The 72089-nt window shown below is 47.8% G+C and overlaps 1 protein-coding gene and 2 pseudogenes across 1 annotated transcript; 2 read left to right on the plus strand and 1 right to left on the minus strand.

The window, feature by feature from the left end:
• Window positions 1–22202: 22202 nt before the first annotated feature.
• LOC115327975 lies at window positions 22203–22975 on the plus strand (annotated as a pseudogene).
• Window positions 22976–24287: 1312 nt separating this feature from the next.
• Window positions 24288–47261, plus strand: LOC120845765 (G2/mitotic-specific cyclin-A-like). Its single transcript, XM_040217301.2, has 8 exons — window positions 24288–24546; window positions 29168–29414; window positions 31217–31341; window positions 33638–33861; window positions 36650–36854; window positions 39292–39405; window positions 43614–43747; window positions 46979–47261. Exons 1-8 carry the CDS (start codon window positions 24328–24330, stop codon window positions 47025–47027), a joined length of 1317 nt encoding a protein of 438 aa, XP_040073235.1. The 5' UTR covers window positions 24288–24327; the 3' UTR covers window positions 47028–47261.
• Window positions 47262–69267: 22006 nt separating this feature from the next.
• On the minus strand, window positions 69268–71394 carry LOC120845760 (annotated as a pseudogene).
• Between the last annotated feature and the right edge of the window lie 695 nt (window positions 71395–72089).

A 72089-nucleotide genomic window follows, 5' to 3' on the forward strand; every position in this document is an offset into this window, starting at 1 on the left:
GACAACGAAGCCGTGCACGTGCTGGCGAGCGAGAAGGAGGACAACCGCTCCGTCCCGGCGCTCCATGCCCTTCCCGCCCGCACCCGACGACCTCGATCCGACCGTCCGCATTAATGCAGCGAAGCAAGAACGTAGACGTACCCGAGCAAGTTCCGGCGAACGATCACCCACTGCCGCCAAGCTTGCCACGTGGAGTTCAGGTTATAATCCACAAGGCCCGGGCAGGGGCCGCGCTAACCGAGGACAGCCAAATGGCGGACTCACCGCAAAGACTGACATCTAACCGGTCTTGGGTAAGTTACTTTTAAAAAGTAACTCGTTACAGTTACAGCTACTTTCAAGAAAATGTAGCGAAGTTACCGTTACCGTAACCGCATCATAAGAGTAACTTGTTACAGTTACAGTTACTTTTAAAAAGTAACGACGTTACTTTACAGTTGCTTTTCTATAACACGAAAAATTGAGGAAATACTCGAAAACGCCCCTCACCAAGTGTTTTTTAATAAAAGTAAAAAAGTACGCTTTTTACTTCAGATTGTATCAAAGCAGCAGTTGCTTCTCGAAATTAGTATCTGAAAGTTTCCTTCGTTTGATGGTGAACAGGTCATTGCCCGTTTCACAATACGTGGAGTGTTCTTGCTGTTATTCAATCACTTTTAATGAGCGCGGGAGATATTGAAGCCAATCCCGGCCCCGACGGGGTTGAAACGTCATCTGTTGCTACCTCGAGTAGGGTACCGGGAGCAGACAGTGAAGTCATTGCTTTTTTGACTAGACTAGAAGCCGGGCAGAAGAAGCTTCTGCAGGTCACTCACGACATTCAGTTAAAACAAAAGAAAGCTGATGACGCGCTCGCCGCGATTGACACAAGGATGGCTAAAATAGAACAGGAACTTGTGATGGTGCATGAGCTAAAAACTGACGTGGAACAACTTAAAGTTGCTGCGAGTGAAAATTCGGCACTTACGACACAAATTTCCAGATCTCAAGATGACCTTGAGAATAGACTACGAAGAAATAATTTGCTCTTTTTTGGCTTGGCCGATAAGCCAACAGAAACATGGCATGAGTCTGAACTTGCGGTACTGAAGCTCGTTTCTGAGTCACTGCAAGTACCTTTAGAGCCGAGTTTGATCGACAGGGCGCACCGTTTAGGTAAATTCCAAAACGGGAAGCAAAGGCCGATTATAGTATGCTTCAACCAGTTCAAAGTTAAAGAGGCGATTCTTTTAAGTGCTCCTAAACTAAAAGGCCAATCAGTTTCTATTAGTGAGGACTACTCCCAAAAAGTAGTCTACGCTCGAAAGCGCCTGATTGAGTATGCAAAAAATACGAATGCCACGTTCAGGCTGCGCTTCGATAAGATGTTTGTTGGGAACAAGTGCTTTATTTATGATGATGTCAGCAACAGTGTAATAGAGTGTACGCGATGACAGACTAAACCTGCATCTCATCCACCTCGGCCTTCTGACTGTCATCGAAATAAAACGATATCTCTTAACTCTACCTCTAACTTTTCGTTTTTGCTGTGTAATTTTCGTAGTATCTTGTCTAAACAAGATGACGTTTGTTCAGTCATTGACACGTGTAGTCCGCATATAATCCTCGGAACCGAAACTTGGTTATCAGAGGACATAGATAATGAGGAGCTTGCTTTTTCTGGCGAATACAATGTCTTCCGTAAAGACAGAATTCATTCGAGAGGCGGCGGGGTCATGATCGCAGTAAAAAACGTCCTCTCATCCGACGTCCTTAAAATCGCATCTGAACTTGAGATAATTTGGGTTCGTGTGAAATTAGTATGCTCCTACATTATCATTGGAGTGTGTTATCGACCACCATCATTCTCTGGGCAGTTCTGTGATAAACTTAACGAGTGCATAAACTGTGTAGTCAGTAGTTATCCCAGATGCCCAGTAGTGTTGGCCGGAGACTTTAACTATCCAGGGATCAACTGGAGTGACTGTTCGCTTCGAGCAGGCTGCCGTGATTCATCTGAGTGCCGAGATTTTTTGGCAGTCACTCAGTCGTACAACCTTACTCAAATTGTTTTAGATCCTACACGAGGTGATTCTGTTCTTGATTTGCTCTTTTCATCACACCCTGAATGTATGTCTGCTTGTCATATATTAGAAACCATTAGCGACCATAACGCTGTTCTTATCAACTCTACATTCTCGCCGGCTAAGCGGAATATCATTAGAAAAACATTCCCAAACTTTTCCAAGGTGGACGCCAATAAACTGCAACTCTCTTTTGACTCATTCTCAAGCGAGTACCTGCAATTCTTCGACACTCGCTCTGTATCTGAGAACTGGGCGCTACTGAAGGATAAAATAACCGAAATTGTTAAGGAGTGTGTTCCGGTAGTTTTCACTAATAAGAACTTAAAGAGTCCTTGGTTTAATAACTATCATAAAAAACTTTTAAACAGGAAGAAACGGTTATTTTCTTTAGCCAAGTCAAGAGACACTCCTGACTTGTGGTCTAAATATAACGAAAGTGCAAAAACTTACAGCTTAGAGATAAAGAAGAGTAGATTCAAATTTTTGAATCGCGACCTGGCTAACATGTTACTTACTAATGCAAGGAAGTTCTGGCAAGCGGTCTCGCCTAGCAAGCATAACCCCTCACCCATTCTCCACGATAGTAGTGGAACCATTTTGTCACCTCATGACTCATCAACCATATTTAACTCGTTCTTTAGTTCCGTGTTCACGGATGAGTCATTGCCATTACCGCAGACGTTGTGCCGTGCCAGCACGAGCATGGATGACATAACATTTACACCAAACGGAGTAGCAAACGTCATCGAACGTTTGCGTGCAAATTCGGCTTGCGGGGACGATAACATCACCTCTAACTTTCTCAAAATAACGAAAGACAAAATATCAATTATCTTGTGCCGCCTTTTTCAAGCTTCACTTGATTTGTCTGAATTACCGCTCGATTGGAAAGTTGCAAAAGTCATCCCTGTACATAAGCATGGAAACCGCAATGACCCTTCAAATTACAGACCCATCTCTCTGACAAGCATACCATGTAAAATATTCGAACATGTCATCTACTCTCAAGTCATGGACTATCTTAACAACTTTAGCTATCTTCACCCTCAACAACACGGCTTTCGCAAACATCTTTCCTGTGATACTCAGTTATTTGAATTCGTAACAGATCTCCACGATAACTTTAACGACTCTTATACTACTGACGCAATTTTCATTGATTTCGCTAAAGCCTTTGATACTGTCCCTCATCAACGCTTACTTCTAAAACTTTCTCAATTAAACATAAATGACAAAATCGTCAGTTGGATCTCATCATTTCTCACCAATCGTAAGCAGTATGTATGTATAGATGACACGTCCTCGCCCGCCATTACAGTTAAATCCGGAGTTCCACAGGGCAGCGTCTTAGGTCCACTTTTGTTTCTCATCTACATAAACGACTTACCTTCACTAATCTCGTCATCAGTAAGGCTTTTTGCTGATGACTGTGTACTGTACCGCCGAATTTCTCATCCTAGCGATTCGGAACTCCTTCAACGCGACATCGACATCTTGGGTGAATGGTGCTTAACATGGCAAATGAACATAAATGTTACTAAAACCAAGCTCGTTTCTTTTAATTCCTCAAAACACCACAATCCCTCGTACTCAATTTTTTGCGATCCTATTTTATCTACTCATTCATACAAGTACTTAGGTATCACTTTTACCGATGATCTAACCTGGAATGCCCATATCGAAAACATCGTTAATACATCATTAAGAACTCTGGGATTTCTGAGAAGGCATTTATACCTTGCTCAACAGGACGTGAAACTTACTGCATATAAAACCCTCGTTAGATCGAAACTTGAATTTGCTAGCACCATATGGGCTCCTCATCAACTTTACCTCATTAATAGACTAGAATCAGTCCAGAATAAGGCCGTCCGCTTCATTCATCGAAACTACAGTACGAAAATCAGTGTCTCCCAACTAAAGGTTCTTTCTAATTTAACTTCTCTTGAATCACGTCGGACAGTCGCTCGCCTTACTCTTTTTCATAAGTTTTATTACAACATGCCATCATTCATGCTCACTCACTGTAAGCCTGCCTCATACATTTCTTTGCGTCATGATCATTCCTTAAAAATTGCACCTATGTTCGGTCGCACTAATAGATACAAATACTCTCCTCTTGCTCTGTCCATTAAAAATTGGAATTCTCTCCCTAACGACATAGTCACTGAAAAGAACGAAATAATATTCCGCGAAAAAACTTCGGCTTGGGTTCCATGATATGTTTTCCGCGCCATGTCTGCTTGTGTTTACTATAAATTGCACACTGTGTTCCCAGTTCTGCTGTGCCCGGTTTGTGTAAACTTTGTTCCGAATCCTGTATAGTTCGTTCTTTGTTTTTGCTTGTTGTTAATTTTTCACCTCAGTTAGTTCTTTGATTGCCATTCCATCTTGCATTTGATTGTATTTTTCTACCCCCCCCCCCCCCTCATGTAATACGTTCGAACGAACGTCTTTGAGGCGAATAAAACTTGAAAACTTGAACTTGAACTTGCTGAACAGACCCCGCGCAACCAGAGCAACGAGCAAACCCCGCGCAAACAGCAGTAAATTTCGCCTCGACTGTTGACACCATGTCGGAGTAGTGGCGCGAATCAAAATACGAAACATGCGCAGTGCCCTTCATGCGTATTGTTGTTTCACGGTTGATTCACCCGATTAAAAAGCGTTTGCGGAGAAAAACGAAGAACCGCGCATAGATAGTGCTTCAAGATACTAAGATGTAAGTGTACAGTCATAAAGTACACGCGCGTGCGTAAAGATAACTAGATTTTTTTATCACGTCAACACGTGGCTATTTTCGGGTCGTGACTCACGAGAAAGAACGTATTCCCAAGTTCGTGCATGGCCAACTTGACACTTGAAATGTCGGAACAGGCAATTTTCAAAGTGCAAGAATAGCTAGATTCTACTCGTTCAATCATATGTTATTAATAACAAAACTGGAAAGTAACGACCAAAGTAACGTCGTTACTATCATCGTTACCTCAGAAAAAAGTAATAGAACTACAGTGACAAGTTTCATTTTAAAAAAGTGACTCGTTACAGTTACAAGTTACCAAAAAGGTAGCGAAGTTACAGTAACGCGTTACTACCTAAGACTGCATCTAACCGTCGCTACCTGTGCAGACTCAGACTCGGACGAAGAGGTTGCGCCCGCTGTATCGTGTTCGACGTGTACAACGGGGGCCAGCCAGACCGTCAAGCACATGCTGCGGGACTGTCCTGGCTACCAGAACCTCCGGCAGCAGCACCTCCCGCGAAACGTTCGGACTTCCCCCAGTGGACCATTCCAGGCAACGATGGCCAGATCCGCGACACACTGCTCTCAGAGTAGCGATGTGGGCGAGTTGGTTCATGCTTAGAAATAATGGAAACAGCGCGCAAACGACAAGGACGGGAGGAAAAGGAGTACACAGGACGAGCGCTGAACTGACAACTGAATATTTATTGAAAAGGACCCAACGAAGAAAACACCCACAAAAAACACACTCGCATCAACACGTGTCCATGAAAGTAATCTCCTTCTTATGTAAATACACAGAAGTTTGACTCACGCAGTTCTGTTCCCCCTCCTTCTTTATTCCATACGCTTCTAAAATTTCCCTGGCTGTTTTATCTGCTCCCCTCCCCATGATTGTGATCTTATTGAAATCAGGATGACATTTGCATGTTCCGCAGTGCAGGGGCAAATGCCCTCCTGCTGTTGAATGAAGCGACCAGTCATGTTCGCGTGCCCTTTCATTTATGCAACGGCCCGTCTGTCCGATGTAAACTCTTCCACAGCTTAACGGGATCCTGTACACCACTCCGATCGCACAATCCACGTACTTCTTTCTGTGGTTTACAGTGCATTGGTTCCCACCCCCCCCCCCCCCCCCCCTCCTCTCGGCTACTTTAGAACAAAGGTGTGCCAGCTTACGAGGCGCCGAAAACACGACAGGGACATCAAACCTCCCCGCCACCTTTTTCAGGTTGTGGGAAATTCTGTGCTGATACGGGATAACCTGAGGTCACTTGCTAGGTCTATCCAGCCGCTGATGAGGTCCCCCCTTAATCTTTCTTAACAGCGTTTCCGCTACCGCCAGCAAAACAGAAGAAGGGTATCCCCCTGCTGTAAGCCGCACTGTCTGCTGTTCAAAGCTCTCTGCCATAGAATGGGGACAGGACTTATCAAGGGCAGCCTGCATACACGAAGACGCTATGCTTCGTTTGACGAGCTTTGAGCGGGCGGAGTCGAAGGTGCAGAAGTCCCTTTTTCGTACGAGGATGGTAGGCCCAACATACGTGACTTCCTGTGAACTGTAGTTTTAAATCTAAATACTGGAGGCAGAACCCATCTTGGAGTTCATGAGTAAACCTCAGTCCCCCAGAGTTTTTCGCAAAAACTTCCATCACCTTTTTGACAACCTGATCCTCGAGGACCCCCCCAGACGATTTAGTGAGCACGAGGTAATCGTCCACATATCTGAACACTTTCCTAACGCTGTTTCCGTCCAAATTTTCTACAATAGCTCGATCGCACATGGCCAAATAAATGTCGCAGAGAATGGGCGCTACACTTGAGCCTATACATATTCCTTCGTTCTGCAAATAGTAACCACCGTCAAACAGGACAAACGTCGATTGTAAATAAAACTCCAACAGTTCCAGAAAGCCATTAACCCCCACCCCACTTGCGTTATGAAATGGAATCACCCCGTTTCTATCGATACACTCACGCACCGAAGCAAAGAGGCGCTCATGGGGTACGGAATAAAACAAATCCTCGACATCAATGGAAAACGCTGCTGCATCTGCGCGTACGCCATTGCTAAGATACTCCACAACCGCCTGTGAATTGCGCACTAAAAAGGGTTAATATGTCCACGTTTAAACCCATATTAAATGGATACTTGGATACTAGAAGTGGATTGCACTGTACTACACAGATTCTCCTACCAATTGCCTTTGTTTGCTGAACAGGAATTCAATGTTCGTTTAATTACAGAACGCATTTTTACAGCCGAACTCTTAGGAGAAAACCGTCAAAAGAGCAGTCATGAAGAACTGTCACAAAGGACTGTGACGTCACCTGACGCCATGACATGGTAATATCATGACGGCGTCGTTTTGTCATAGCTCGTAGCATTTTGTGCCCCCCCCCCCCCCAGTCCTTGTTGGCATGATCAAGCTATTCATTGTTTCGCCTCAAGTGCAGACACATCCGACACTTTGGGCTGATGAGATCTATCAGGCAGTGTCAGACGCGCACCATCATGGTGCTTATATTGTTTATGTATGCGTTCTATCATCGCTGAACAAATCGCAAACAGACTGGTTCATCTTGTGGTTTTGAAGCTGCTTGATTGGTCCCAACTACCTTGTAGCAGCTTTCAAGTATCCTCATGGATGCTGCCAGAAAGTTTCACTCCCGCAACTGAAGTATTTTTTCTGCAATAAATTACTTCCGACATGCAGGTGCCACCTGAAGTGTGGATTTCTGAACTTTCAAACACATTTATGTCAATTTCACTTTTCAGCATCAAATCTTGTTTCAGGAAAGCTACCACTTGATAATGAAATGATGTGTGGATCCAATTTTTGAAGTTTCTGTACTGACACTTTTGTAAGGAACGTACTTGGCTATGAGCTTACTTTCTGCATTTTTATGGTCCTTTGTTATAAAAAAAGCTGTAGTAACTTATACCTAATGCTGGCAAACAATTTTTTAATTTTCATATTTCTATTTTTTAATAGAAATGGTGTGCTGTCATTTCTTTACATAGCCGTGGGACAGAGATTTTATACTGCATGCTTGCTCAAAAGAACTGGTCATTATCATTACCTCTTCTAAACGAGTATTTCTGGGGGGGGGGGGGGGGGGGTGCATGTTCATTTGATGTACATTTATGCAACTTTTTAAAGGAGATATTTATAGTTTTAAAATTTTTCATGTCATCCTCTTTACCAACTATCAATATGCCCTGCAAAGTTTATACGAAAAAGACTAACGGTGAAAAAGTTTGCTTTCCTGAGTAGTATCCTCTCTTAAAAAACACTAAACCTATGAAAAAAAACGTTTTTTTTTTTATTTTTCAAGGACAGGACGTCTCAAAATAAATACATGTCTTAAAATAAATGCATGTAAAAAAATGTTTTTTTTTTTCTTTTGTACAGGGTGATTTAAGGAGACGCCAGGCTCTTTAAATCAGCCACAAAATTCGGTTTCTTAACCTACCACGCTACGACTTTGTACAACGTTGCCCACAGATGGTGCATTTTTTTAGTAAATTTTGCAAAGAGCGAACTTACCTGAGGAAAAAGTAAGGAAAGAAAAAGGCTTAGTTCCTATGGAAATGCAGCGAAGCCACCGGTCTTCAAACAACACAGAGCCGTTTCGCACGGGAGACAGGAGATGGCGCAAGGGTCGAGCATACGGCGCCCAGAGCCGGCGTTTTTAGCAGACAATCTTTTCAACTCAAAAGCGGTGCGCGTTCCGCTGTCGGCGACAGTCGCAGAAACAAAAACAGGCGCGGTAACAACAAAGAACTGCAGTTTCTCGTCTGCTAAATAAGCCGGCTCTCAGCGTCGTATGCTCGTCTGTTGGCGGCAGTTGGCGTCGCGACCGCTTGCGCCATCTCTTGTCTCCCGTGCGAAACGGCGCCGTGTTGTTTGAAGACCGGTGGCTTCGCTGCATTTCCATAGAAGCTAAGCCTTTTTCTTTCTTTACTTTTTCCTCAGGTAAGTTCGCTCTTTGCAAATTTTACAAAAAAAAAAAAAGCACCATCTGTGGGAAACGCTGCACAAAGTCATAGCGTGATAGGCTAAGAAACCGAATTTTGTGGCTGATTTAAAGAGCCTGGCGTCTTCTTGAATCACCCTGTTGTATTGATGATGCAGTACAAATTTTTCGATTTGCGGGCAAAACCGAAACTGTACTCTAGGCCAGGTTAGTACCAAACTATTTATTGTCCATTCCGACTCAAGAAAGTTTTTGCTAATCTGGGAATAATGAAAATACATGTAAATTACAAATAGAGACTTGCCATGAAATATAAACAAGAATATACCAAGAGTAAGAGATTTTTATTTGACTTGGCTTCCCTCAGAAAAAAACCGCAAACGCATACCCTTTGTCACCCTGACCCCTGGATAATAGATAGAGATATCGCGTACTGACTACGGCCTTCAGACGATTAGAAGAGCCCTGCCTCCGTTGCTCAACACTTTCACGCATGTTGATATAGTATATTGTCACGGGTGGTGACCAAAAAAACAGGAAATAAACAGGAAGAAATAAACGTTTAATGTGGCGAACTTGTGCCAAAAATAAAAGAGAATAAAGATAATAATAGAGCGTCGCGGGCGTCGAAGTCGGCGTGGCAGCAGAGTCGAACGCTGGGGCGGGACTGACTCCGCTCGCCTTGCGGAATCCCTTATGTACCCTCGTGGGTTTCTGGATCGTTCGGCGTAGAAGGTTCGGCGCGTAGAACATGCTAACCTCGAACAAGCAACATGGTTGTTGTTGGCCGCGGAGGGACAAAAATGTCACACCTTTGTTCTAAAGGTGTGACATTTTTCAAGGCACACTTGAGGTGCCTTGAAATTTGTTTGAGTTGTATTTCACTCTATCTCCCGAGATTCGACATGGCGGGGATCGAAGCGCCATAGACCTTATTTTTCATGGTGAAGTCGTGCAGGACTTTGAGGGCTGTGTTGCGAAACTCAAAGATGGTGACACGTCTGTGCTGTGTTAGTGTTCCTACGTTGTGCCAAATTGACTGTACAAAGGAAAAGAGATGAAAAACAAAGAACTGAAGCTTGCACTAGATCCTTTTCTCTCAGACCTGTTGAGAACATTCGTTAGGAGAAGCGATAGAAGTAATGCTAACTTCAAGGACCATTGCTTCCCATTTTGGATAAGTGGCACCAAAAATAGAGAAATCTGCACTCTGTAGGTGGCACAACTTGTTGCCCAATGAAAAAGGTTAAGCCACATTTATCTACCTATTTTTTGGCTCCTGTGAAACTGCGCCGAACAAATCTTTCCAGTATGCCTCTGCTCCTACAGGGTGCAGCCATAAGAATCAACACATCGGCATGCGGGGATGGGCAAAATACATGCAAATAGGTATCTAAATACAAATACAAAATACTTCGTCAAAAATGTATTTAATTATTAATCTTATTACATTTCCAAAAAGTATTTAAATAAAAGATACAAATACAACCAAATGTATTTGGTCTCCTCCAAATACTTTTCCAAATACATTCCTCAAAAATTTGCGTCAGCGACTTCAGGGCACCTGAAACGGGTATCTGGGTATCTCATTTTAATTTTGCATTGCACACTCGGGAGTTAGTGTGCGAGGCTCTAGTTACGTAATAGAAATATAATCACAAAAAATAGTAATCAGCTTGGACGTAATAGGTGAGAAAAGTACATAGCTTCAAGCAGCTTTTTTCGTGGATTACATTTTGGTATAGAGCAACAAAGAACCGAGGCGACCAAGACGCGCAGCACTAGCTAGAGAAGTTTTTATTGTTGCAACTCGCACCAGTTACGAAAACCTGGACGACGCGCGCATTTAGAATGTTCCAGGCAGAAATATGGAGGGAAATCAAGCTGGAAAGCATCACAAGTTGTCACAGGCACTTATTTAGCCAGTCTTCCTGTGAACGTCGATTTCGTCACTATTCTTATCCTGGAGTAGCACCGTAATCACAAGTCACTAAACGCTTGTGCTTGATTGAGTGACACTGCATTTGCCGCAGAACGTAGTTTTCTTCCTGCTCTGGACAGTGACAATAAATTTGAGGAATGTATTTTCGCCCACAAAATTGTATTTAATTACAATTGTATTTGAAATACCCACGTTTTAGTATTTAAATACACACGCCAAATACATTACCCAATTTGTAATTAAATACAAATGCAAAATACACAAAGTGTTTGAAATACGTATTTCAAATACTTGTATTTGAAATACTGCCCATCCCTGCCAGACGCTAACAACCTGCTAGAAGTGTAGGCTTTTCTCGCAATGGAACACCTGTAGGGTTCTCGTCCGATTCCCCAGGCCCCTGTCTCTGGATGAACGTGACACAGCAAACGCATAGCTCTCGGCAGAAGGGGTTTATTCCACTCACATTCTGCTGGGGGTTTCGGGATCGGGAGAAGTGATCGAGGAGGCCTGGAGGGGGTGCGCTGCCACTGTATGCTGCATGCCGATCGTCCGTGCGGTGCTAGTCCACACCGCATCCTGTGGACGTCGCCGTTGACGGTCAAATCCGGTGTTTGAGTCCGGACCATGTCACCGGGCCGTAGCCCGAGCCGGTGGCGCGATCGCCACCAGCGCAAACGTCCGTCGTGGCCCGTTTCCCGCGCGAGAGTCCCCTTTGCCAATCTCCCGTCGTCCGTCGTCCCAGCTTCTCCCGTTCCTGCCGTCGCCGCGCACCAGACCGGCGGGGGCCTCTTGTCTCCCATCGTGGGCGGTCTCTCGCTGGAGCTCCCCGTCTGGCTCTGCCGCGGCACGTGCAGGGACTCGAGCGCCGACGCTGTCCGGGAGGAGGGGTCCTAAAGCGCGATCCAAACCAACGCTTCTTTTTGCGCCTGTAGGTCGTGCGGCTGCGGATGTGACGCATTTCGTGGCGTTTTTGCTGTTTCCGGGCGCGCTTTCTGAGTCAGAACCGTGCGCTTTGGTTTGGACGGGCAAAACTTTGGGCGAGCGCGCACAAGCAAACTGCAACTGCGACAGACTGGCCGGCCAGACGGCGAGAGAAAGAGAGAGAGAGAGATCGCGGTGTCATGTTGGAAGAGAATAAAAGGGGGGCAGGAGAGGGCAGCCAGGCGGCGAGAAACGCGGAGCCGGAACTAGCTTGCCCTCCACCGATTGGCCGGGACACAGGAGCGCCCTACTACGTCACCGCGCGTTTTTGTGCGCGTTGAGAAAGAAGTTGAAATCAACCAACTTTTTTATGCGCGCCCGGAAGGAGCGAAGAAGCGGCGCGACGTCACGAAAATACGTCACATCCGCAGCCGCACGACCTACAGGCGCAAAAAGAAGCGTTGGTTTGGATCGCGCTTAAGATGTCCACCGCCGACACCGCCAACGTCTTCAAGATGGGTCCCGAGGGAGGAGTCACTCGGAAACCAAGCTTCAAAGGCGCCGTCTTTGCCACGGAGGCGACCGAAAACGAGTCCCCAGGCGCCGGCGTCCGGTTGTCGACCAGAGGGGTACTGACAAGACCCCGCACCATCTCCCCCCCCCCCCCCCCCCTCAAACCAAGGCCCGGGGGTCATGAAGGTCAGAAGTGGAGGTGGCGCAGATGACCCGAATACCGCACGGGAGCTCAGCTGAGTGTCGCCGATAATGGCGATCACCCTTGATGATCGCGGCGAGGGTGCCAAACGAGGCAAGGCCGCGGGGACTGTTCATTCGCCGGGAAGCTCGACCAGGCAGCGTACAGTCCAGAAGCGGGCACAGAGCACCACCGCTCAGAGCACGCACCGGCACTAAGTCGCACACAATACACCAAAATTGAAAGTCCCTTCCACCCCAGTGTTCCAGACAGAAAAACAAACCTTAACAAATCGCGGCACTGAATATCGTACAACGTGACAAAACCAAATCTTCAGCTCAGTGTGCATGCCACAAGATACAAACGAAGCTCTTCGTTCTAAAACTGTTAAGCATACACTCATCAAGGTCGTCACGCTACATGTTCAAAAGACGTACCCAAAAATAAAACTAATAATCAAGTCAGGAAGCATGCAACAACACTAAGGAAATGTTGAGTCATTAGACAAGCATTGTTCTTAAACAAGACAACCCAATCTCTCTGCTAAAATGTTACATAATCTATGAGAGCGCTAGAGAATCGCTTCTCCGACAACAGAATTCGCTTTCCCCACAGCTAGATCCCTTGTGATGAAAACACAAAACATAAACACAAAATATTACCGTTGGCACGTCACAAGCAGCTACAAGTCCTACACCGCTTGCGAGGTGCGATACACAATAACCATACGAACAAAACATGCCGCTAACAATACCATTTAACATTATGGGCATTCACGTGGACATCGTTCGCGACTCTTAGGCCACAAGCAAGCCACGACTACGCTACGCAGCATGCCGTCGTCGGGTTGGATAACCACCACCCCGAGAGACCCGTGTCCCGCGGTACCGGCCATTGAGGCCAGCACAAGGGGACAACGTTTTGACATGCAGGATGATGCGCCCAGCAAGTCTGTTGGACGTCATTTTTTACAAGGCCCTGTTCGCTACGTCTGGCCGTGTACCAGAGGTTGCAGCGTCACTGTTCGGGGATAATCTCCAAACAAGAGCGACGAGCGTGCAACGGGGGTACACACCGAAGTGTAGTGGAGCAACCACTGTGAGTCCTGGCCCTGCACAAGCTCGGAAGTTGAGATCAACGCATTGATGCACATTCAAGTTCTTCCCCGGCCAAGCCACAACACCGCATGACTGAAAAGTCTTCTTGCGACTGTCAAGGTCGGCCAGGATCGAGCAATAAAGGTACCTCATCTACGCGTCTCGCAACTCTTCTAGTCTCAATCCTAGCAACGAGTCCTTGGATGAACGCAGCAGGGTAGGCACAAAGCCCGCCCCAGACCAAGTCAAAGCACCGCATAACCCAAAAGTCTTCTTGCGACTGGAAAGACTGGCCGGGTTTGAACAATGTAAGCACCCCGCACGCGCCTCTTCTCTTCCGCGCTACGAGCGCGACACCAAAGTGCCATATATTCTAACCGGCCGATCTTGGAAATGGACGAGCTATTAAACTATATTTGCCCTGCATTAACCGTTTCCGCAGCGTCGAAGTGTTTACCGCATTTACCGCTGGATTCGAACACCCGCTGGTCATTCATGCAAAAGCTGCAGTTTGTACAGCGACGAGCTGAGCTAACGCACAACAGTTATAAGCCGCCGACGGCCATGCCGCTGCCATAATTTCTAGGCTTCCCGGGCACCCACCGACGTGAACCGTACGTTTTTCCGGACCTCCCGCGCAGCTGTACAGAATAAAACTATCAACAACTCGTCTGATTATCGCAAGACCGCCACCTCCTCCGTGAGGCTCTTCACTACACCAGAACGGCTCCTTCCCCACCTGACCGCCTTTCCCTCTTTTACTCTAACCCGTTCCTCCGCACGCCCTTGCGTCCCAACGCGTACACAAGCGCAGCGGAGAACCGGTACCATGCCCAGCGGCAACGCAGGGCACGTACTTCCCCGCCACTTCTTCGGGCATTGGGACAACAACTCGAGAGTAATCTCCGCCCGAAGCGCAAACTCCGATATGGCGTTGTAAGGGTTCGGCAAAAACTGCACGCAATTAAGCGGGATCACCCCCACGACTCTACAGCCAGGGACGAACAGAACATGACAATAACGTCAACCTGGACCCCACGGAGCATTACACACAGCCACTGACAAGGTGGGCACGGAAACTCGGTGGCTCTCGGGATTCCGATGCATTCACACCAGGCATCGCGTGTCCGGCAACACTTGGGGGGATTAGTCCGAAGGTATCACCTCTGGCCGCAAGGTACTGCATCAGTGCGGTCGGAGCCACAAGAGCACATATTAGGGAGTTTTCGTAGACCGCGTTTCCCCCTCCGCTAAGCCCTCCGCAACGAAGAAGTTGCTACTGCGCCTGCGCGCCGATAGCCTTGACTGTAGAGTTCCGGGTAACGTAGCGGGTTGCGGAGGGCGTTGCGGGACGCCGAAAACGATCTGCGAAAACTCCCTATTGTACCCAAACGCTGTGGACGCACGGTACTCAAAACCGCGGCGACAGCTCAAAACAAGGCCAGCTGAGAGCGAGCGTGCAGCAAAACTCGAACGCTAGGCTCCCCTCGGACAAAATGCAGTTCGGGAATAATTTCTCGATGCAGTCCGTGCAACCGCCGTCCGCAATGCAAGTAGTATTGAGATACTCCCACAGCGAACCCTCTCTGACGTGAGCAGTCGAAAACAGTCAATCCAAGGCACTACAACGACACGCGAACAAAGGCGGCTGCGCGCGTCCCATCGCCTAATAAATGAGCTGACATCTCACCCATCGGACGTGGACGGCCGGAGGCGTAGTTGGGGCGACAGAACACCCGACACTGCAGGCCTCAAAGAAGGCGGGAATATCCACGCACAGTGAACACTTGCGCGGCATCAAGAAGCTGTAGGATAGACCTGCCAGCATCCGACGGCACAGCTGAACAGTAGATTAAGGCGCTCCTCGCCACAGGGGATAAACTCCTGGTTGCTTGGGACAAAGGATTGTCAGCAAAGACAAGCCTCCAGGATAGGATGACCACCCGTCCCGCGACTCGCGGGACTGTCCCGCATTGAGGGCTTGTGTCCCGCGTCCCGCAAGATAATCCAGAAATGTTCAAAATGTTCCGCATGTCGTAACATTCACAATTTATCTTATGGCGCTGCCGAACGAAGGGGCGCGGGGAAGCGTGGAGGCCTCTGGTAATAAGGAGTTGTAGTATATCGTTTTTCTCCTCCGCTATGGTATCCCCGATGAAAACGACGCAGCTGCGCATGCGCGCCGCTAGCCTTGTCTGCATAGTTCAAGGTCTTGTGGCGGATTTCGGAGCGTTATCCGGGTGCTTAGCGGGCTGCGGAAACCGGTCTACTATAATTCCCTAATCGTATAAATTACGAAGGTGCGCTATTTACTATCCTAGCATTGCGGGAAGCGACCGTCTTTCTTGCAGGAGGTCGACGCGCATCTGCTGTTGTGCCTCTCCCCCTGGGGAAAAAGCACTGAAAGGGAAAATTGCTAGCCAAAATATGAAATATAAATTATTGCAATTATTTTCAAAATTAAACTGTGTCAATGCGAAAGCGTTGACGTGAACTATTTTTTAGTGAAGAGGTAGCGCCTGTCCCTTCGTCTTCGTGTCTTCATTGTCCTCGTTTTACATGATGGGGATCGCGAAAACAGTTTAAAAAACACGGACTATACGAAGAGGAACAAACACGACCGGACATGTATAACGTCAACCAGCTGGCCCAGTTCTCCACCTTATTACTGTCCTCGTTTTGTTCGTGCTTTTGTCCTTTTATTTCAGTGTGGGCCCCAACTAGCCCAAACCCAAGTTTTAATAAAAACATAGGGTTCTAAATTTGAGTAAAAGTATGTCGGTAAAAGTATATCGACAGGAAACAATGAGCCGAAAAAAGGTTTACTGTTTGTTTTTTAATTTTGATGCATTGAGCTTTGTTGCAGTCAAGTTTGATGTTTTAAACTTAGACACATTTAATAGCTTACTTGTCATTAACATTAGTGTAAAAGTTATTTGAGCTTAATGGCAGCAATACAGTGCGCAGGTGTATAATATGCTTTCAGCCACATTTAGTGATGTGCGTGGTAATACATTTCCTCCAATGTATCTTTCTTAGATGCCGCAGCTGTAACCCCCCCCCCCCCCCCCCCCCCCGGTCAGCGTGTCCCGCATTTGGCTATCAGGAAGGTGGTCACGCTACTCCAGGAATGCAAAAACCCGTTTGCAGCTAGCTTCTGGCACAGCGATAACAACTGCAGGAGCCGTGAGGCTGCGGACTCTGTTTAATGGAAAGAAGCGGCGTCAGCGATTTCTTTATCAGCCAGGACTCGTGGCACCCGTGATCGTGGGCCGAGATTTCATTACAGGCGAAAGCATGACACTCGACTTTTCTGGTGGTGGATACCGGTCGGGACAGCAACCGGAACTGACTAAGTGTTATTCCTCCGGGTCGGGCATGCAGCAGGGCAAACCAAACACAACCTTTCCGAAAAAAAACGCTCCTAGGCCGCCACCATGCTGCTGATGATGAAAGCGTCTGGTGCGACTCTCGCATGCCCTAATAGTTTTTCTGCCACTCCCCTGGATTGTTCAAACCTGCTCAGTCCGATCCCCCACCTATATTTTGCGGTTTCGCAAAGAAAGATTTCCAGCCTCTCTTGGAAGTTTCGGCTTTATTTTCCTTGAGCATGCTGCATGCCCTTTCTCTGTTGTCTTCCCCCATGAGAAATGAGGCTGGTAAGTGCACACCATTTCAGCGGTTCTGCTCGACGTTCACAAGAAACAAAGCAAGGAAAGAACATCGAACTGCCCACGACACAATTCTGCAAACAAGGACAACTGTTATTTCATGTCCCAGAGATAATCTGCGTAGAGGTTTATCTTGGGGACTGGAGAGACCAGTTGTCTCTCTGCTTGGTGCTGGTACTGTGAAAAAAAAAAAATTAAGCTCTCCCCAAAACCAGGTCCTCTTGGATTACGGCCGATTATAGAGGCGCGACTGTCGTCGACACTGCTGTGGCGCGTTATTTGATATCTTTCTCAGATAAATACTTTTCTCATTTTGGTATACCGTGTGGTATGCGAAATATATTGTTTGAATGTTGACGCTTGCTAAGTTTTATGTCAGAGTCGTGCCGTGTAGATTGGTATCACATCATTTGTGCGCGTCAAATATGCGCGCTTTCGGCCACCTTCTGTTGTCAATGATTTTCAACAGCTTTGTCGACTGACACTGCCGAACAGGCGGCTCCAGCAAAACTCGTCGTAAAACAAAACAAACATACCAGCCACATTTGTTTGGTCGTGCAGATATCCAACAAAAAATAGTAACCAGTTTCCTTTTTGTTTTAAATGCAGCAGAATGCTTCTTCAATGTCTTTGGGAAAGTACATACAGAATTAAATGCAAAACAAAAACAGCGGGAAAAGGCGAGAGTTGAGCTGCCAGCTGTGTCTGAAGTGGCACATACGCAGCCTGCACCTATCGAGATCGACGGTCCACTTAGATAGGGTTAGCGGTGACGCCGGTAAAAGACTAGCGCTAAATGCACTGAACAGGGCACTGGGCTTGTTAAAGATTGTTTTCCTTCAGAGGAACAATTATCTCTGAGTGATAGTAGGCAGTTATTATTAATTAAAACTAAAGTTATGAAAAAACTGGTGCAAGCCTCTCTCAAGGTTGCATTCATAGACAATACAGAATGATTGTTTGCACAGAGGAGCTTCTGCAAGCCAGCAACATGTATCACAGCCTATAATCAAGTTGGTTTGGCCATAAATAGACCAAGTATGTTAGGGAGAAAAAGCGATTTTACGACAATTGAGTCAGCAAAATTTCGTGACCCCACATTGTGCGTCACCATATCACAGCCAGATTTGCGTTCAAATCTCAACCTTTGTTTCTTAAGACTAGCATATCTCTACAAGAGCGTCTCTCAAGATAACCACCGCGATTAAGGGTTGTCAGTGATTGGGTGCGGATTTCAAAGAGGGTATTTACCTTAGCAGATAGCATTGGCGGGAATTCCGTGTCGAATTTATTGCTCAGGCCAAACCTGTAAGCACAAGAAAGCCACATTTCTAAACAAACTGCCTCCTCTTCAAAGATGTCCACTGTGCAATGTGAACGGTCCCACGCGTGGACCGTATAACACGTTGAAGATAATGAATATGTGACTGTTGTAACATGAAAAAAGACCAGTCAAAAGACGTGTGTACACCCCTCCCCGCTTGGGTATACAAATATATTGTAAACCATATAAATAATTGAGCGAGGCACGGCTTCTCATTTAAAAGATACCGTGGTTCGCATCAAGGGTTTGAAAAGCACAGCGATACGGGGGAACGATCAACACTGGAAAACATACATAGGGACACTTGGAAGTTGTCAGTTCAATGGTGTCTTTTTGTTCACACAGAAGGTACAACTTTGAACCCAGAAATTGAGTTGGTGTAGTTCTGGTCACTGCTGGAGTGTGTTTTGCTTTGTCCCGTACCACTGCATCTTTTTACTCCGGGAGTAGAGTCAACGGAGACGCTTATTTTGTGGATCAGGGTGTCTAGCAAATTATTTTGAAATTCCCTGACAATTTCAGGTGAAATTTCCTAACCACTGTAGAGGTGGTTAAATATAAAAGACCCTTACAACACAAGGCATTGAGCACTGAGCACTGTGAGGATCATTTTGCACGGGCTTAATCCAACATGCATATTCCGAAATATTCGGGTTCGTCCAGTACGGATTAAATGAGCACTTTCTTGCTGCCAACATCGTCAGTGAAGAGGCCACTTTCGGAGACACGGTGAAAACACAACGCTCAACTACACACGTCAATAACCGAATGGCAGCATGACCACCAGATGCAAACTTTCGGATACTTTCGTTGTAAAGCTTGGGTTGGGGAGTGCGGCTTTCCCCATTTGTTTGTAACTCTAGTAGCCCTAGCTAGGTCTAGTCTAGTGTCACGCCCTCAATCTAATCCAATGCTTGGACTGGATTTGTCGGCTGTTCCCTTTGCATCGCATAGCACACTACATCGGGTGAGCTGTGCCTGCGCTCTGCTCTAAGCAGAATTTATTGCCCATTTTTATTCCACTAAGTCCGCAAGTCTTTGCTCAGGGCACTCGATGGCGTTTCCGGCTTATTTTCCCTGACTGGGCTCGTTTTTTGACAATGTCCCTGACAATTCCGGATTGTGCCTCCATGTCACACCACTCAAGAACAGGCGACAAAGGGAACTTAGTGGAAATGAACGAATGCATAGCATCTAAAAGAGAAGTAATAATAAATTCTTTATTGGCTCATAAGAGCCACGCAAAGGCAACAGTCCGAACTATGGGGACAAGAACGACAGGGCGTCTGTTTCAAATGCCCCTGCTCCAGCATGCACACTGCTGGGGCTGCGTATTGCAGGCTTACAAGACGCCGAAGCGGTATCAAAAGTAGGAAGCCATCATTCTCATCTTGTCAGACTGCAACAACTGTGTTTATATGTGGTGACACAATATGCTAGGTGAGGACAACACTGTCATACAAATACAAATCGCACACATACTCTCAGGCAGGAGATTTTTTGCCAGTATGGAGAAGTGAACGGTAAAGGGGGAAATCATGGTCGAATCGAGAATAGCAAAGACGGCATTTACAAATAAACTATGCATCGCAGAAAGCTGAAGCATAGTGAGAATCCGATGCTAGCGGTGGTGATAAAATGTGAAAGTGTGAGCGCACGAAGTTACCTGGATCAAAAGACACACACAAAAAAGACTTCTCAATGAGCCGACGTCTACTTGAGCCTAATATTCATCGAGGAGTAATTCGAGATTGTGGGTGCATGTAGCCTTTATTTCAGTGAAATAAACTGGGGGGCTATGTGCCACAAATATTTCATTTCTCCTAAAAAGAAACGGAAGTGAAGGACCTGACAACATGGCGTCTGATTGGTTAGATCCTCAAATGACTAAAGTTCCCTCTTTCGTCATTTGAGCCTCTAACCAATCAGACGCCATGATGCCAGTTCAGTCACTTCTGTTTCTTTTTAGCAGAAACGAAACATTTGTCGAACATAGCCCCCCTGGCCATTTAGAAAGACAGTACTGTCTTCTTTCATGCTGACAAGTTTCTTCACTGACATATTGCTGCAAGCACCGACAGTTTCAAATTTCAATTTGGTGAAAATTTGGCTCAGGTAAACGTCGACCCATAGAATTTTTTTTCTGTAGTATGGCAACATTATGCGCTCAAACTTTCGCCTTTTACCTTTACCGCAAGCGTCAAAATCTCACGGAATTTCAGCCTTCTGCGAAGCGTACTTTACTTATGAGAGCTAAAAAGCCGGGTTTACCTTTCAGGATCGGACTTCGTAGATCAGCCGATCGATAATGAAAACAAAATTCCGGATCGACGAGCTGTTTAATGGTCGTGACGTGTGCGAGACGTGAAGAGGGACGGCGCGACACCACAAGAAACACGTGGGTGAGGCTGAATCGATGCTGGAAAAAGACCTCCCCTCCATTTCCTCACACACGCAGCCGTTACCATCTGGAAAAAGTTCCGGCACTCCAACCAAACACACTGAGCGATATCGTTCCCTTTGTTTGGCGTAACTACCACGAAAAATGCACAAACAAACAAAAAGCGCGTCGCTGGCAGCTCTCGCCGCCTGCCTCTGGGCGTTTGGAGGGGATAAAAACCCAACGTTGTTTGTGTCGCTATTTATTTTCAAAGCGACCTGACGTTCAGAGACGCTGTCGGTCATACCGCGGGGGTCTTTTCCTTCTTTTGTAAGCAAGCACCGAAGCATGGTTTAAAAATGGGCCATAGAACTGCTCGCGCGAGCGCATGCATGCACGGTGGGGGGTGAAGAACTCTTGCATCGCGTGACATTGAGCCACATGGAGTATGCGCTACCTCGTCCGGAGGAGATAGACCGGGTAATCCCACTGTCATGTTTCCGGCGCCTCGTATGACCATCGGTTCGGGTACGAGGCTCACCAACGGATCTTCGTTGGCCCTCAGGTCCTCGTCGTCCTCTTTGTAGATCGCGTCGAGATCTGCCATGTTTGAATATGGCGACGCCGCCATCCGGCTTCAGGGTCTCGGGCACGCACTCGTCGCTCTCCTGTTTCCGTCTGTGCGCGAGAAGTAACCGTGGTACGACCTAATGCGACTTTAAGCGAGTCATGGCACCGCACGAGCCATAACAAAAGCGCTTAGGGTTCGTTCAGCTGTTGTGAGGATCTCTGCCAGTCTCTTTTTCGCTATCCCCTGTTCCTCTATGATAGCTTCTTGCTTCTCTCACAGGTGACGGCACTAAAAAACATGTTTCAATATAATAATAGTGTTGGCAGATGGCGCGAGAATCCGTCTAATTAGAACTAAAATTGTTTTGTACATCTATAAATGTTTCTGTCACGTGATTTGTTTGAGTGCGTTCTTTTACTTAATTCAAGATTAAACAAATGCCAGAACGCTCGGCATGGCTGAGAATGATAAAAGTAGCAATAATGCATGAACGGTATAAAACAGAAAATTATTGTTCACATCAGCTTATCATTGCAATCTTTCGGTCGGTTTATATCCTTTAAATTAGAAATAAATTAACCAGCGCAACCCGTAACATTCGATACTAAATGACGTCACTGTTAAAATAAGACGCAAGGACTTGTGTTCTCCAGCGCGTCCATATCACGGCTCTTGTCGCTGGTTTCTGCGATCTTTTACGGTGGGGTGTGTTTCGTGTCACGCTTGTGTCCTTAAGCCGTTTTTCGCCATTCGTCACGCCCATAAACGCCACCGGCTTTCCGCTGGACTTCTCAGCGATGCATCACGGCATGTCGTCCGAGAAGTTCGAAGACCTCGAAGAGGACCTCCGGGCCCTCCTCGACGACATCAAGCGCAAGTTGGACGGAACCTGCAATCGCCTTCAAAGCGGCGAAAGCAAAAAGACCCAGCTACACGAAGTACAGCATAAACTGGACCAGGCACACGACGTCCTCCAAGAACTCCAGGGCGAAGCCCACTTGGGGCCCAACCCGTACCGTATCCAGATGAACGCCAAGACCCGCAAGTACCGGGCTGAACTCGATGACGTCAACAAGGCGGTTGTCACACTGGCGACCAGCATCAACACCAGCGGCGCGAGGCAGAAACTCCTGAGCCCTTCAACCGTCATCGCTGACTTTGGGAACGATCCTCAGCGCAGTCGGCTGCTTTAGATGAACGAAACCTTGGGGAGGACCACCGATACCCTCGTGCGAACGTTTCAAGTCGCTGCCGAGACCGATCAAGTCGGGGTTGCCGTGGCCGAGGAGCTGCGCACGCAGCGCACGTCCCTAGTCCGGACCAAAGAGCGGCTCGAAGAGACCGATCAGAAATTGACGACGAGTCGCAAGATACTGCGCACCATGTACAGACGCGTGATCACCAACAAACTCATTCTGATCTTGATCATCATCATGGAAATTATCATCTTGGGAGGCATCGTGTACTGGAAGTTCTTTATGAAAAAGTGATTTGGCGATGGTGAATCTGAAAGTGGAGTGTTGGTGCTTCGTTGTGTAGTGTTGTTTGACCCAATAATTGTCAACGTTGAGAACCCAACGCTGCGCAGATTTCCCTACTGTGATTTTGCGTCGCGGACGACGGGCAATGAAAGCATGTGCCCATATTTAGGGACCAATAATATATTCGATAAGGGCGTCAAACAAATAGCTACACATTTTGTGAACTCTACGGGTTCCGTACTCCCATTCTTCCGAGGTATTTTCCGGCAATAATAAACGAGTAAAGCTATACGCACTCCGGAGTGCATTTTGGACGAAATGGGTTTACGCACTCCGGGAAGAGCTCATGCCGCTCGGGCCACCCTTTTCGAACGGCGCGTGTATCGCTGGGGGCTCGTTAACACAGCCTCCCGCCTGCGTTCACGCCGCATCGCGGCGACAGTATCGGCTGCTAATTACAAGACTTAACCGGTACACGCCGCTTCGCGGAGTCCAACCGGCAACCCAAGCCCCGCTTTCCCCGATCGCACCTCCGAAAAGGGAGACCCATACCATTTAGTTCTGCGAAGTTTCGTCGACAACATCATCGCAAAAAAGAAATGTAAATATCGCCAATGCCTCGACAAAACAAAATGTTTTGAGAAAAAAAAAAAAAAAAAAGAAGTAGACCCAGCGTGGATCAAACCCCGCGTCCACTTGCGTACAAACCGGACTCCTTAACCCCTATACTACGCCATCACTTTGAAAACACGTTGTGGCCCTTCGTTTTATACGAGTTTAGCGGAGTGGGTATAGCCACTTCGACCGAAATGCACTCCGGAGTGCGTATAACTTTATTCAAAATAAACTAGACATTATATCGTTATTTGTGACTTGCTTGAAGCTCATTGGGACGCCGCAGAGAAACAGCCATTATTAATTAGAAAAAAAAATGATTCATTTTCAAATCTTGCAGCACAGCGCACACGAAATATCTATTATTTTTGGACCAGATTTTGCGTTTCGAAATAAAGGTTCGAAGTGGCGCTGGTGGCGCTGTGATCGCGAAGTCGCGCGCGGTCGCGCGAACTTGCGCCATTAAAAACATAAAAATAAGCGACGTATGGGCTTCACACGTGGCCTCACGTGACCCGAACCGGCGCATTTCATTGGTCCGTTTGTGCGGAACCAACCTGTTCCGGTGAATTTAGCGCTTTTTTGACTGAGCAGCATCGCTGCAATCCTTTCAGTTGTGTTCTGACAGCGCGGTTGGCTCGGGCGTGGGAAACCAATCCACATTCGGACATCAATACGAAGACCGCACACCAGCTCGGGTCAGCCACGAAGGCCACCGAAAGGAGCCCCCATGCAGCCGTGAGTCGGACCCACACCGAGAGGCGCAAGATTTTCAAACTGACCCGTCTGTCTTTCTGCCCGTGAGCGCAAGAAGCGAGCCGACCGTTTTTTTTTAAACATGGCGAGGCGTCAAGCTCACGTTGCGTCCGTTGTCGACGCCGGCGACGAAAACTCCAGACCCTTCGGGGCTGCCCCTTCCAAGAGGTCCGAGAACCCCGACAGCAAGATGCAGACCCAGGCTTTGACCAAGAGGCCGGCGCTGACCAATTTGCAGCCCGATTTGGTGGTGGGCGGTGGCAAGCAGGCCGGGCCCACGAAGCGTGATTTGGTTCGACAGGTGCGTTTTTTCATGCCTTGTCGCTTTGTTCCAGTCGTTGACCCCCCCTTTTTTTATTGGTTTCCAGAGAACCTTGCTCATTTCTTTTATGTTTTATGTTGTCCTTGTTCATAGATCTTCCCGGGCATGAATTTGCCTGTTCATTACGTTGTCTTGAACCATTTGTAAACCTAACGTGTTATTCGTCGCTTCTCTGTTGTTCGCGAGATTTTGGGGGCGTCTTGGACCTGGGATCTTTGTCGTGAAAGCTTCGGTTTGCGGTAATTCTGCTTCTTTTTCGCGGTAACTCCGGATTATCTGCGCAACATTTATTAAGCGTCCTCGTTTCGCTAATTTGGTTGTGTGCCTTGCGTGCGTTTTCAAAAAGATTTCGTAGATTTTTGTTTTTCTTACCGAGTAAATTTGTTAACAATTATGCTACTCTGTGTACTGGATAAAATATCTCGGGTAGTCCTCATTGCTGCAGGGGCGAACACGCTAGGTCGACGCAGCAAGTGTGCTTACATATCGAGCCTGGATCGACTTTTCCGAACGTTAGTGCTCGACGCCAGAATCTCGTTATTTTATTGTGAGAATATATATTTTAAAAGGTATGGGAAATGGCAAGTACAGTGCCAATCACACTTGCCTATAACGCGCGAGCGTGCAGCTTTCTCCGGGGAGCGCTAGACTGCTGGCATTCGCGGAAGCTAAGCTAGGCAGGTGGCGCAACATGGAACGTCCCGCTCGTGGGGTATCGTGCCCACTCTATCGCTTGATAAGCGATAAAACTAAAGTGCTTGATCATTTTTTTTTTTTTGATGACATCGTTGATATGCCTTCATGCTTCAGTTTGTTTATTGTTCGAGCAATGATGTTAGTAAAAAGCTTGCGAGCATCCTTCCGCGTTCGCCGCCAGCTGATAGAGTGGGCAGGACACCCCTCGAGCGGGCCGTTCCATGTTGCGTCACCTGACTAGCTTAGTTTCAGCGAATGCCAGCAGTCTAGCGCTCCCCGGAGAAAGCCGAACGCTCGCGCGTTATAGACAAGTGTGATTAGCACTTACAGGTCCCGTCAAAGTAAAACGGAGTGCCGGATCGGCGACCGAACTGCATCGCCGCGCTATCTAGCAGCGCCGGCTGGAACTGATAGGCTGCATCTGCGCATGCGAACGTGCCTTTCGCTGGGGCCTCCGTTTTCTTCTTCCCACCCACGCGTTATCGGTGGTTCGAGCGGCGCAACGCTCTTCCTGAAATCGACGCCTGGTAGCACAAGGGGCGGTGCTCGTCGACAACACTCGCCCCTCTCACAGGTGCCTTCAGTGTTATCTCCCCGTGCGAGCCCGAGCCGAACACCTAGTGGCGTTTATCGGAACACCGTTTGGCAGCTCGAGACGCCGTTAATGCGAGGATCAAAGAAGAAAGACGGAGGACACCGCGAACTTCACGCGCGCATGCGCAGACGGCATCTATCAGTTGCAGCCGGCGCTGCTAGATAGCGCGGCGATGCAGTTCGGTCGCCTCACCGGCGCTCCGTTTTACTTTGACGGGACCTGTACAGTCGGGAGCAAAAGTTTGCGGGGCACGGGAGCGCGTGCCGAAATGCATCGCCGCGCCCTGCGACGGCGCGCCGCCGCAATAAAAAGCCGCGCTTTGCGCATGCGCGCCTTTCGTGTTCGCATTCATGTCTCTTTCGCTCGTTTCCTTCCGACGCACTCCTGATAACAGGAGTCGGCGCCAGGAGCGCGAGTTAGCGCTTCGCTGGCTGTCATGCTGCGCGTCTGCTTCAGCCGCCGCGCTTTGTCCCGGAGCTCGCGTAGGGAAGGGGAGGGGGTTAACCAGGCGCTCCGTCATCCAGCGCGGCTGCTGTGGCGGCTGAAGAGGACGCCAGCGAAACGGCAACTTGCGCCCCTGGCGCCGACTCCGGTTATCAGGAGTGAGTCGGACAGAAACGAGCGAAAGAGACATGACTGCCAGCACGAAGGGCGCGCATGCGCAAAGCGCGGCTTTTTAATGCGGCGGCTCGCCGTTGCACGGCGCGGCGATGCATTTCGGCACGCGCTCCGGTGCCCCGCAAACTTTTGCTCCCGACTGTACATGCATCATTTACAAGCCGGTAGTGTTTGGTGCAAACTGCCTTTCCATTGTGCTAACACTTCCATGCTCGTGTTCGTAAACTCATACCTGTTCCCTTTTTTTAGGTGTTTTTTGGCAATGCAAAATTTGAACAATCGTGAGCTTTCCGGTCGTAGTGATTTTCGCTGATATCTGTGACAGTAACATTGGAATGGGTGGCTTTCTATGTCGACCGTTTCTTAAACTTTAAGACATACATACAACCGCTCACGCAGCTTCTCAAACAGTTTATCTATCGACACTGCCCAGTTTTTGAGGTAAAGAACCTTGCAGTTCACCCGGCCTCTTTTTGAATTCTGGTACATATGCGACGTTGTGCTTTCATTTAGAGGGAGGAACCGAGTTTCTCCCTTGGCAAGAAACTGAGAGCTTGAAGACTTAGTTTCCTGCCCCTAGTAACCCCCCCCCCCCCTTTCTTTCTATTGCTATGTGACCTTGTTAACCTAATGCTACAGAAGACTGCGTGTGAGTAGTATGATTACATCAACTAGAAATAGAGTAGTTTCCTCAATGTCGAAATGATGCCACTTCTGGCTTGGTTAGAGTTCCCACGTGCCAAACACAAACAGTAAGATAAACTAGTTGGCAAATGTAGCTGGTGCAGTTTAGAGCCACTGAATTTGGCAAAAGTACTGTATACCATGGCGTTAAATTCAGCAGGAGAAATTCAGTTTTAGATTTCGTTAGGTAAGAAATCTTATAGGCTGTCATTGGCCACCATCCTCAAGAAGCACTAAAGGCGTTTCTGAGATTGTCTGTTCTTGGTGATAACTCCTTCTACGAGAACTTAGTATCCCAGAAATTGGGAAATTATTTTTGTGCGACGTCTATTTCCCTGCTGAAAATGGGATCGAAGTTTGTGCCACGGCCCTTTCTGAGCGGCAAAATCTGGAGCACAGAATTCAGCGCCAGTGCGCGAGGCACATTTGCTTGCGATTGGCTGGAGCCTCTGCTGAATTATGTGCTCCAGATTGTTCTGCTCACAAAGACGAGTGGCACGAACTTCGATAACATTTTTAGTAGGAAAATAGACTTCGCACGAGCATATTTTCTCGATTTCTGGGATGCTGAGATCCCGTGGAATGAGTTATCACCAAGAACAGACAATCCCGGAAACGTCTCTGGTGCACCTTTAAATCCGGTGGGGAAAGGAGGGGGGGTGTTGTGCAAAATATTTACACTCTAAACAACCTGCGATTGCTGACTGTTCATAAGGTGATAGGCATGTGGGCATTTGAGCGTTAAATAAACGAAATGAGATGAAAAGGTTTCATTTCGTTAGGGCTAGTGTTGAGTCATCTACAGTCCGTGGGAGGTTGGGTCTTTGTTCTCTGACAAAGTTTGCCTACTCCAATGGCGCAATGCGGGCATTTTGAAACCACCGATGGTGTTGAGATGCACGTGTTTCGCTGCTCTTGAAACATGGTCGCTCTCGCGATGCCCATGCTGAGGGTCTAAACCCGATGGCTGCTCCCTAAGAGCAGCCAACTAGGAGGATAGAAGGGTAGGAGAGGGCATGACCGCGTAGCCTCCACAAGCCATGCTCCCTTGACGCCTCTTTCTCACTTTCCTACTTACTCTCCTCACTTATTAGCCCAACATGATCACGTGACCGTAGCTAGCCTTCGTCTAGAAGTTGACAAAACTTACTGGACGGAGCGCGCACAAGCATGCAAGGAATCTTTCTACAATCAACCGTCCATCTCACACGTGATATGCCACGCGCACCAATTGCCAGGGAGATCTACGATCACACTGGCCACAACATCGTTTAAACTTTTTATCACTAGGCTCCACCAATATTGCAATGTGCCCCCTCCTAGTACTTATAACCTGCTTGGCAGCCAACCTGCTTGTCCGTGGTCTCTGCTCCTTGCAATAATTAAGGAGCTTCTCTGATCTGGCACCCAGACATCCCGTACACAGAATGCCTTAGTAATACATATGCGAATCTGGGCAGCACCACGTCGAGAAGTCGAGTCGTGGTGCCATATTGCACCGCGACTCAATCCCCAAGGTCGCTGCAGTCGGTGGCAGATATAAAATGGCGTGTCTTTGAATTGACAGCCCTCGAACACGTGCTTCATGCCTTCTGCGTGGCTGTGCACGCGTGCTGCTGGTGTACGAGTTGTCGAAGGTAAGGCAGTCGCGCTAGAGTCGGGACAACTGGAGCTTTTGATTGTTTACGACTTGACTACACGACTGCATTCCGTGTTGCGAGACACCGAGAAGTCGCTTGCCCAGGTGATCCCCCGTGGCGCCCCCACCAAACGTGGCGGGGCGGTAGCCCAGGAAAGTTAGCCGGCAGTGGCACGGTGTGGCTGCACCGTTGCGGAACGGCTGCACCAATCCCGACTCTGCCTCTTTTAAAATGCGTTCCAGATTAACGAAGGACGCCCGACTCTCCAGGTGGCTCTAAAGCGACTCTAGTCCGGGGTATACGGTGCCCTTCTTCGGTCGCCTTGTCGATCGATTGAATCGATGGTGGCAACAACGTTCGAACGCAGGAATCCAACGCCCGGCGGTCGGCCAGACTGAGCTGCAGAGGATCCAGTTTGTGCCCTGCTCCACCGAGCTTCGAGATCTACGCAGAGTCATCTCGCGCACGGGGGTCGCAAGTCGACGTCAAGGCGGCTGTCCTCGCCGTTGCTCCCGACGAGGACGGCGAGAAGGCTCCGCATTCGGATGATCGGGGAGCGTCCGGCGATGTCTGCTCAGACTCTCCAGACTGTGGAATGGAGTGCGAGGCCGCGGGTGAGTCTGCTGTCGCGTCGCATACCGGCGGACCGTCCGTCGGCGTTGCGGCTTTTCTCACAACTCCTACACAACGTTTCACATCGTTTCACTTATTGCGCTGTGGTTAGCCCCATTGGCTCATGTCACAGGGAGCTTCCGTATTTAAAGCTGCCCTAAAGACGTTCCTGATATCGTCTGTTCTTGGTGACAACTCATACTACGGGATAGTAGCACCAGAGAAATTAAAGTGTGCGACGTCCATTTTCCTACTAAAAATGTGATTGAAGTTAGTGCCATGCCCCTTTCTGAGTGGAAAACTCTGGAACACGGAATCCAGCGGAGGCAGCCGCGTGACGATGAGCGAGTGTCAGCCAGGCCGTGTGCCCGTTGTCACGCCTCCGCTGGATTCTGTGCTCCAGAGGTTTCCACTCGGAAAGGGGCATCTCACTAACTTCAATCACATTTTTAGTAGGAAAATGGACGTCGCACGAGCCTACTTTTTAATTTCTGTGGTGCTAAGATCCTGTACAATGAGTTACCAACAAGAACAGACGGGCAGATGCAGGAATTTCCTAAGGGGGGTCAGGTGTTGGTCAGCGTACTGTATGATTTGGAACCCCCTTTTCCTCGTTTTACGCCATAAATTGTACAGTCGGGGACAAAAGTCTCCAGGACGTGCGAGCTGCGACTGAAACGCATTGCTCTGCCATCTGCCGGCGGGTCGCCTGGTTTCGAGATCACGGAAAAGCGCATGCGCGTCCTTCTGTGCATGCCAACATCTGCGCTTTCCCGCTCTTCTGCGGCGCGGCGCCTAACTCGGAATCGGGCGCGTGGTACCGCCTCGGAGATAGCGCTTACTGACATGGCACCTATAAAGCAAGAAGTCACGGCAGCTCAACTGAGCGATAAGCTGAACTGGTTATAAAGCAAGGTGCGCTAACCCGGCGAAATGAGGTGCAACGCCGCAGGCGGTATCTCCAATTTTGGAATGTGTAGCAGACGCTCATCAGCCGCCAGCGCTATCTCTGAGGCGGTACCATGCGTCCGATTCCGAGTTAGGCGCTGTGCCGCAGAAGAGCGGGAAAACACACATGTTTGCAGGCAGAGTAGGACGCGTATGCGCTTTTGTGTGATCTCGAAACCAGACAACCAGCCGGCAGACGGCAGAGCAATGCAACAAAATGGTGAGTTGGGCCAGTTGGTTCATAATGGAAAAAGACAAGCGCCGAAAGACCAGGACAAGGGAAGACACAACACAAGGCGCAGAGCAATGCGTTTCAGCCGCAGCTCGCATGTCCTGGGGACTTTTGTCCCCGACTGTACATATTCAGAAATCAAGGGGGAGGGGGGGGGGGGGTCAGGGCATCCGGACCCGCACCCCCCCTCTAAATCCGCCCCTGAAAACAGACGATCTCAGAAACGTCTTTAGTGCACCTTTAAAGAAAAAACAGCCTTGTTACCACACGTGTGCAGTTCTTACGCATTGACAAGTGCCAGAGAGCCTCCTACCTGATGCACACCTGTTCGGACATTTGCCTAGAGTGCGACAGACTGGGGCACGCCAGGCTTACTCGAGGAGTCGCGGCGTAGTTTGTCACACTGAAATTCAACTGCCCGAATCGACCTTTACTCAATGGCTTCTGCGACTCGCTTCGTCGCCGCTCTGGAGATGGTGTAATGCGTGGGCGGAACAGGAGGCCGGGCGCTCCTGTCAAAACGTGTTGGGGGCGGCACTTTGGTTGCACCGACGAGCGGACCCGCCGCCGTCTTCCCCTCTCCTCAACCGGGGAACCCTGCAGACCCTGGACCCTGGGGCCCAGACTCCCTCATGGTCCTGGACGCGTCCCTGCACACCCTGGAGCCCATGTCCTACATGGAGATCCGGGACCTGGAGGCCAGCTCGGAGTACGCCCAGGACATCTACACCCACCTCAGGCAGCAGGAGGTGGGTGGGCTTCTTTCTTTCACGCCGCTGCTGATACGTCTTGCAAAAGGACGTGTTCGAAGCATACAGTTGTATGAAGAAAACGTGCTCCATGCACGCACCATACCTTTTGTACGTTTAACGGGCAGTGTGCCTGCGGCCTTGCGGGATGGGGCCGCTGCTTCGTTTTGGAACGGCTTCGCCAGCGTTGTAGAGCCGCTGAATGGGCCGCTTTCTCCACCGGGGTCGGTTTGCTAGTGAATGTAGGTTTCTCTGCCGGTGATTTTACTGTCGCATGACTGGCTTCGTGGGGACGAGGTACCTACAAAGAAAACTCGACGTCTACTGTTTTCTGCTATGTTGTCCAGGCTAGCGTCTCTTGTGTTGTGCTGCAGCTCGGCACTGCTGCGAGAGTGCATGGCTTTGTCTTGCATCTCGTTTTTACGCGCTCTCATCCGAAGAAGACCGCCTAAACGCGTTGTAAACGTAAATGAGGTGTAATGTATTGTAAGATGAAGGAACGCTGATTCAGTTGTACGACTTTCGTCTTTTTTTATTATCTGATTTCTGTTTCGTCTTTCTTTTCTTTAGGCAACACAGCGCTCGAGCGAATGGCTTTTACGGTGTGCGTGCACTGTGGAAGATGCGCCAGACTCGACTCTGCAGGGCAGCATAGGTGGCTGTGAGATTGGCAAATGGCTGCCATAAATAGTATCAGTAGTTAGAGATGGACTAGTTGGTACGTCATTCCTTATGACAGAAGTGCAACGAGACACGGACAGAAAGTAAGACGTAGCACAAGCCCGCTTTGGCCACAATTCTGTCCTCACTTAGATTATTCAAGTATGCTTTTGCACGGGCGAGAAGATGAAGAGGCTTGAAATGCGAGACTAATAGCATTTGTCTGCTTTAGGAGTGGCATGTGAAGTTATCTCTGGGAAACATAGTCTTGGAGTGAGAGTAAAAAAAATAGGCAAGGGTCTGACGAGCGATATCGGCTGGAACGCTATTGCCTGTGTTACTAGTTGCATGCGGTTCAGGCAAAGGCAGTGCCAGGTGAGAAGGGGCAAGCACTAGGAAGGCTGGGGACGAGGAGAGACCTCCTTTCCTTTCCTCTCCTTTCCTGGTGCTCGCCCTTTCTCTCTTTGCCTGGCATTTCCTTCGCCTGCACTGCACACAACCTGTGACATGGAGTACAGGTACTTTCCGTCCTCTGAGGCAGTCACGTTGCCAGATAATCTCTCGCCGGGAGAAATACCCGCATTCACCAGCGAACCGCCCCGGGGAACGTTCCAGACTCGAGGAAACCCCAATCTGGAGATTGATGCAGTAAACGGGGCATCTACCATTCTGGGAACTGTGGAAACCGAGAGTTGTTAGGGGAATTCGGCGATACTGTAAAAGCCGGGGATTCTCCACCTTGATCGGCATCGGTCGGGGAAATGGTGCTTCCCTTTCTTCGAGTGACTGTAAACGATGAGCGTCTGGTGCAGCACACATTGCACGCGACTCCGTTTGAAAACTAGTCTTGGTGGAGCCTGAGTTGCAGCCTCTCGAAACTCTGGCACCAGGACTAACTTGTCTGCTTGCGCTTGCACCAGTGGGCTTGCCCAGAGGTTTACTTAAAACTGAACATTTATTCTGCAAAAAATGTCAGACTGATAAGGTAACGGGATTTTTTAGATGCCCCAGTGAGGAGGTTAAGGAGCCCCCGTTGCTCACAAGGTGTGCAGGAAGTGTATGGCTTGTAGTTAAGCATTGACAGAAGGCTTAGATCTGCGAAAATGGCACTTAAACCGAGGAAACGCTTCACCCGGGGGTGGGGACGTTCGAGGAAATTTGGGAGTTGGGAGAGTCTTGGAGGAACCCCCTACGTCCCCCAGAAAGGCAGTTTGGGAACCCAGACTAGTGACACCGCATTCTCCGATTGTTTCGCAAAGCATAAGAGCAGTTAACTATAACTACCACTCGAATTGGGACTTCGCGAACCTTGGATACGGCGTCGAGAGGCTCGGGCAAATTCGTCTCCCTCAGTCGCGGAACCGCATAAGCTGCTCCGCAACTTCAGACGATACCTTGCTTAACTTTAAACGACGGGTTTGAGCACTTCAATGAAACTATCCACCGTGCAGGCTTCCCACAAGTCCTTCAAAGTGTCGGAACTCTGAGCCGTCATTTTTAATGCCTCGTAAGTTGTTGAAAAAATATAAAAAATGTTGCGGCACTGTACGAGAACTGCAAAGGGTGCAGAACCTCAAGCACGCCTTCTCACGCGAGTCTCTCACGGCTCTCTTCTTCTCTCCCCGGGTGCGCGAAGGAGAAGCTGACCCTGAAGCCGACGTACATGAGCAGGCAGCCGGACATCACGTCCTCGATGCGCGCCATCCTCGTCGACTGGCTGGTGGAGGTTGCCGAGGAGTATCGCCTGCACCCGGAGACGCTCTTCCTCGGCGTCTCCTACGTGGACCGCTTCCTCTCCGCCATGTCGGTGATCCGCAACGAACTGCAGCTCGTCGGCACAGCCGCCCTCTACATCGCTGCGTGAGTGGACTCCTCGTGCGTAAGAGCGAAGGTGGTGACGTCACGCTCGTGCTCCGATCTTGATTACACACAACACTGATGCATGTTCTTTCTTTTTTTATGGTTAGGGCAGCTTTTATGGCACACGCCCAGTTTGTGTGCCCCAAGCATTGCTGATGGAAGTGCTGCGCCAAATTGCATTATGAATCCTGCTACTTCTTGTGCCAGAATGCCATTTTTGCTAAGAAGTGTGCCTCACATGTGCCTAGATGGGCCTAAATCAGAAAAATATTAATGTTTCATTATTGGTTGACCTTAATATTTGGGGAAGTAGAGGGAAAGAAAAATTTTACAAATGAGTTTCACGGCGTCTCTACACACCGTGTAGTTTGCCTCGTCTTATGTCGGAGCACTGGCGAAGGCTCGAACACCCGCCACCAAAACACTCGTATTACAAGTGCAAGGTACGGGGCTATTGATTGCGCGTGACTGGTTTGGCCGATGAAAGCACAGGTACAAGGAGATCATGAACGCCACAATGTCGCGCTTTGAAGTGGCAATTCAACTGGGCAGAGCCGTTGATGCTGGGCATCGACCGCTCTGGCCGCTTGACGCACTGGCTGGTTAATCGCCGACTTCTAAATTTCCAGTCGATTTCGGAGACAGTCCCGACAAACCTTTTGCAAAATACTAAGATAGTTGATTGCAGCTACTCGTACTCATGATAGGAGCACTCATTTATCGTGTCTGCCACATGCCTCCGTGCCGTGGCACTTGCACCGCTTGCGTCAGCCTTCACTGCCTTTCATCAGTGTGCGCACGCCGAGCTTCACCGCTTTGCACCAGAGTGCTACGAGCAGCGGCTGTTGTGGGGCAACGCCTGGCCTAACGCAATGGGCATGCAAATTATGCTCCGATTTATTACAGGTTGAGCTTTGTCCTAATTGCAAATTAATCTCTTCAAAAAAACAAAAAAAGCAGAGAAGGGAGAAAAAAAACAAGGGTATATGCCAGGGCTGGCCAAGCTGCGGCTCGCGAGCCACATGCGGCTCTTCGCACGTTAAAGTGCGGCTCGCGGCTCCCTCTCCTACACCCCCCCCCCCTACACACACACACACACACACACACACACACACACATACAGACACACACAATTCCCAGAGACAGAAATAGAACGAGTTTTATATCGAAAGACAGATTGCGGTTTCGTAGACTTATCTGCTTTTGACTCGGATAGATTGAAAGTAGTTCGAGTTTCGCTTATTGCTCTCAACAAAAGGTGTGCCCCCCCCCCCCCCCCACGGCTCTTGGAAGTTTCGTGGTTTTGTTTGCAGCTCTTAGGCCGGGCCAGCCTGGCCACCCCTGTAAACAACTTAATTTTTGCGACGACCTCATTTTTGCGAATCGCTTACATTCGCGAAAATCGGGTCCCGCGAACAATTCCGGTAAAATGTAAACACATTGGAATCTATATTAGATCATCCCACCCCATCGCGAAAATTGAAACCCGCAAAATATTCCAAAACTTCAGCTTTGACCTAAACCGCAAAATATTGAGCCCGCGATAAAATTAATCGTTTACAGTATATACATACGAATAAATACAGTAAGCACGGTAGTCCCCGTGCAGCTGTAGATCGAAAGAGCAGCAAACTGATCAACTCCGATTCCTATGCCGCTAAGAGCAGTGTCACTTTTAAAGCTCAAGTGTAGGCTTTTATAATATTTTTGGGTGAATGTCTTTGCAGTTTAGGATATGTCTCTAGTTTGGCAGGTTCAATAAACTTACGGGACAGATATCTCTTGTTAGACGTGTTACTGGATATGCTGTTTCTTGCTTGTATTTTAAATCAATTATATTTACAGGCTAAACAAACTACCTAGTGTAAAAGGGAGTGGGGATTTATTCCAGTGGAGTGTGGCAGTACGAATCACTTTTCAATCATATTTAGTACGCATTATGCGATAAACCTACTCCGACTAGAGCCTTATTTAATACTACTCCTTTTACTCGATATCTGTTCTGATCACAAATGGTAATAAGTTATATGCTCGAGTGTCAGAGGAACCCTCTATCGCTATCATAAGTGAACTCATTAAGATGCAATCTCGCAGTCGTCGGATACAGCTTGTCGGATATTTCTAAATCTCGGCGTCCTCCTTGAAGTGCGAGATTGATATACAGATCTACCAATCTGTAACAACAGAAAAGCACAATATCGAAACGGAAGTTGCCTAAACAAAAGAAATTATGTGCCCACAAAGAGTGACACTGCACAATAAAACATTGTTTTCATCGCTTGCCATTGCATGCTGCTACACGTTGAAAAAAAAAAAAACAGACTGCCCGGTTGAATGAGGCAGGCAGCAAACCCAGACACGATATGGAAGCGCACCCTGCTCTATTCGGGTGTGGCACTCGAAGCGTTAAAGCTCGTCCACACAGTTCCATCGACTGCGTTGCGTTGCCCATTGGCTCATCGTAGGAGTCACCATAGCAACAGCTGAACGGAAGCAGTCTTAACGAGATTCGAGCGGCTGCAGTCGTGTGTATAAGCCTTTAAGCCATTCGTCACTTATTCGGCACCTCCTCCTAGATGAGCTGCATTCGACAAACCCATAGCAGAGTTGACACCATTTGTCGTGTTTGGGTTTTGCCAGACGGTGGCGTACGGAAGGCTCTTCCGAACGAGCAGTTCTGGCACGACTAGCTCGAACGGCCAGAAGACTGCTCTCGTTTCTCTCTCACCCTTAGTAAGTGCGCCATTTGTCTGTAGACTAATCGGTGCGTCTGACGTGGGCGCTGCAGGAAGTTTGAGGAGATCTACCCGCCGAAGGTGTCGGAGTTTGTCTTCATCACGGACGACACGTACACGAAGCAACAGGTGCTCCGGATGGAACAGCTCGTGCTCAAGGTGCTCTCGTTCGACATGGCGGCCCCCACCATCTACTGCTTCCTGCTCCGCTTCGCGGAAGTCGGCAAGGCCCCGGACACCATCAAGCACCTGGCTCACGTGAGGAGCTTTCTTTGATTAGGTGCCGCCTTTGTCACCAAAGGCCGGTGCGCACTCTTGCGACCGCTTGCGACTTGATAAATTACGACCTTGCGCGATATCCTAAAGGGGAACTCGAATAGGTTCTAAGATTGTCTGTTTATGACGACGACTCAATTTGCGGGCTCAAGCCATGCTAAAAAGACCTGAAATTACGCTCAAGGGTGGCAATTTTCTGTACTAAAAATCTAACCGAAGATTGTGACGCACTTGTTTCTGCGCCTTAAAGCAGACAGTAGGGGCCCCGTCGGTTGGCATTTTCACTAGAGCCTAGATTGAAGAGAGGATCCATCTAAAACCATGGGTTGCGTTTACAATTCAATGGTGAACGCCTCCTGTGATGATCGGTTGCAGGCGCGCTGTGTTTGCGGGTGGCAAGGAGGAAAGGTGGAGATATTTGCAGCCGATCGACGCTCATGTCACCTCCTTGCAGCTCGTTTTGCCAATGTCACCCCGATCGGGCACCCAGAGATTTCATTCTTGTCGAAATATAATCCTTGATGCACTTAAAGAGCAATATTACAGATATTTGTGATTTCACGCAACTCCCTCTTTTCATTGGTCCAATTTTATGGAGGGGGTGGAGACCGGAAGATGCCCCTCCCTCCCTACTCCCCGAAGATGAAGTAGTCGTGTATTTTTTGCTGGCAGTTTACTATGACATCTTGCCATCTAGAACTGGTCATTTTTATTGAACAAGGCCCAATGAACAATAGGCCATTAAAAACAAGCGTCTACGAAAACCACGGGAGTGCGCCTTTGCGACAACTTTGGAACTGCATTTCACTGCAGCGAAGGTTTTGCAGTATTTTCGATGTTTCATTTATTGAAAAGGTCGTTTATGACATTACCTAAAGTTCCGAAAGAACGCCCACCCAAAATGAAGAGATTAATGGTGAAAAACAGGGGCGGGCTATCTTTGGGGACGCCACAGCAAAACTTTATCAAAAACTGGCTACTAACCATGTGATGCGGGAACTGGTAAGGCAGATCGTGAACACCGCAAATTCGAGTGTCGCAATGCAATAAACAAGCAGCAATTCGCTACAAACTCCTGTGTCACGGGAAATTATACCGCAGGTTGCCGACGCAGCAGATTCGCGTTTCACGGTGTTAAGGTCCCGCGGAAATCTGCCCGAGCACTCTCATCTCAAGGGAACGAATGCCGCAAATCACGAACGTAGCAGATGGAAGTCTTATGGTGCAATAAACAGGCGGGAACCCACTACAAGCCTGTCTGTCACGGGAAACAATATCGCGTGCACAGATCAAGGACAAAGAGGCGGGAATCCGCTACAAACTCGTATGCTACGGGAATAAATCCCGCAGATTGTGAATGCAGCAGAATCGTATTTTACGATGCAATATAGATGTGGTACCAACTCAAGTGGAATCGAGATCGCGCACGCAGATCGCGGACAAAAACGCGGGAACCCGCTATAAACTCGCTTGTCACACAAACTATAAACCGCTATAATCTCGCTAGTGCAATAAATTACACGGTTGATGCGATTCCTGTCGGACATTGCGTGACGTCTGACAGGAATCGGGGGTGGGTGATGTTTCGGAATTTTTATGTTGTAGATATTTAGCCAGAAAAATGGGATGGGCGATCTCTCGGTGGCGGTCGTTCTCACAGAACTTTACAGTAAGGTTTTCAAGCCAGTATGGAGAGAAAGTCAGCTTTTCGCAGAGGATTTGTGGTGACGTCAGAACGACGCCGGGCTCTGATTGGCTTTGATCGAAAGAATAGTGGCTAGGCCTTATGCTAGGTGCCTTGAGGTCTACCCACTATATTTTTGCATTAGCCAATAAGAAATCGTCGTTCTCACATTATTGACACCCCTGCAAAGAAGCAAACCAACTTGCGCTCTGCACACCAAAAGAATGATGTGAATGAAAAAATGGGAAATGTTCAGAAATCGCGAGAGTTCCACAGCTGCCCGACAGATGGCGGCGGGGGTGCTCTTGCACGGTAAGGGACCGCAAGAGGTTGTGATTTGCATAACGTGCTCTTCACATCAGTGCTTTGTGAACGCATTGTGCCGGTCTATGCAGTTGTCTGCTACGCAATTTATGACATCGAATTTATGCAGATTTTGCCAGCAATGCCATGGAGCTGCGAAAAGCCATTTTCGACGTTTAGGAATCGGAGAAGTGTAGCAGTTCAGCCATTTCAGGAGTGAGAATGGGCTCCGTGTCTCCACTCATGGGAGTTGGAAGGCATAAACTAATTCCTCGGAATTTGGGCGGGGAAGTGTGCTTGGTCCACAACACTGGCCTAAAGAGGCATCTACCCTTTTTATCAAGCGTGTTAATTATGAGAAGTTTGGAAGTGCCTTCTGCAGTGTGCTTTTAAACCAGTTGCCACTCGAGTATAGCGCGGCATTTCTTCCAGTATCTGTGCGAGCTGACGTTCCTGGAGGACGACCCGTACCTTCAGTACCTGCCCAGCATCGTTGCCGGTGCGTCCTTGTGCCTGGCAAACCACACACTCAACCGATACCCGTGGGTGAGTCTGACTTATCAATCGGTTAGCGTTCTTATTCCTTGTGGTGAACGGCAATGAGGATGTAGCTAGAGAAGTAGCGGTGCTAATACTCCCTCACCACTTAAAGGCCGACTTTGCCCAGTCCACTTTTGCTGTCCTCCTTTCCTATATGCTCTCCAGTTTTTACCTCGCCCCAACTTGGCTCTTCTCGCAGCTTAGGAGAGGGGAAAGCTAAGAGGATTGTCTTCCCTGCAGTAAACAGAGGTTGTACGTCGGCCTTTCAAGAGACAATGGCATCTCCGCAAAATTACTTTTATTTTTTGCCAGGCGGTTTAATATGGTGTCGGGAGACTAACAACCAGTTCAACGCGTGTTTCGTAAGTTACGACAAATAACGAGTAAAAGAGGTTGTGCCGTCAGTAGCACAGCACGAAGAAGGAAGGTGTATGTAACGGCTTAAGAAAAATGGGCAACGTTTTCAGTAAAATTTGTAACACATTTCGCGTTTTGCTTTATAAATTCATGAAAACTTCGTTTGAAACTGTGGAATTTGATTTCCGCAGTTTCGAAGCCTGAATTTCCATGAAATTCAGGCTTGGATTTTAAAATTCAACTTTTGAACCTTTCAGTGTTCAATGCAATGTTCAATATTCAAATCTTTCCAGCTATCTATAAAAATATTTTGATGTCTTAGGACTTAAGGTTCAGAAAGCTTAACATTTTCGAATTATTCGAAACATTGAACGTTAGCAGAGTTATAATGCTGCAAACTTTTCAAAGTCGGATCTAAGAGAATTTTGAACATTTCGAAACCTTTAGAACTTGAACTTTGGAAGGTTCGCGGCATCCCTAAAAAACGTTTGCAAAGCTCTTAAGGGTAACTTTGATTGGTTCGTGCTTGTCGATGCGGACGTTCCCGGTGTAGGTCCTGCAACAGATGCTGCGATCGTAGCCTTTGCGTGCGGCCGGGGCAAACACAAAGTGACGTTGGAGAGGCACTCAGGAAGCGCGACGACTGCGGAAATGCGAAACATCTTACGGCTACTTCGAAACAAAGTGGAGTGCGCTGGCGGTGACAGTGTTCTTGCAATGGCTGCAGAAATTCGAGGTGAACTCGTGCCAGGATGAAATAATCTGCGAACTCAATTTAGTTAATTCTTTACTCAATAAATCGGCTGCAAGATGCTCATAACCAAGGTTGGCTTGACTAAATGTACGGTCAGAAAGTACCGTAGCCTTACCATCTGCCTTCAAGGTGTTGGCACTATTTTTTTTGCCTGTCGCTTTTATCGAATTACCACCATATCCATTTTTTTTGCTGTCCCCTTGACTTTATTATAGCTAAGGATAACTGTAGTTTGAACGCCACGTGACCATAGAAAAGAGTGAGCGCCACTGAAACCGGCTGTTTTTGGGCGGAGAGAAAACGAATTTCCAGCCAATATATTTCGAGGACACCTACGCACTTATGAGTTGTGGATGCGAAAGCATGAATGGCGACCTTCCGTTCCCTCAGTTCGTCTGCGGCGTCATGGCGTGGACGGCCAGGTTTTGCTTGCCGACGGCCGAGCACGCGCTCTCGTGAAGTGGCTGCGCTGAGCTTGGCCGTGCACCCTTTCTTGATTTTGCCCGGAGGGGCTCCGCAACCAGGCCCTCACTACCGCACGTTGCCGGGCCGCTGCGTGCACTGCACCATCTAGTGGCGTCCCTTGGAAATATGCTGCACGAGAGCCAATGGGAGCCTCGTTCCCTGAAACTATGACATGCGCCAGCCAATGGGCCGTCAGATTTCTGCTACAGACGACATTTGGACGGGGGAAGGTGCCGTTTGGCGCGGCTTCAATGCTGATGACTGCGGTTTGCTCCATGGGACAGTTAATGCTTTCGCATTAAAATTGTGCTATGGGTGGTTGGGCTCTTGGAGGTCATGTTAAAATGAGAACCTCAGTGAGCATAGATACCCTGTCGGCCTCGCACTGTGGTTAGAGATCTTCATCGTATTGACGGCAAGATTTCTTTTTTTTTTGATGTTCTAGCTGACGTTCGATGCGAGTGTTTGTTTTGCAAGTTGTGTTACTGACACTCTAGTTTAGGTGGGCGGTTCCTTGCCCACTTGACAGATTGCGCAGCGGGCAAGCGGCGCACTTGTGACTTTTTAAGCAGACCTTCATGAGCCATAGTTTGGTCCCAAAAGCCATTGAAGTCTGTTGTGCTTAAAGGTGTACTCCCACAACATTTTTTTTCAGCCACCCCAACTAACTCGGTTTTTTGAATCGCCGGCCTTTACCATCTCTGGTATACTTTTTTGTATCGCAAAAGTCAAAATAGTTATCGTGAAAAGGGCAAATTATTGTGATGTCAAACCCAACATTCAAGTATACCTGTACTTTTCAGTGTCACATTACAGACGAGCAGGGAGTCTAAATAGTGTTATCACACAATTGTAAGTGACCCCCCCCCTGAAAAAATTCCACAGCAGCAAAAAAGAAAGATGACACTTTAGAGGCACATTCTATGGCAAACCTCGAACTCCAGCATGCATTCGATGCCTTCTGCCGTGCTTTGGTCGGTCACGCACATGCGAGGCGCACGAGATGCCTGAGAGTTATCAAAGCTGGAGGCGGAACAACTGAAGCTGCCCCCTGTCCTTCTTTCTCTATGTCTACTACTAGACGCTGATTCGTCGTATCGTCCTGCAAACTCTCGCACTTAGCAAATGACCGCATCTTCCGCGCTTTCTCTGTGATCGCATAGCCCGTCACGGGCAGCAGCCGATCGCCCATTGCTGCGACGTACGTTGCAAGCTTGACCTCTAATTTCGGAAAGCATCTGGACCTATCCAGACTTTGGCCCTCGGAAGCCACTCAGTTTGCTGCCATGATTAAGTCCCTCTGTCGTTGACGCTGCTGTTGCACCGCCCGCTTTGGCCGGTCGAACTTGCGTCAAGCAGCGCTGTTTTCGGTCGCTTTCGGATGAAGGACGGGCCGTAAATGAGCAGTCAGAACTGTAGCTGCCTGGATCAAAAGTGTCGATAGAAAAAAACTTATTTGGCACCCTAGCAAGCTTGCATGACCTCAACTTTCGATAAAACGATGTGCGACCGTGCATTTTGCGAAAAGCAGGGGAGTGAGGCTGTTCCAGGGTCGTTCCGAAGGGGCTTTTGCGTCAAGTGTCGTAACTTTCGTGATTCAGGCGCGTCCGTTCACTGCGAAACATTCAGGCTGGTTTGCGCATGGAAATAAATAATACTTTTCCGTGCACTTAAAATCAAGACGAAAAGTTCTGAAATGAGCGTACGGAATGGCGCGATGCTACTGGTTCAACCGACTGAACTCGAGCAAATGTGTCCTTGATGTCGCAGTTGATTAATTTTGTCGGCTGTGGAATGCTTTGTTTCTACGACTCGACCTACAATCGTGTAAATGCAGTACAGTATGCCAAGAATTTGTTTCATGCTGTAGCATGGCGGTTGATCGAGCTCCAAAACATTTATTTGAAACTGCTTGTAATCCGCGGGACCTATTCCACATTCCACAAATGGACCTTACCTGCCGTTGGCGTCACTTTTTCATTGTTGCCGGTAGAAACTTTCAGTCTCGAAAAGAAAACCGAGGAGCAACATTGTAAATTTAATCAATCAGCGAAATATTTTTTACCAAACAATTTGGTTGATTCGGCAGTATTTGTTGTGGGGGGGCGGTGATAGGCCCCCGGAAGAAAGAACAAGTTTAAAGATTAAGATAACTGTTTATTACGGAAAAGAAAGGTTTGTCTGAGTCAGTGGGACGGGCGGAAGCAACTGGGAAGAGAAGAACGTGGGCTTGGAGTACTTTGAGGCGATGGCAGCTGGCGAGGGCGAGGCTAATTTATAAAGTGAGGGGTAAGGTTACAGCTGCGGCGAAGAAGTCTGCTGCCGGGGCTTGCGAGCAGAGTCGACTTGGCTGGTGTTTACATTTGGGCGATGGGTAGAACTGAGGGCGAAAAGAATGGACGGTGGGTTTGAACGGCGGGGGCTCGTTGGCTCTAGAGAACTCGGTTTGTTGGGAGCAATTCGGAAGGAAAGAACTGAGCGGGGGCGGCAGAGGGGACGGAAGAATAACAGATGGCTACGGTTAACATATGCTCAGAGTTGAGTCAAATTTGAGGCAAATCGGGGACTATGAAGAAAACGCAGGAGTGCCCCTTTAACTTCCGCAATCCGTATGTCTTTTCCTTCTCATTGCGTGCAGTCCTCGGACCTGGTCCTCTACTCTGGCTATAACGTGGAGGACTTCAAGGAGTGCATCCACAGCCTGCACAGCAGCTTCTGCAATGCTGGCACACAAGCACAGCAGGCCATCCAGAAGAAGTTCATGTCCTTCAAGTGAGTCTACTGCACTGCATGCCTTTTTGTTCTGTGCTTCCTTGTGAGCCCTCGAATTTCATTGTCAAGACTCCTGTGACAAAAATGACCATGTGGGGAACATCGATTTAAAACTTGATATCTTGGCCTTGTCTGGCCGCTTGTTTCGAGAAAGCAGCAATGATTGACGGTAGTTCGGGCATGGTGTCAAACATCCTTTGCAAAAATGGGAAGACATTGGTGAGAACATCGGAGGTGGCATTGTTGCTGTCATGCAGTATAATCACTGGTAGTACCATTGCGTTCAAAACGATGCGTTTCTACTTCCTTTGGGAACTCCCAAGTCCCTTGTAGTTTTACAGGGGGCTGTTAAGGGCTAGTTTCCCCAGCTACAGCCATCTATGAGCAATGGCGGCAACCTTTCCAGCCTTTCCAGTGTCATCCTTTAGGTACAGCTTTGCTGGTCTTCCTTCTTCATCAGAGTGGAAGGGCTAAAAGTTTTTTAAAGTTTATTTAGGGCAACCCTTTTATGGTATTTGTGGCAGTGAAGAGGCATATTACTCAGTGTTCAAGCAAACTTAAAACCGCTGCACTCAGCTAGCCCACCTGATGCGAGATAACCAAATGCCACATTCTTCAATAACTCTATCGTTCCTTTGGCTTTTCGCAGCAGCTGTATGGTGATAGTGCCAGGCATTGCCATACTTTTATTTATGTCGAATTCGGGTGGTCAATCGTCGGCAACTTATTTTTCCAGAAAACTGGCAATAGTATTTCCTACCGGCCAATTCTTCCGAATTTTTTGAGAAATGTATGAATTGGGACTAACTTTACAATTTTATAAATCTTGCTTCAAATTTTACAAAAATGTGATAATTCTTTTTTAATTTTTCTTTGTAAAAATTGCGGTGTATTGCACATCCACAAGAGGGCGATAGGTACCATCCATGGCAGCGTCGTGGTTTTTACTATTTGTCTATCCAGTGGCCACGGATCTAAAACCAATCCAAAGCCCAAAGCCTTTGTTCATGTGTTGTGGTCACATAATGTTCCGCCGGCACGTTTGTGGTTGTCGGTACCACCGGCTCGGTCTTGCCGGCATTTGACCACCCAAATTTGCCATTAGTGTGGACACTTGGAGAGAGTGCAGTGACATACAGTAGGTTCGCAACAGTTCAAACTCGGATATGCCATACTTCTGGTTAGTTTGAACTAAATTTAAAAATTTCGGTTGTCTTAGCCTGTTTAATGCAATTTTTTAATCAAATTTCATAAACCATTTAATTATAACGGCGTTTTCATGCAATTCAATATTTTTTTTTTCTCGCTGTCTACATTGAGTGTGCTTCTTTCCAAGCATCGGTGCCGTGCGGAGAACCAACACCTGCGAAGCTTGTATCTGCGGGTGTTGCTTTTCCGCAGTGCTCCGGTGCTCGTTAAGAAGCACGCTCAATGGGGCTAAAGCAGGGGACACATGAGCAATGAAAGTGCAGCAGTTTCAATAGCAACATGCACGGACGCCGTGACGGGGCGCCGCGCCATAGCTGCGGCGTGCGCGCAAGTTGCCATGTAAATTGCAGTGCAGCGCCTGGTTTTACCGCTCGTGCGTCCCCTGCCTGATAGTCCACAACAGACACATTTTGTTTTAGATGAACAAACTTAATGTGTTTTAAGGTGTCACGTGCTGTCTAAACAGTCCACGATAAACATTTTTGAGGGGTCAAATAACTGGTGTTATGTTTCACCAATGTTTTATGCATGGCATACCTGCTTATGATTATAGGCCCATGTGGAGGAAATCATAAGATATTTGCATTGTATGTCTAGCCATTCATGCACCAAATTGTAATGTTATCTTGCATCGTATTTAAATGAATTTCTGATAATTCGAGAGAAATTCGGCGCTTCCTGGAGCTTGAAATAATGATTCTACTCTAGCTTCCAAGGTGCCCGATTGTGTGATTGGCATGGCAGTGACTAGGAATGCAGATGCCTCTTCTTTCCTTTTGGTAAATTGCCACTTCTCGTTGAACATTGTTTCCACCTGCTTCAAAAATGCATTGCTTGTGCATGTCATTGGAGTGTTCGGTCAGGCAGGGCCTGTTTATGCAGCAGACGATAACAAGCAAGGAACGTTTGAAAGAGAAGAAGACAGTTCAAACGATGAAGCGCCCGTTTGGACTTCAAGACTCGCTGAACGTAGTCCGCAGGTGGTCCGTACAGCTTAGCGGTTTGCCCACGTTCATGTTCTCGACTTCACGACTTCTCCTGGGCTAGCACAACTGCACAGTTTGTGTATGCTAGCTGGACGCATTCTTTGTCTGGTCTTTGTCAGCGTAGCTGAGCTAGTGTAAATAGGGCTTTATAAACAAACTGTTAAGGTTGGCTTGCACTGCTTACGGACGAGTGACACCTCTCGGGATCTGTTGCGACAAGTGAACACGCCAGTGCCGTCCTTTGAGTAGCCGCGGAATGCTTGCCGTTTGCATAAAGTTTCAGTTTTTGTTTTTATTCATGCATCATTTTTTTTTTTTCACTTGGCTCGAAAATCTTTTAGAGGTGTTACGAACGACCATTTCCCATTGGTGGTAACGTACATTTGACGTTGCAAATACCACAAAACCTTCGCTCTAGTGAATTGCAGTTCTGGAGCTGCCTCATTAATGGCCTCGGTCGGTGTGGTGTCTGGCTGGGAATGGCTTGTTCCTTGTTCCATCCCCATTCGAGAGTAATCTTTCATTTGTTTTAATAACGGGCCTATACGCTTCAAACAAGTTCAACCTACGTGGAACAGTCGACTGTTGGAGCAGTTCTAAAATGGAGTATAAACAGATTCTGCCTTAAAAATATGGAGCCCTACTTAGACCTACACCGTTTTGGTGCTGCCTGCCTTCCCAAATACTAGCACGCTTACCGCCGAATGCACAAATCTTGCTCCTATTTAGGTACCCCTTCACTTCCTCGAGGAAAGCGAGAGGGTGAATAAGCAGCCTAGGTTGCCTATTCGTCCTTGCGATTGGCCGGCGCCGGCTCTCTCGTCTGCCTCGAGGAAGTGGAGGGGCACCTCGGTTGGGGCGAGGGTTGTGATTTCGGCGCTTAGTTCAGTGAACGTCCCTTGGATGTCCTAACGTTCTGGGGATTTCCTCCATAGAACATCCCCATAACATTAAGACGTCCTAAGGAATCGCAGAACAAAGTGTGCTGCTAGAGTTCTTGTCGCTCACACCGCCTTTTGTTTTTCCTCTACACCAGGTTTCACTACGTCGCGAATCAGAAGCCTGCGTCCACGCTGCCCTTCTAGCGGACGACTCCGCGTCACCACCACTGCCGCTCAAACTCAATACGAACAAGTTTTTTTAATTGCATGTGAGACAATGCATGCTGCACTGCATGTACCGCTCAACCTCAACGCGAACAAGTTTTTTTAATTGCCTGTGGGACTGCATGTGTACATCGATGGTCGAAGTGTGCAATCTCATGTCTTGTGCGATTGTGAAAAGAATGAAAGTCGCCACTGCTGTTGCAAGATTTTAAATGAAACCCATTTTTTTACATTGGGGCGGGGAGGGGGGGGGGACTATGGGTGAAACTGTTGGCTTGGCTGCCAGGCGCAGTAACGAGCGAGTTAAGAATTATGCAACACGTTGCAGTTTTTCTACCACAGACCTGCAACACCTCGGAGCAGCATGGCGCATGTTTTTTGGCTCGCTTGAGATTGATCCTGCTGGCTCGTAGCCTTGTCTGCAGTTTGCATTAAAATGAGCAAGTATAGAGCGCATCTCGCAGCTTTTACTCACCCCCCAACTTCAGCTTTTAATTTCCATGGTCTGTCTCTGACATACTCATGTACAGTGCAGATATGATACGGATGCATCATTCAAAGAGACATTTCCACTGTGTATGAAAGGGTGGTATATTTATCCAAGTGCCACATCCTTTCTTTTTTATTTAAAAAAAAACTGACTCCACTTTTAAGCCCTGTACATAAGTGTCGAACAAAGTATTCTTTTTAAGCCAGTTTGTGTCCTGTCCAATAAATGTACTGAACCAGATTTCGTTGGTCTGCATTGGTTTGTTTTGAATGAATGCGATTGGTTCAGGAAAGTGTGCAAGTCTGTGGTTTTCGCGAGGCTTACAAAATAGGTATGCTTTTAGCTCTCAATTCGGGCGAAGATGTTTGTACTCTGACATGGGGCTAAACTACCACTGTGCCGGAAACACGTCTACGGCGGGATATGCAAAATGTTTCCGGGCAACGTATACTCCGGTGACCTGAACTAAACAAAACTAGTGACTCGGTTTGCGATCGGCCCGAATGCTTCAACCCGAGTGAAAATGCCATTTTTGATTCTGGCGTGTTTTAAGCTAAGATGTTCATGGGGATAGGGGAGTGGAGGAGACGAGATGTAATGCAAAACTGTAAAAAAAAGTAACTATGAAAGAAAGTGTCATTTGAAGTCCCAAGCAAATTATGCGGAAACCCCTCTTGCCTCCTATTTAGTATAGTCATCTGCAAGGGGCTCATGAGCAGGACTCTTCGCCCTCTCGGTCTCTCAAAGAAATTGGTATTTGTGGGTCGTAACTCCTTTGAGACTTGTTATTGACTTGCCACCCTTCGGGCATGCATCTAGTGTTTGTCTTTCCCCGTTTTCGAAAAACATTTCAATATAATGCCTTGAAGTAGTAACGTGTGTTGTGGTCACTCGTAGGCTGGATCGCGTATTGGGAGCCAGACGGTGACAGCACCTGCAGCGATTGCTTGACACTAGGCAAAACCTTGAAGCTTGTCTGATGTGTCTTGTAGAGCAACTTTAAGGTTTTCCAGGAATGATAAGACAGAATCTGCCGGTGTGAGTAACTCTTCAGAAAATTACACAAACAACATGCCAATCTCTGTCATCTGCTCAACCTTTCCAAATCTTAGTCCTGCTTCAGATAACTCGATAGTGTATCATTGATCGTGTGCAGAGCAACAAGAACATAGTTTGATGGATGTCGGCGGTATTTATCAGATAGCGCCGGGTGCACTGCAAATGACTAGTGCCTTGTCATGCGAGGTACTATCGCGGACAATATGAGCTGAAACAGCGCTCCGGCCTGTGCACGGTACTACCTGCGTCGCCTGTCGCATCGCTCCCCAAACACGCGCCGCACCCTGAGGTTGAGATAAATTCTCACTCCGCTCACTGCGCCGCTGCGCTCTTCCGGCCGTCTGCTAAATAAAATATTCGCCAATAGAACCAATATCACGATGCGTGTGCCGTACAGCCCAGTGTTTCCAGCTAACATGCATTTCAGTGTCTTTCAAGAAAGCGCCGAATTGTAAAATGCATTGTCACGCTCGTATCCAACCTTGTCGTATCTCCGAGAGGAGCGCTGCCTGACGGAGCTGACTTGGCCGCCAAAAGGTGCCGATCTGAATATCATCGAACACGTTTGGAGGCGCATCAAGGTAGCCATGTCACTGCGTCCCCTCTACCGCGCCACTGCCGACGAATTGTGGGAAGCGGTGAGGCGTGAATGGGCTTCGGGCCGAGCCAGACTCCGAGGCCGCTCTGCATGATTCTTTAGCAGAGATGATGAGAGCCGTGGTCGCGGGTTAAGGGAGAATGACGCGGAATTTTCTCTCGTAAGTTTTACTGCGCCTCGGGACCCCCTCAACTGGACTGCTACCGGTTGGAGCAAAGCTTGATGCTACGGTTGCGACACACTGGTGCCGTTAACCGGCGCACATTTAACTTCCCCGCCGACTATTAATCTTTTGTCTGACATTGTCATCTGCGAATATTCTTGCGATGAAGTTTCAGGCTACTTCTCAGGTTAAATATATGACTGTCATACTTTATTAGAACTAGGAATTTATAAATGAAACAATGGTGTCTTGTCATCAACTTTTCTAGCTTGAAAGAAATACGTGGGCCCGGTAATAATGAAATAATATTTTTGAGCATTTCCATACCAATAAAGGTTACAAAACTGTCGCATTAACATGTTACCGTTGTTTTTAAACAGCTGTGCTGTTTTGAATGAATGCGATTGGTTCAGGAAAGTGTGCAAGTCTGTGGTTTTCGCGAGGCTTACAAAATAGGTATGCTTTTAGCTCTCAATTCGGGCGAAGATGTTTGTACTCTGACATGGGGCTAAACTACCACTGTGCCGGAAACACGTCTACGGCGGGATATGCAAAATGTTTCCGGGCAACGTATACTCCGGTGACCTGAACTAAACAAAACTAGTGACTCGGTTTGCGATCGGCCCGAATGCTTCAACCCGAGTGAAAATGCCATTTTTGATTCTGGCGTGTTTTAAGCTAAGATGTTCATGGGGATAGGGGAGTGGAGGAGACGAGATGTAATGCAAAACTGTAAAAAAAAGTAACTATGAAAGAAAGTGTCATTTGAAGTCCCAAGCAAATTATGCGGAAACCCCTCTTGCCTCCTATTTAGTATAGTCATCTGCAAGGGGCTCATGAGCAGGACTCTTCGCCCTCTCGGTCTCTCAAAGAAATTGGTATTTGTGGGTCGTAACTCCTTTGAGACTTGTTATTGACTTGCCACCCTTCGGGCATGCATCTAGTGTTTGTCTTTCCCCGTTTTCGAAAAACATTTCAATATAATGCCTTGAAGTAGTAACGTGTGTTGTGGTCACTCGTAGGCTGGATCGCGTATTGGGAGCCAGACGGTGACAGCACCTGCAGCGATTGCTTGACACTAGGCAAAACCTTGAAGCTTGTCTGATGTGTCTTGTAGAGCAACTTTAAGGTTTTCCAGGAATGATAAGACAGAATCTGCCGGTGTGAGTAACTCTTCAGAAAATTACACAAACAACATGCCAATCTCTGTCATCTGCTCAACCTTTCCAAATCTTAGTCCTGCTTCAGATAACTCGATAGTGTATCATTGATCGTGTGCAGAGCAACAAGAACATAGTTTGATGGATGTCGGCGGTATTTATCAGATAGCGCCGGGTGCACTGCAAATGACTAGTGCCTTGTCATGCGAGGTACTATCGCGGACAATATGAGCTGAAACAGCGCTCCGGCCTGTGCACGGTACTACCTGCGTCGCCTGTCGCATCGCTCCCCAAACACGCGCCGCACCCTGAGGTTGAGATAAATTCTCACTCCGCTCACTGCGCCGCTGCGCTCTTCCGGCCGTCTGCTAAATAAAATATTCGCCAATAGAACCAATATCACGATGCGTGTGCCGTACAGCCCAGTGTTTCCAGCTAACATGCATTTCAGTGTCTTTCAAGAAAGCGCCGAATTGTAAAATGCATTGTCACGCTCGTATCCAACCTTGTCGTATCTCCGAGAGGAGCGCTGCCTGACGGAGCTGACTTGGCCGCCAAAAGGTGCCGATCTGAATATCATCGAACACGTTTGGAGGCGCATCAAGGTAGCCATGTCACTGCGTCCCCTCTACCGCGCCACTGCCGACGAATTGTGGGAAGCGGTGAGGCGTGAATGGGCTTCGGGCCGAGCCAGACTCCGAGGCCGCTCTGCATGATTCTTTAGCAGAGATGATGAGAGCCGTGGTCACGGGTTAAGGGAGAATGACGCGGAATTTTCTCTCGTAAGTTTTACTGCGCCTCGGGACCCCCTCAACTGGACTGCTACCGGTTGGAGCAAAGCTTGATGCTACGGTTGCGACACACTGGTGCCGTTAACCGGCGCACATTTAACTTCCCCGCCGACTATTAATCTTTTGTCTGACATTGTCATCTGCGAATATTCTTGCGATGAAGTTTCAGGCTACTTCTCAGGTTAAATATATGACTGTCATACTTTATTAGAACTAGGAATTTATAAATGAAACAATGGTGTCTTGTCATCAACTTTTCTAGCTTGAAAGAAATACGTGGGCCCGGTAATAATGAAATAATATTTTTGAGCATTTCCATACCAATAAAGGTTACAAAACTGTCGCATTAACATGTTACCGTTGTTTTTAAACAGCTGTGCTCAATGAAAAAGAAAAAGAAGGAAATACATCGGAGCCGGCCTTAATCCGATAAAAAGATTTTAGTTAATATTTTACGATGTCCTACTTTGTAGATGCACTTAATGAAATACAAACAACCTGCAACGTAATTTCAGGGAACTTTGAAAAACGATAATCGCAGCTGAAATTTAAGACAGCGCAACATTTTTTCTTTCCCAGTCAGCGTTTTTCTACTTAATTTTTAACAGGTATTGCGACGGATGGACTGAGACAACCCAAGCACCTTTTCAATGTAGGCTGTTTCCTCCGGCATCCTGGTAGAGTGTAGTTGGGAGGGCACTTGGTGGGAGACATAATGTTACTACAATTTAGTTTGGCTTAAGGGGGCGCACCGCCGGAAAATTGCAAATTTTGAGGAAAAAACATTTCTTTTCCTATTTTTATGTATAGTGGTTCCAGAACTGGAAATTTTGATAGCAATGTCTGAAGTATTTACGGAGAAATAAATAAAACATTTTTGGTAAGCCGACGATGTAAAATCATGTTTGTGAAATTTCCCTGTTTTCTATTTTCAAACTGCAGTAGCTTTGCACCGGTATACCCTCGAATGACGATCATACCCTTGTTAGAAAGAGATTTTCTTCAACATCAATACATTAAATATCTTTGTTTGAGAGTAAACTCTATTCGGGCACGAACACCATAGAAGTTCAGCTTTCACGTGGAAGAGGCTATACATATGACTAAGGATCGAAAAGCCTGCCCTGATTGAACTCAAAACTGACTAAAGCCAGCCTTTTGTTTATAGAAAGTCTCGTGGGTTTGTCTGTTTTGTATTTCGGTGATGCATGGCCCGCCCATTTTTGCTGATGTTGGTTTGTGTATTGCAAGCATACCGAATTCCTCACTCCTTTCACAATCAAAGTCCACACGCTGACAACAAAATGACACTCGGAGAAAGCATTGTCAGCTCGGACTCACTCAGCAAAACCGTGCAGGAGATTGGATGAACGCGGAAGGCACCACAATGCACTTAGTGCCTTTGAGTTGCCACCACCACCAGCAAAATCAAATGTAGTGGTGTGGAAACTTCAAACAGGTTTTTCGCAGTTTCACTTTTTTTGCAGCAACTTTCGTTTTAGAAAGTCTGTCATTTCAACGAATCACCAAACGCATTCTTCGCTGTGGATGTTTTGGAACTTAAATTTAATGAGGAATGCGGCTAGACATTTATTTTTCTATCTAAATGAAGTTTTTATTGCCAAAAAGTAGAGCCTCGATGACGAGAAAATGCCCCGTTATGGTGGAATCCTTTTCAAACTGACATTTTGCATAGAAAAAAAGGCGGATTTTACGGTAACATATAGATAGCCGCACCCGCTATATGTCGCATGGGGGAAGATGGAAAGGGAAATCGGCTCAACCAATAGACCGTTCCATTAGGATCATAGCAGAGAGGGTGAAAAGAGAAAAAAATGCCCTCCCCCTCTCGCCCGTATGTCGTCTGCTCCGCCGAGTGGGCAGTACCTAGATCCGGCTGGCGTAGAAACTCTGTTTAAAATCGCGTCATTTTGGACATTTCAAGCGCAGATGCGCAGATTTCGGTATGCCAGTTATCGCGCATTACTATGCTAGATAAAAAAGACGAACAGAGCCCAATGGCGCTGTTATCTGCGGCAAATAAAAAATTAGGGAAAACTGTGTCAGACTGGCCGGTCTCTCCGGCGAAAAGTGAATCCAGTGGCTGTACCTTTTTTACTATACAAAGTTCGTGCTGGTGTAGGCCTTTAGTGACCATGAGTGGATGTCTGAAATAAATAAAAACGTGCTCTCTTGCCGCAATACACCCAGTAGTTGAGGGCAGTACTGCCGGCTGACTCAACTGCTATTTAAGTAACGGAAAAAAGATATGTCAGTTGATCATTTACCGAAGTAGAACAACAAATAGCTCTAGGCTGATTTTGGAGTAGCCATTACTGTTCTAAGAACGCAAACCACCTCACAACGGCAGCCACGAGCGAGAGTTCGATGTTCCGTACAGCCCGCCGATACAGCCCAAAGGCGGAGAATGGCAACCTCTCGTTTTGTCGTCTGCTAGCGGAATCGGGCTCGTGCCCTTTCTCTCGTTTTACTCCGCCGAACCCGCTGAATTTCCCGGATGTATGGAGAGGACGCTGCTGTCGAACAAAATGGTGCCGCCCAGGGAGCGCTAAATGGAATGGTCTATACCTCCTAGAAATAAGGCCGTAGCCCTCCGAGTGGGTACCTCAGAATGTCGGAGGAAGGAAGGCCATGGCACAACAACGTGAGAAAATATTTGCTGCTGACGCATATCGAAGTGAAAAAAAATGTATCTTTTTGACCGGAACGAAATGTTCGTGCACGTTTATCCGACATTAATACACGTTTTAAAAGCGCAGTCTTGTACAATTTATTATATATAAATAATATAAACATAATATACAACGCGTTAGCAAGGTTTAAAGTACCAAATTTATATTTATGATTATCCCCGTAACCGCGGGACTACGCGCAGTCCCGCAGCTCCCCACATTTAAGGCGCATTCACTTAGCGAAAAGACGCGCGTCGTGGAGTAAATTTTTCGCTTTTTTTTGTATTGAAAAAAGTCGCGCGCCGAGGAGGACGACGCAGGGAGACGACGCCTCGGAACCCAATTTTTCCCTCGACGCGCGCGCTTGAGCCAATCAGCGAGCGTCCGGACGTGACGTGTCGCCCTTTTCCGGCTGAGACATGTTTTCGCTGTTTCTATTTTCGACTCACAATAAAGGCGAAAAGGCAGAGGGGTCGGAAGATTCGTGCACTCGCCAAACTTGGCCGGAAGCTTTTCAGCGTGGAAAGAGGCAAGCCGATTGGAACATCTGACTGTGAGCAGTGTTTTATGTTCGTGTACGACGCCGTGAAACTACTCTTCATCGTTTGCGTGAAAGCTGCAACCGAAGTTCGGGGTGTGTCCCGACCTCGAACTGTGCGGGAGCGATCACTCCCGATGTGTTGTGTAGTCTTTGTGTGCCCCTACCACTACGGAATACAACAGTTCTCCATCGAAAACACTCTCGCACAAGCTGCGTACAGTGTTAAAGGTGCGGACGCAAAGCCTCTGGGACGCGCCGGCGTAGCACCGTGCTTTGTTTACACAAAAACGCGGCAAAAGAGCAACCTCTAAGCGGCCCGTTCGAGTCCGTGCCTTTCCCCAATGCTGCATATAACCGGAGTGTAAACGTACATCCAATCATTGCCGTTGTCCATTCAGTGAAGACGGCTATCTTTCACCGCATATGCAATCACGAAGGCAAGGCAACAATAATCGTGCGAAGCAGACGAATAAAAAATATTCCGTGTTATCTCGACAAACGCGAGATTCCCCGAGAAGACGCCGCCGTCGATGGCCCTGTGTGACTGCTTCGTATTTTACGACGCCGGCGTCGACGTCGACCGCAACGCGCGTCTTTTGCTCAGTGTAAATGCGCCTTTAGGGTGGCCTACCACACTTTTCGAATGAACCGGCTCCGAATTTCCGATGCGACACCTTCCCTCGTACGGGCTCCGATTCTAGTAAAATGACGTTGTGCCGACTGTCTGCAAAGGAACGCTGAGACATTTCAGAAGGGAAAGGACCCCCCAAAAAATCCAGTCATCGCCGCAGGGAGGGAGCGCACACAAGCAAGAGATGGGGCCTCTCTAGAGCCTCCCTAGGCCTCTTTTCCTACCTTGCTGGTGCTGCTCACATGTGTGTGTGTGTGGGTGTGGTACTCTCGAGTAGTTTTTTTTTGTTTGCGTGTGCGCGCGCGCGCGTTTGTGTGTGTGCGTGTGTGTGCGTGCGTGTGTGTATGTGTGTGTGTGTGTTTTTTCTTGATACTACGGCATTTACATGGATTCGCGAAACAAGTCCTGCTACGGTTTGAGTGACGTGTGTGGCAACTAGTCAACAATGACACTGGCCGATGACCTCTCTCTCGACAGGGAGAGACTCGGAGTTCGCGTTCAAATATTCTTGTGATGGATCCTGTGGGACGTATGGATACGATCGACAGGTGAGAAGCAACTTATTTACGGGCTTTCTTGGTCATGTAAGACGCAAGTAAAGTGCTGCAGTCGTTTTTTTGTTTTTTTTTAAATCTCGTGATAGAATGGAATTTTGTTCTTCCTCGTTATCCGTTCGCTATTGCGTCGACATATGTAAATATGCGTGGTAATATTCTAGTTTTTATCGGAAGGTAAATAACGAGTTTGTGTGATTATTAAAAGTGCGTTGTTTGTGCTTATGTGTTTATTTATACTAATGTTATTTTGTTGCCATTACCGCGTTTATACTATAATCTTAAGTGTATTAAGGTAATAGTATTATTGTATACAAAATAGGTTATATTTTGTTCTTAGGCAGCTCGAGCCCATAGGGAGAAGTAAATTAGTTGACTGTAAATAGTAAGTGTAGTACTCCTTCGTCACGGAAAAGTTAATATATTTTGATTAAATAATACGGGATTTAAAGGGATACTTCAACGAAATTTGAAATATTCCCGTCGTGTTCAAAAAAAGGTTGAATGTGATCCACGATATCCGTAAATGACAATCGAACGTTTGTATTTTGAGCCTGGTGGCTGTATTTTTCGTTATAAACGGCCCACTCTGGCAAGCGCGCGGAGAAGGCCCAGCGGAGACCACGTGACATTCAACACAATCGTGACGTAGGTCGTCTCAAGACGAGCAAAGCTACGGCGAGGCTGACGTCGACAGGATGGCCTAGTCGTTCCAGTCACCGAAGCGGCTGCTTTTGTACGAATTTTGAGTGACGGGTTATTCTTCTCTAATCTTCTAGGGGGACAATAGCGACTTCTGCGACACACAAAAGGCATTCTCGGAAAGAGGGGAGTTCCTCGTTCCCCCCTTCTCTCGTCGTGGCGGGAGGCGAGACAACCTCCGTCACTAGCTGTCAAGGTTCCTAGACGGGCATTACAAGCGAGGCGTTAGCGACATCCACCAGGTGCTCTTTGCTAATCGTTTAATTTGTTTTAAAATTCCTTTTCGTGACTTTTTAACCAAGATATTGGTATGTTCGATGTGATGCTGCTCCGTTGAACACATATAGGCCATTAAATGAGAGCCGAAATTTCGTTGTAGTGTCCTTTTAATCAGCTCAGTGTTTTGAGTGATTATTTGAGCTTCGCAAGCTGATTTGTCGACCCCATATTGTCATTTAATCGAAATTTTATTAATTTCATTTCAGTGACTACATGCGATAACATCACTTACATGATCGTAAGTGACACTTGTCGAGCCGTGTCCGCGTTGGCTACGTCTATCTGATTTTTAACTGATCTGTATTGCTGTGTCGAATCACTGCGTGTCTCGCCATTTTTTCGAAATTTTTTGGTATAAAATATGCATTCCTACAGCAATGATTGCGTGACTCAATATTTTCTACTTAAAACAATCACATTTTTCTACAGACGTCTTCTACGCATACCTCGTGCCATTTCGCATCGATTATTTAGCGGTGTAGTGTTTTGCCCGTGTAATAAAGTGTTTTCTTTAGACCCCTTGCAATGTGCAGCTTTCATTCTAGCAAATAAGACACCCGTGTGCGACTAAAAGCGCGTTCCGACGGTCGATCCACGCGCGTTGCCTTCGCTTCGACGCGAGCCCCAGATGGCCTTCTTTTGCGACGTCACGAGAAGAGCGCTACGGCCTTATTTGTAGGAGTTGGTGACTCAACGCGGTGGCGGTAAAGCAAGCGGTAAGGTGAACTAGAGGAGGTCCATTAGAAAACCGCTTGCGTTGCCAGCATAGGTTTTGAAGCGAAGAAGTTGCTGCCATATACGGAGCACGGAGTGTTACTTTTTTTTTTTTCGTTTGGGAAAGAGAATGTATTGTTGTGTTACGTAAGTCCTGCTGCATACAAATAACGAAGTTTAATTATTTTTGTCTCGTTTAATTGGTTCGAAACCCTAAAAACGGGGTTTTGACAACTTATTGTTTCCGTCATTATGGAGTCCGTGATACCCGTGAGCCCAGCACAAACCTTGAACGTTCCAGCTCTTCGTCATGACACGGTGTTGCAGACAGCAGGGTAAAGTACAACCACGCGGATCACCGAAGCAAACACACTGTTATCGTAAATCTTGGCTTGTGATTCCCCCTTTGTAGATCATCTTATTCGTTTTGCTGGAGAGATGCAACCGACCGGCATAACAATATCGTTTGCGTATTCCCCATACCTCGCAAAGAAACTTCCCCAGTCACCTTGCGAAAAGCGCGAAACACGGAGTCCGCACCGCCCTGACGTCCCAGTCTTTTACATGCTTTAGAGCAATTTGTACCTGCTAGTACGTATATCTACTGAAACTGCAACTTGAAACTTTAGGGGCAGTGCGAGAGAAAAGAGACAAAGTTGGGAAAGCTTGCTCGCTCTCCTCAATTTCTCAACTCTCAAGTGATTGTACCATAATAAATGCACCAACCCCTCTTCCCAAAATAAAGAAAAAGCACCATGTTCACTACGTAAAAAATGGTATCAGTTCATGCATCTGTGGGCAGGTAGGAAATCTTGCCCAAATTTACTCACACCGCATGATGAGCGCAACAAACTCCTACGAGATTTACAGGGAAATATCGGTGGTGACTTGAGTTTCCCTGAAATTCGGTATTACCGGTCGCTTGCAGGCAGCGTGTCGAACAGGAACCGAACCGAACCGAAAACCGGAACAGGACCGTTATTTTTAGCCAAACCGGAACTGAACCGAACCGAAATCTTTGCCGCCATCTTGGAACGGAGACGTAACCGAACCGAAAAAAAATATAACGGTAACCGGTTGAAAACGGTTCACGGTAATATTGCTTTTCTTTTTTCTTTTTTGTTAGTATCACAAAACAAACATATGGGAATAAAGAATTGGCGGCTGCAGTATTTCTATCTATGGATCAAATCGTCATATACAGATTTGAAAAGTATGCTAAGTTGTGGGTTTTCATGGCACTATTATTAACCATGTATCACGTTGTCACGTGACGTCCTGGTGTCAATACATGTCACGTGACCTCGTGAAGTCATGGTGTCAATACATGTTGTCACGTGAGCTCGTGACGTCACGTGACTCACTGCGTCAACTCGATTTAATTTGAGGAAGTCACTAGATGTATTAACATTGTTGACAGCATCACGTAACATGACATCACGATTTTGCACCGAGAGTCACGTGACACCGTGACGTAAGCAATTTTCATAACCCAACTCAAAGAATATCTGAAGCTCAGCCCAAGCTTTTGCTTTCCAAACCCTAGCCGCCTAGAACATGACTGTGATGAACACTGGCGGTATCAGATCACGTGGCCGCGTGTTCATAGTGCGAGTTGAGGAGATATCGAGAGCTGGTCTCTTTCCTTTATTTTTTCTGCATCTGCTATTAGGGGAAAACTAATGGATGTTTCCGCAAGCTTTCAACGTTAGGGGTATTTCCTAACACTATTTCTTGAAAGTAGAAGAAAAATTGTTGCAAGACCCATTTTACATTATTGAGGCACCCAAATATTTTTTCGTTGTTGCTGAACTGCATCCGAAAGATGTCCCTGAGAATAGAAGACACTGAAATTACCAAATGCGACTTATTAATATCACGTTACATAGAACTACACGTGTGTGCGGAAGAAATACTAAAAAAAAAAGATATTTTAGAGACCTCAGAGAGACAGCCGAAGGTTGGCAGTCGCTGTAAGTTTCACACGAGCGTCGTTCTCAAGTTATTGCTTAAGTTTCGACTCCCTCCGTACTTTGCTTAAAGAGCTACACAAATATTTCTATACATCACTAAATACTACTCAGGATCACTCCATAACGTTAATAACTGCTTGAACTTGGCTTTGCTATTTTTTCTAGGCAATGGCAGTCGCCGAAAAATTCGAGAAATATGAGCATCGTTCATCCCCTCAACTCGGAGCCAGAAGCGGCCATGTGGCCTGGTGCCTACCTTATGCCGCCAACGTTAATCATATCCCCGCGCTGGGGATTTAAAGGAAGAAAACGCGTGCGGAGCTCCAGGCATTGTTAGAGTTCGGCTATTCTCATCACCGCAGTGGTAGGACACGAGCCACTACCCAAGTGTCCACCGAGGCATTGACGGTTACGAGTCGATATACGGTGCTCACGCAGTCCTCCTGTCCAATCCACGAGCTGCGCTCGACTGTCGTCAGGCGGGTGGTTTCGATCTTACAATTGCGACATCAATCTTTGGGAAGGCAAGACTAAAAGAAAAAGTCTTTTTTAATACTCGCAATTTCACCGCGACAAAGAAGCGTCTGAATCAGTGGCGGCCTGTGCGAGTATGCTTGGGCCAGACTAGGACCAGTTCGTCTCGGAAAAGTCATGAACATTCCAACCCGATGTCGTTTTAGGACACATCTAAACTTCACGGGGTGCAAAATAAAAGCAATGAATGGTTGCGGTTTTAAAAGCATAATGTGTTGTAAAGGTTCATCTTCCCTGCATTTTTGGCGCAGGCCAAAAAGCGTGACTCCGGAAACTACTTTGCTAGCCAAAAAGCTCTTACCAAAAAGCACGTTCTTGTCGTGCCAGGCGCAGTGGCGGATCCAAGGGGGGGGGGGGGAGGGGGCGGTGGGGGCGATCGCCCCTCCCCCCAAACGCCTCGCCAGGCAACCCCCCCCCCCCCCCCGGGGTTCTTCGTCAGCTCGAAGAAAAAACGTAAGCAATCGACGCGAGAAATAAAAGATAAAAACAGCGGTGGGTGGACGCGCCAGCTGGGCGCTTCCAAAGTGGGGTTTATCTCCGTCAAGGTCACGGTACGTCTTCCCCACAGGGACGGCGCCAGGGGTTTCGAAGTGGAGAGAGAGTGGGGAGGCGCACCAAATATCAGGGTCCTCGACTGCAGGCACACTTCCAAACAAGGCCAGCACGTCGAGCATGGGGGGAAAATACCTTCAACATATCTAGTCCCCTTTCTCTCTCTCTCTCTGTCTCCCTCTTTCTGGGGGTTGTCTGCGAAAAATTTGTGCCCTGAAAGCTCCCAAACGCAGACGTCAAGCAGCCTTCCTCAAGGGTAGCGGATTATCCTTCCTCTCTAACGGCAGCCTTTTCATCACTTTTCGTTTGATGGTTACTTCGTGGTTCTGGGCTTGTCTTTTGCCACGTCTTTTTTGGCTTGCTTTGAGATGCTGTCGCCCACGGGCTCACTAAAGGTATCTTATCTTATCTTTTTTTAGGGAGGTGCGGAGGGGACGTACCGGGAGGAGACGTTCCAGGGGGGGGGGGGGGGGGGGAGGGGGATGCAGCTTGTACAACCAGGTGACCAATTGCTTTTCTTCTCAACTGAGAGAGGAAGCAAATGCTCTGGGTACAATGTAGTCTGGGTCTGAGGTTCTCCTGAAGACGATCCGGACTTCCCCAAGACCTTGGCTTAAACATCAGCCCGCTTACGTCCTCGCCTCCATCCCTCACTGAGGATCAGCGCCGCAGCGCGGAATACAGAAAGAAGCCGACGAGTGCCAGAAGGGGAGATGTTTCCTCTAATGGGCTTCATACTGCCTACGGTACGACTTCTCGTGGCGGGAAGCTAATAAAAGAGAGATAAACGGTATGAGCACTCTAAAGGCTGGAGGCTGCTTACACGGGGTCCTCAAGCCGACGCCGTAGGCATTTATTTGTATACAATGCCGTTTCAACTTAGGGTGGCGGGACATATTTTAGGAAAGGCGCCCGCTACCCATTGTCTCCTCTTGGCGCCGTCTTTTCCAGTTAAACGCGGCTTCTGTAGATTTGACGGCAGAGCTTTCGCGCGGCTTTGCAGGAGCGAATATGTGTGTGTCGAACGGACTTGGGGAAAACGAGCCCTTTCAAAGATGCGTCTATACATAAATTAAATAGACAGTGCCTGCGCCCGTTCGAGTGAACACCGACTCCCAAACATCCATGCTGCAGTCGTGATCGGCCTTTAGCCCAGTTGAGATTCGCCGACCTTACAACCGCTCTGCCCCATCCTATCTCTGCACCTGTCCTCTCGACCCTGACGAATGAGCTAACTACCCTGAAACAAGTAAGTGTTCCTTTCATACAGAAAATATCCAGACGAAGTGCAATTGAATATAATTTGGAAGGATCCATTGCTGGTTTAAGGTCTTGTCTAAGTTCAAAAGTTATAGTTGCCGAACTGCAACATGCTTTCAAAAATATTCAACAATTATTCGCTTTCGTTCTCTCGAGTTGCATCCAGAACACGTGAAAACACGAGTTTGGGTTGGCAATGCCGCATGTGCTGCGCTCTGAACATTCCAAATATACGGCGAACAACCGACGAACTTGCATGGCAGCGTTCGTTTCGCTTGCTGCGTCAACAGTGTTTTGACGCCGCGAGCAGCGTCAAAGCCGCCGGGCCATTTTTGTCGCTTGTTTGCGCTGTACTCGCTCCGCTGATTTAAGCCGCTCTTCCCGTTGCCGCAGCAGTTGAGCACTAGCTCCAACCAGAATGTCTGCCAAGGCAATGTCTTTAAGCTGCCCTAAATCGACTGCTCACGTAGTGTCGGTCTGAAACCCAAGTTTTAGAAAGGATAGTGTCACCACAATTTTCGAGATACTTACCTCTAGCGTGGTCTCCTGAAAGGTTTTAGTTCAAAGAGTTCATCCCCGACAAATAAACCAATACAAAAGCTCTCAAGAACTATATTATGTATCAGACTTCAGTAAAAACGATAACTCCACAAAAAATATAAACCCCCCCCCCCCCCCCCCCCCCCCAAAATGGAAGCCTGGATCCGCCCCTGGCCAGACGCTCGCGCCGTTCTAAGTCAAAAGCGGCTAACTCGCAACTAAAGGGTCGTGGGTTCGAATCCCGCCTGAAATTCTTAATTTTTTTTCTTTAAGGCAAAATAATTACTTTCAAAAGTGAAATCATTTGAGACATACGGCGACCTTTAATTCGCGTTACATGTCATGTTTTAATCCCTCTCATTTGCCGCGTGACGTCACGTTCGCGTGCGCGGCATTCCCGTGTGCGGTGTCGCGTGCGTGAGCATCGTGGGTTGCTTGAAATTCTTGCGCGAGGGTATGTAGCTCTGACGTCATGAACCTAAAGACCAATCAGGATTTTCCAGTCACGCCACTGACATCGGCTTTTCTGCGACATGAGCTCCTTAACGCTACCGAGTTAAAATCACCAGTTAGCAAAGGCGATGCTCATTTACAAATTAAATTGACCGGCATCTGGTCAAGAACAAACCTCAACAGCCAGGCTATGCCTGCTTATTCTGCATAAGAAAAGGTTCACTTGGGTAAGTGCTATTTTGGGCAATTCGATCTGAGTGCGAAGGTGCGTATATATTAGAGTGAGCAATTGCGATTCCTCCTTGCTGCATGATTAGTGGCATGCATGCGGTGCTGAGTGTAAACAATGTTTAGTTAGAACAACACGCATTTGGATTGCCGCTCGGTGTTTCTATAAAAAAATAGACAGAAAGGAATTATCCTTAAACTTTTGTTACATTTTGAAAATTTCATTGCTTTTATCTCAGTTGTGTCGTCGTCATATACATATGTATTGTGAAGTGTATTTCGTAAGCCTTATTTCATAATTAGCATGAGCACCGAGGTGCTCATTTCATAATTTTATGCGATGTAATTAATTCCTTAGTTCAAGGACACAATCACGATTTCATTTTTAACACTGCGACACAAAGTTGTACCAATCACGGGTATTTTAGGCGACCTACTACACTTTGCGACAACATTTTATACCGTGTAAATAGATCAGCTTGAACTTTAGAATTTTACTTAAACGCGAAGAAAGCACAATAAATACAGTATAGTTCTAAATTTGAAGCTGATCTATTTACAGGTATGTACCAGCCAGCTCAACTCCTTTACTCTTGTACTTTAACATTTCGATTCAGGTAAAATATATGTTACTGGTAAACAAAGGGATGTGGAGTCGTGTGAACACGACGTTATGTATGTTAGGGTAGATTTTTTTCTACTCTTGCGTGGAAATTAAATAACAAAATTTAATATTTTTGTCACCTAAAAACAAAAGTAAATTGCAAGTACGATTGAAGAAACTATATAATTACTCGTTTCACGGCGTAATTTGTGTATATTGCCTGAACAACGCGAAAAATATATTCTCAATTTAGCAGTTCAAACCGGTTCAAACCGGTTCGAACCGGTTCGAACCGGTTCGAACCGGTTTGAACCGATATTTTTTGCTCCCCGGAACTGCTGAAACCGAACCGAAAGCCGTGAACCCAAACCGGAACAGAACTGATAAAAATTTCGGTTCGACACTCTGCTTGCAGGACCGAATCATCGACTCGAGCGGTGTGCGTCGCTGTGCAAACACACTCCAGCAACACGAAGCATAAAACGGCAGATTTAGGACAAATATCCGGAGTCCATACTTCAATTAAAACGACGTACTTTTGTTGAAAAGCGCCCGCCTCTTTTTACTCACACAATGCGTCGGGAATCTTCCATATTTCGAAACGGAATGAAATAATACTTTTTTTTAAAGAGGCTCACTGCGTCCACTCGGACCAGCTAGACCGGATCAGCTGACGACGACGGGACTGAACCCGTTGAACCTCAACCTCACAACAACCAACTTGCGCTCCGTGTTATACTTGTACCACACGGGCAACTCGATTGCCATTTACAATTAACGAATGACATTTGTGTGATCGACGAATCGGCTCGCGATCTGTCGCGCGTGGAACGCCCCACGCTCGGAGTGTCGCGCGATGATTGGCCGATCGTCCAAATGTCATTCATTGTAAATGGCATTTGAGTTGCCCGTGTGGCAAGGGTATTAATTAGCGTGAATTTCTACTTCCAAGCTCTGCACCGCACACCACGAACGTTTCAGCTCTTTGTTGCATCGCCGTGTTGCACGAAACAGAAGAACGAGATCACCGAAGTCAAACGCAGCGCCGTCCTGAACCTTGACTTGTGGTTGCGCACTCGTGGACCTGGTGACTTCCTTTGCTTTCAAAGCACACACGACGATTAGGAATGACACTTTTCGGTTCCGGGAACATCACAGGGACACTTCTCGGATCTCGTCTTCGCTACATCAGCTCGCAAACAGCAGAGCTTCTCGCGTTCCGTCGAACCAAAACAATACCGGCACTATGTTGAACGTGCGTTGCTGCCAGGTTTGTCCCACCAAACAAAAACAACGAAAGCAAACCGGCTCTAGCTTCCAGCGTACATCGGCGTTGCGCCGTGGCCAGATTTTTTCTGTCAGTTCTAACTTGAAGATGAGCTACAGATGCAGCAACACTGGTACCGAATATTCTCATGACGGCCAGCTTTGAGAGCCGTAAATTCTGAGGAGGTTGCATGGGAATCGGCGGCCACTCCCCCCCCCCCCCCCCTCCCTCCAACCTGTGTTAATGGCTATACCCTTTGCAACGGGCGGTAGCTTGTGCCACCTAGCCTCACCAGGCAGTGTGGGATTTCACCATGATGACCTCTGGGGGATCGGGGAAAAAATGAAAGACGTTTACAACACCCTGTAACGCCGAATTAGAGCGCAGCTTTTAAGGATGAGGAGGGAAGGGTACTGACAGGGAAAGTATACCCCTCCTCTCCTCCTCAACATCCCTGCTACTACTCCCCTCCTCCCTCCTCCTCCTCCTCCCCTCCTCCCTCCTTCCCCCTCGTCCTCCTCTTACTCTCCGCACGTTGCACCATGGGAAATATTCCGAAATGCACCGCGCAGTTACGCCGACGCCGCTCAAGCCGGAAATGGGTGCCTAAGAGCTGCGCTCTAAAAACTAAAAAGATCACTCCCTCCTCTTCCCCCCGGCGAGGGAGTCGCCAATTTTCCTCTGGTCAAACCTTGTCGGTGTTACCCCTGCACCGGACCAACTGGGGGGCAGGGTTGAGACTTTGGGCCGGGACCACACGGGAGGGAGTCTCAATTTTACTCTCTCTTGCCTGTCCTCAGCTGTGCTAGTTAGTTGTGCATCATTCAATTTTCCCTGATAATTTCCACCGATCTTCTAATCGCCTCTTTGTGACTGTAGTCCCCTTCTCCCCTGTCCTTCCATCGTCGCCAGCAAAGCCCAGGGCCCCAGCAAAATCCCTACACCTTCAGGAAGGGCAGGACGAAGCCTTGTCCACTTTAAGACCAAGTGCTCAAGTGTCTCACTCTCATTATGGCAGGCAGCACCTAAGGTGTCTGTCTTTTTGAAATTTAGTCCTATACGTCCTCGTCCTTAAAACTCCCGTTCTCCCCTCAAACAGCAAAGAACTTCCCAAAAAGTTTGTCAAATACATTTTCCTTTGTTATGTCCTGCTTTCCTGACCTGGACACTGTTAGTGCTGATTTCTCCACCATTCTTCCCTCCCACATTTTCCTCTGTGCCTCTTTCACCCCTTTTCCACTGAAGTAGTCTGCTCAGCCGCATCACCAGTGTGTAGGTATTTAAATGTAAACTTTCGGGTTCGGTTTGTTCATTTTGTGTTTATACTTTTCATGTATAAATACTTGAATACCTTCCATGCCCACCGCGTATCATCCATTTCGGTCAACCTTAGTTGAAATTTCGACTTACTAATTGCCTCCCTTCTTTCAAAAGTCGACCAGCCCGTGTCCCCCTGTGCACCCTCATTTGGTGTCTTTCCATGTGCTCCCAGCGTCAGTCTGCCGGCGCTTCATTGTGGAATTTCCAATTGTGTTTGAACCTCTGATCTCATGCACACCATCCCATTGCTAAAAGGCAGTCCTGGTATCATCAATCCTATCCATATACCTCTGACTACTTCATATCTAGTTCCGTAGTGTCTTGAGCTTCATAATAGATGAATTTATTTTCCCTTTTCTAATTATATTTCCCTCATGCACCTCTAGATATTTCGTTCCCTGATTGAGCCGGACTCCCAGATATTTGTATAATCCTACTTGGTCTATTTCAGTGTCTTGTATCCTTGATGGTTCTCTATTTTCGTCGTTAAACACTATTACTCCAGACTTGTCACTACTAAAACTCATGCACAATCAGGGGCAGATCCAAGGGCGGGGAGTCGACGTGGGTGGCCAGATTAGTGTTAAGACCTGTTACCCTGCCTTTCAACTATAATTATTCTCTGCAGCCTTCCCTCTCTCTTTTTCAGACCTGCCCTTTAACTAACATGCCTGACCTCCGCCTTTGCGTTCGCCTCCCCTCCGGTTGCATCCCATCCAGGAAGAGCCTGGTATGTACGGTGGTTTCTCCTCATCTCTAAGGTGTGTTTCTGCTACCCCATAAAGTGTGAAATTTTCAGCCTCTGGTTGTTCACCAGTCTCCTCCTACTTTATTGTGTTTCTACCTTCCTGTATGTTTGTGAACCCTATATTGAGCCGATTTTTTCTCCTACTTCTACGGGGCTTCCTCCTGCTCTCCCTGCTGCTGCTGCGGTACTCACAACCAGGAACTTCTCCCGACTCTTGTAACGGTACATGTTCTCCCGGTATGTTGTCATTGAGCCAAAGATGCTCTGTGCTTCTAGCTGTACGGTCTTTCTGTTTCCTAACCCTACCTTTTTTTGTTTCATCCGCTTCCCAGCCCCGCCCTCTAGGCTTCGTCCCTTAGGGTTCTGTGTATATTAAAAAAAAATACCTCGCTCTGCATCCGATCCTTCGATCCACTCTCCTTCCGGTGTGCTCGCGGTAGTGAATACCGTCTGCTACAAATGAACCGACAGACGCTGGCTGGTACACCTATCTGTTTATATCCATTACTTCGCACCCCAGCTCCCGCCCCAGTTTTGTTATGACCGCATTTGCCTGGACCACCTTTCTCTCCGTTTTTACACTCTGCCCCTGAATCTCCGGAATCGTGCACATAACGATTTGGACCCCTTCAGCCGTCGCCCTCAGTTTCCGCACCCCGGCTTCGATTTGTCTCCCCAGGTTCTGTTCTCTTCCCTGCAAAACATTGTTCAGCCCACCGTGTACCACCGCACTGCTCTGCCCGCCCATGCTGTCCCATAAGTTGGTCTTCGACCCATCCATAACCTTCCCAATGCAGGCACTTGGGTACGCCTGCACTATGACCCTCTCATCTTCCTCTACTTTCCAACCGAGACCTGCCTTGAACCTGTTCAAGTTTGGAGCTCCCATTACAAGGACCCTCTTTTCCTCACTTGGGCCCGCTCCCAGTCGACGCCCCATCCCCCCCCCCCCCCCCAACCCGACAACTGCCCTGTCTGTTTCACCGCGTTTGTCTCCCTTCTATTTTTCTGACTGTTCTGCGTCAGCGCCCCCGCAAAGCTTTGTCTAAGGCTGCCGTCGTCGCCCCATCCCCGTCGCCCACGCTGGTGACACACTGCGCCTTGTCATCTCGCTTCTCTGGCTCTCCGCCATTACGTCGTTCAGGGCGACTGTCTCTGTCCGACTCTCCTCTACGTTCTTCAGCCTCTCCTCCAGCACCTATCGCTCGTCTCTTTCCCTTCTCGGTTGGTTCGCCAGTTCTACAATCCGTATTACCATTGTCGTGCTCTCAATGTCCATCCTCTCTAGACGCGCCTGTAAGACGCACAGCCTGCATAGAAATTCCCCTGCCTCAGCACTCTCGAACCTAGTTTCCGACATATTAACCCAGATCGGACACTTCCCGCACTGTACCTAAACGTTCTTCTTTGCCCTTCTTCCCTACTTGTGGAGCCCAACCCAATTCGGCACAAAACTCAAACACGTGGCACACCACATGGTCTGCTGCTCAAATCTAGCCGATTTCCCCCCTTTTTACGCTATATTGCCATGCTCGTCGGCGAGCGACCGCGTGCGTGGCAGAGTGGTTACCGTTCTTGACTGACGCGCGGAAAGACTGGGTTCGATTCCAGTCAGTGGAATGCTCTTTTATTTGTTCTTTCAACATTGGGTTCTAGTGTGTTCGAGAACATTCTCGTATGATCGAGTTCCGAATGTTCCAGTCGCCGAACAATCTAGGCCGATTGTTCCAGAACCCAACGCGCGTACCTAGGGGACTCGGCGTGCTGATCTGCAGTCAGTCTCGCCCCTGCGTTCGACTCTGCTGTTACGCCGACTTCGACGCCCGCGACGCTCTGTTCTTATCTTTTGTACCCTTTTATTTTTGGCACAAATTCGCCACATTAAACGTTTATTTCTTCCTGTTTATTTATTGGTTGCTGATCACCACCCGTGACAATATCTACTCGATAAATGTAATGGGCAAACCTATATGCCGTTCTCCCCAAGTGTCTATTCTAAACAACGCCGCTGCCCATCCTGCCAACCATTCAAACAAAGCCACGTCGCCTGGTCATGTGGTCCCGTAAATAAACTCCCGTGCCCGCAAAAAATAAGGAAAAGCTATTCTATTATTTTACTCTACTGCTAACAAAAACTACCGCCCCTATTCCATGCACAGTTAAAAGGAGAAGGAAACATAAAATGTACTTAGCCTCGGAAGCGCATGCGTGGACGTGATGAAGATAACGACATATGTATTCCTTTCTTTCTGCACTTTTCAAAAGTAGTTGTGAGTGGCACCTGCATGTCTGATTTCTCTCTTGTGCCCGTTGTTTTTTGCGCCTTTCCATGATTTCCTTCAAAGAATGAATTAAACATTTTTAATTAGAAAGGGCTGGCTCTTAGGCCTAATTGGGGAAGCGGGGGAGGGAGAGGGATCAGTGGAGGAGAACACATACGACGGTCGGTGCCCGCGGCACACGCAAACCTCCACTGGGAGAGCAATGTGTCGCGGGTGCCATCGTTGCCTCGAGTGGTCCACTCGAGGAAAGTCCGAACGTTTCGTGGGAGGTGCTGCTGCCGGAGGATCTAGTAGCCAGGACAGTCCCACAGGATGTGCTTGACGGTTGGGCTGGCTCCCATTGTAGACGTCGAACACGATACAGCGGGCGCAACCTCTTCGTCTGATAATGTAGTGATTGCGCAGGCGAGCTGGTGGATGTTAACCATTTTGTTCTTAGCCCGAGACTGAGGCAGGAAAAGAGGAAAGTTTCGAAGTAGAAGAAAAATGAACAGTCGTGTCCTCGACTGTTCATTTTTCTTCTACTTCGAAACTTTCCTCTTTTCCTGCCTCAGTCTCGGGCTAAGAACAAAATGATCTTCGTCTGAGTCTGAGTCTGCACAGGTAGCGACGGTTCGATGCCAGTCTTTCCGGTAAGTCCGCCATTTGGCTGTCCTCGGTTAGCGCGGCCCCTGCGCGGGCCGTGTGGATCATAACCTGAGCTCCACGTGACAAGCTTGGCGGCAGCGGGTGATCGTTCGCCGGAACTTGCTCCCTAAGGGTACGTCTACGTTCTTGCTTGGCTGCACATGCGGGCGGTCGGGTCGGGGTCGTCGAAAGCGGGAAGGGCATGGAGCGCCGGGACGGAGTGGTTGTCCTCCTTCTTGCTCGCCAGAGCGGGTTTTGATGTCGCTGGCAAGTTTGCCCATCCTGGGAGTGTTCAAGGCGCCTAATCGCCTCTCTGCTTTCGGTGTACACAACCACACGTTCTCCCGCCTTGACGCGACACGTCGTGCACCTTGTGGACCGCACACAGTGTCGCGGACAGTTCCAGTTGGCCTGAGCCATGGGTCGTATTGATGTATACATCTGCTCTCGCATAGTGGTGAGATCACTGCCAGCTTGCCCCTTCGAATAGTGACATCCAATCCTGCGTCAGTAAGCACTGTGTTTTTGGTCCAGTTGGTACGGGAGGCAGTCGCTTTGCGTTCTGCCTTGTGGTCCGCAGTAGTCCCTTCAAAGAAGAACCATTCAACATCTCCCTGGATAAGTTGGTTGGAAACACCACCATCACATCCTTGCGCCTGTCATCATGTCTCTATGTGTCGTCGCTTGAGGAAATGGCGAATCTCGCCGGTGGCACAAAAACATTATAGAAAGTTAGTCCAGTTACTGCGACAGCTTTACAAAGCTCTCGTGTGATCAAATAGCGGCCGCAGCTCCAACTGATTTTCGAAGCGGCTCGTTTTGCTTGCTTAGTGCTAATTCCTCGTAATTTTCGTGGTGTTCTGGAAGGTTATCTTCCGATTTAGACAGCGTCACCTCAAGGTATTTGAATTTCGTACCAACAGGGAGCGCAGTGTTCTGGGCGTTAAGTGTCTCAAGGCGTTCCCTTTGCCCGGAAACGAGCATTACAGCCGGTTTGCTGACATTGAATTGTATTTGGAGCCGTTTAGCTTCTGCTTCACAGGCGATCAGCAGTACCCTCATGTCTAACACATTGTCGAACATCTGAAAAAGATCGTCACCGTAAGCAAGCCAAGGGAGCCGCTGTTTTATCCCATCCCCGTGCTGAATAGCCTGTAAAGTGAAGCCAACAGGAGTTTGTTCCAATGCTTTCTCCATGCCGAATCTATATAGCAACTAGATAACGGGAGACAAAGGCAACCCTGAGGGAGTTCCCTGCGCAACGGAATGTCTGCGGGTGAGACCCTGCAGTCACGAAGTCGCTGAAGGATTGGGCTCAGCCAGGCTTCGGGCATGTCGAGCTGCTGGAGACTCCCACGTTACAAGGAATGATCGACACTGTCGTGCGACTTAGCCACGTCTAAAGAGCAACGTAATGAATTTCGTTTCTCCACCCGCACGATATAGTTGAACTGCGTCAGGGTATACGAGTAGGCATCCGACCGACGATATCTGCGGATGCCGTCTTGCAGGTCTCTGAGAACCCCAACAGCCTCACCCAGCACTATGCGATGCGTTAAATGAATATAGTTGTAGACATACATACTATCACGGCAAGGGCCGTGATAGTGCAACACCTCCTAGATAACAAGACCCCAGTGCTACATGAGATGGCGTAATAAGATAAGGCCAGCGAGGGGGCTGGAAACGAGGACTGCGACAGCGGATCGGCTTCAAGTCAAGTTTGAGCCGAGCGTTGACGCATTCGTCATGTCCAGTCTGTGACCGCAGCATTGACCTTCTCCGATGACGCCATCTCATTCGGCACTTTGACGCTATGTTATCTAGGAGGAGGCGTCGGACAGTGAGTGGGCGATAATCAAACAGGTGTTTGTTGTAGCCTTAGGAACTGATGTGACTCATGCTGAATAAAGCTGAGACTGGGGCAGAAATGAATTTGGGGAAGATTGTGGAGTTATCTTTGTGAATCGGCATGAAGGCCGTCCATCGCACTACTTTGTGTATTGGAGAGTTGGCGTTTGGACTGGAGGCTGTCCCTTTTTGTTGGTGGTGGCTGATTGCAGGGTTTGGCGTTTGAACTGCTTAGGGTTGCCTTTTTGTGTTGGCTGTAACGGATTTTGGGCTATATAAGGAGGCGGACTAAATAAACCTAGTAGCTGAGTTTGAGACGTCGTCCTCTCCCTTTTCTGTTCCTTCGAATTATATCTTCATTTCTTCCCCAGTCTCAGGTTTATTCAACATGGTTAACATTCACCAGGTCCGCCTGCACCCTTGCTAT

Source organism: Ixodes scapularis, unplaced genomic scaffold (assembly GCF_016920785.2).
Source record: "Ixodes scapularis isolate PalLabHiFi unplaced genomic scaffold, ASM1692078v2 PGA_scaffold13__105_contigs__length_92229423, whole genome shotgun sequence".
Classification (NCBI taxonomy): Eukaryota; Metazoa; Arthropoda; class Arachnida; order Ixodida; family Ixodidae; genus Ixodes; species Ixodes scapularis.

What these genes read in the sequence shown, in the direction of transcription:
- LOC120845765 (XM_040217301.2), top strand. Translation starts at nt 24,328, where the DNA reads ATGGCGAGGCGTCAAGCTCACGTTGCGTCCGTTGTCGACGCCGGCGAC. An exon ending in AGCGTGATTTGGTTCGACAG is followed by an intron (nt 24,547 to 29,167) that starts GTGCGTTTTTTC and finishes GTTCGAACGCAG; the next exon opens with GAATCCAACGCCCGGCGGTC. An exon ending in AAGAAGTTCATGTCCTTCAA is followed by an intron (nt 43,748 to 46,978) that starts GTGAGTCTACTG and finishes CCTCTACACCAG; the next exon opens with GTTTCACTACGTCGCGAATC.